Source organism: Rhinolophus sinicus, chromosome 9 (genome assembly GCF_057876585.1).
Source record: "Rhinolophus sinicus isolate RSI-liver-muscle chromosome 9, RSI-T2T, whole genome shotgun sequence".
Taxonomy (NCBI): domain Eukaryota; kingdom Metazoa; phylum Chordata; class Mammalia; order Chiroptera; family Rhinolophidae; genus Rhinolophus; species Rhinolophus sinicus.
The window spans coordinates 27,887,990-27,957,301 of NC_142509.1; the positions used below are offsets into that span (position 1 = coordinate 27,887,990).

Consider the following 69,312-nt stretch of genomic DNA (forward strand, 5'->3'; position numbering starts at 1 on the left):
GACGGAGTAAGGAGAAGGGAGCTGTCATTTTCACAAAGCCCATGGGACCAGGCACCTGCTGGATATTAGATTCCTCACAACGCCATGTGAAGGAGCAACAACTGAGGTCAAAGTCATGGACAAGTCTGTGGCAGGATAGGAGTTCGAACTCAGGGCTTTGAGGATGGAGAGACAGGGAAAGTATGGGACTTCCATATAATGGAGCCATTAGGAGGAATGTATTGATGGAATGGTCATTGATATATTGCCAAGAGAAAAAAGGCAATACACTGAGCATAATATAATCCCATATGTGTAAAAGAAAAAGAAAATATCTACACACAAACACACGCATACACATATTGCACATTTCTATATGTATACATATGGAAAATGTTTGAAGAGAAATATGCAATAAATTGTAGTATCTGTGTTTATTTCTTTGGGGAGCGGAAATGGGGAGTGGGAGGTCACTTAGTACCATTCTGTGCTGTCTGAAAAAAATACTTTCTTACCACAATTATGTATTTCTTTTATAATAATTAATTTTGGGGTTAACTTAAGCATTTTAAAGTGTACGATTCAGTTGCATTTGTACATTCACACTGTTGTGCAACCATCACTTCTATCTAATTCCAAAACATTTTCATCACCTCAAAGGCAAACCCCATATTCGTTAGGCAGTTACTTCCCGTTCCTTCCTCCCCTGGCCCCTGGCAAACACTAACCTGCTTTCTGTCGCTATAGATTTGCCCACTCTGGATATTTCATATAAATAGAATCACAAAACATGTTACCTTTGTGTCTGGCTTCTTTCACTTAGCATGCTTTTGAATTCACCCATGTTGTAGCGTGTATGAGTGTTTGATTCCTTTTTATGGTTGAATTATATTCCATTGTATGGATAGACCGCATTTTGCTTATCCATTCATCATTTGATGGACATTTGGGTTGTTTCCATCTTTTGGCAATCGTGAATGGTGCTGCTATGATCATTCATGCACAAGTTTTTGTTTGAATACCTGTATTCAATTCTTTCAGGTATATACCTAAGGACTGGGTTGTATGGTAATTCCACGTTTAACTTTTTTCCCCTTTTTTAACTTTTTGAGGAACCACCAAAGTGTTTCCTATAGCACCACACCATTTGACATACCCACCAACAGGTTGCCATTTCTCTACATTCTTGCCAACACTTGTAACTTTCCTTTAAAAATTTTTTTCTATTAAAACCATCCTAGTGGGTGTGAAGTGACATTTCATTGTGGCTTTGATTTGCGTTTCGCTTATGGCTAATGATTGTGAGCATCTTTTCATGTACTTATTGGCCATTTGTACATCTTCTTTGGAGAAATAATCTAGTCAAGTCTTTTGTCCATTTTTAATTGGGTTGTTTGTCTTTTTATTGTTGAGTTGCAAGAGTTCTTTATATGTTCTGGGTGTTACGTAGATTCTTATCAGATATATAATTTGCAAATTCTGTTCGTTGTTTTTTCACTTCCTTGAAAGTGTCTTTTGATATACAAAATTTTCAATTTCGATGAATTCTAATTAATCTCTTTTGTCTTTTGTTGCTTGTGCTCTGGTGACCTAACTAAGAATCCACTGCCAAACCCAAGGTCACGAAGATTTAGCCTATGTTTTTCTACTAAGAGTTTTATATTAGGTTGGCACAAAAATAATTGCGGTTTAAAAGGTTAAAAATAATTGCAAAAAACACAATTACTTTTGCACCAACCTAAGAGTTTTAGGTCTTCGATCCATTTGGAGTTGATTTTTGAATACGGTGAAGATAGGCAGGGGCCTAACTTCATTCTTTTATATATAGATATTCTATAATAATTGATTCTATCCTTGTCCCTACTGTCTTAACGAATGGTTTCCAAATTTTTGTGATCATACGTTCCTAAGAGGAAGCAATCTTTGAACCCATATCTCTAAAGTATAGAGATTTACTTATTGATAATATATGTATATAATTATAGTGTTATAATATCTTTGCTATAAAACATACACAAAAGACATTTTTAGAGAATGAAATAGAAATCAACACATCTAGAAGGCCTCATCTTTTCTTGGTGGGTCATCTTGAGTGCCCCCAGGGCTCTTGACCCTCTGGGGCCTGCTGGTCCTGATGGCAGAGCAAGGTCAGCCGTCCTTCTAAAGGGACAGCTGGGACTGCTGTGGGATGGCACGGGAGGGTACTCTCCAGGTTGGATCTGACTTCCCTCTTCTGAGTTACAAAGTCTGATGTCATAAGGACAGGTGTATGAACCCTGGCTTTTTCTAGTTCCTAAGCTGTGTCCCATCAGGCAAGTGGCTTTGCCTTTCTGAGCCTCAGATCATAGTCTTTGCTTCATAGGATGGTGGTGGTGAGGGTTCTGTGAGGTGATATGAGTGCAGTGCCTGCTCCCTGGTAACGTCTCCGGAAACAACAGCAATGATCACAATTACTATATTAGGAGCCAGGTCCCAGCAGACCTTCTGATCTCCTCTGCCAGCTAAAGAAGTCAAGGCAGGAACCCCTCATCGGAGGAGCTGGAGGAAGGGACAGGACAGGGAAGCAGGGAGAATGAGCTGGCTTTGCTCTCTGAGAGGCAGGATGTGGCGTGATGGATGAGATATACCCGGAGTGAAGAGGGAGGCCTGGGATGAAGTCCTGCTCGTCCTCTTACCAACCATACGACCTTGGGCAAGTGGTAACTCTTCTTTGACCTTCACAACGTTCATCTGTAAGATGGAGATAATAATAATTATACCTGCATTATAGAGTTATGTAATGAGAAAACGAAATAGCATGTGTAAGTGTTTGCCCTACAATAAGAGCTCAATAAACAACAGTGATTATTATTATTTCTTGAGGCCTAAGGGGGGTAATGCGTTTACCACATTATTTACCTATATTCATTCCACCAAAATTTATAAAGTGCTTACTATGTGCCAGTCATACAACAGGAAACAAGAAGAAAACAGTCATTACTGTCAAGAAGCTTATGACATAGAGATACACAGACGTTAATCAAGCAGGGCATTATACATCAATACACATAGTGACAAGTGCGACAGCGAAAAATGGGGAAAAGGCAAAGGAAAAAAGGATCAGAAAAGTGATCAGGGAAAGTGACATTTATGCTGAAATTTGGAAAGGAAGTAGCCAGGCACAGAAGGGAGAGAGGAGTGTTTCAGTCGGGGAAGCAGGATCCGGCTGGGGAAAGGTGTCAGGGCTAAAATGAAGGTGCTCCAGGCTAAGCAAAGGTTGCTGCAGGCTGGGGTCAGGGCAGGGTGCTCCACACAGACGAAAAACTTCTCCAGGCAGAGGCAACGTGCTCCAAGCTACACGATGGTCCCTCCACGCTGGAGGAAGCCTGTTCAAAGACCCCAGGTTGAGAAAGAGCATGGTGGTTTGCAGTTTCTGAAAGGCCAGCTGACCAGAGGGAAGAAGGGAGGTAGGGTGTGGGGAGATGAACCTGGAGAGGCAGGGGTCAGGTCTTGCAGGGCTCTGTAGGCCACTGTAAGGGTTTGGATTTTGTTCTACCAGTGCAGAGATATCACTCGAGGGTTTTCATCTGGGGCAGAGAGCAACAGCAGCTGCCAGAAGAGCAGGTATACTGCTACAGACATCTTGCTGAGGAGGTGGTGGTGCCTGGACTTGCATGGTGGGTGAGAAGATGGAAAGAAGTGACTGGATTCCAGCATGGTTTAGAACTTGCCTGTGTTTGAGTCCCACCTTCTGATTTCTTGGTTGTGTGACCTTAGGACGTTACACATCCTCTCTGTGTCTGGGATTCCCCTTCTGTCAAATAAAGATAATAGATGTACCTACTTCAGTTTTGGGGCGGGGGGAGAGACGAAATGAGTCAATTAACATAAGTTGCTTAGCAAAGCACTTGGCACATTGTAAGCATGTTATGAATGGTAATTATAACTCCTACTTCTACTGTTATTGTTGTTCTATTATGTCACACAGAGAGATGGACCTGGTAATATTTGACTCAAATCCCAGAAGGACTTAACGCTATGCATGGAACATAATAGACATTTAGTAAATATTTGTTGAATGAATGAATGAATGCACCTTTCTCTCTCCATGTCTGACAAATGAGTTTCATCCTGCATCAGTCAACCAACATTGGCGGAGCCTTAATGTAGATCCACCACCATGATGTACAGTACAGGACAATAATGGAAAATACATAATTCAGCTGATACCACTGTCCACACTGGCTCTCCTTTGGGAAGTGCCCACTCCTCTATTTCTGCTTTCCCATCCAGCTCAGATACCAGTCTTCTCTGCCTCTCCAACCTGCTGTACCCTCTCCCTCCCTTGAGTCTCCAAAACTCCCGTAAGGTCCTCATACTGTGATTGATAAAATTTGTCCCTTTGCTGGAGTGTAAACTTCTCCAGAACTGGCAACAAGTTGTAGTGAGGTTTAGACACCTCCAAAGTACCTGACATGGTGGAAAGGCATTATTGATTCATTCGATGGAAGTGAAGATGCAAAGATGGAGCCACCGAGTACTAGCTGTGTGACCTTAGGCAAGACACCTCTCTCTTTGGGTCTCTTAACTTTCTCCATCTATAAAGCAAGAAGGGGGCATCAGTGGCTCTCCATGGCAGCCGTTACCTTTTTGAAATTGGGATAGAAAGACATTCACATGTGACGCATGCTTCCCTGGGCATTCAGATAAGATAGCCTGAAGCTCTATATAACCCCAGCTCTCCTCCCCCAGTCAGGAGAGCATGTCTGAAGGCCAGGGAGCAAGAGTGATGTTATTTATAGACATAACCTTGAACCCACTCTTGTTCACTATTTATTTCTTTTCCTTCCTTCCTTCCTTCCTTCCTTCCTTCCTTCCTTCCTTCCTTCCTTCCTTCCTTCCTTCCTTCCTCTCTCCCTCTCTCCCTCCCTCCCTCCCTCTCTTCCTTCCTTTCTTTTCTTTTTTTTTTTTTTAAAGCAAGTAAAGTGTTTCAAGCTTCAGTAGAGGTAGTGGTTAAGAATACCACTCCAGAAGCCAAGGAGACTCTCATTGAAATCCCCTCTTTGTCACTTCTGAGTGGAGTGACGTGGAGCAAGTTATTGAGCCTCAGTTTTCAGGTCTGCAAAATGGGAAGATCATAAGAGAACCAACCTCAGAGGGCTGTGGAGAGGATAAATGAAATCATACAGGAAAGTTCTTAGCACTATCCTGAGCAAATGTCAAGGGTTCAGTAAAGTTGTCAATATCTACGTTTACAATTATTAGTGACATGTCATATGTAACACACTAGAAAATTAGGATACAATGCTGAAGACTGAAAACTAAAGTTGATAGTTGATTTTTCATGGTTTTCTGGCCCAGTCTTGGGGGTCCTGAGTACCAGCAGATTTCCAAGAAAGGATGGGAAATAGATTTATGGCTATAGCTTCTTTTCTTTGCCTTGTTACTCTATCCCCATTCTCTTATCCTATCGCCCTTTTAATTTTTTTAATTTTGTCTTTTTAGTAAATTATCATTCTTTTTTATTGAGCGATAATTTACATAAAGTAAAACGCACAAATATTAAGTGTACAGCTTGATGAATTTTTATATATAATGACGACTCAGGTTAAGTAAGATACACACCTGTGTTGTCTATTGCAGTGACCACTCACCACGTGAAACTACTGAACACTTAAAATGTGGCCCATCCAACCTAAGAAGTGCCATAAGCACAAAATATACATTGGATATTGAAGAATGTAACACATGAATGTAAACTATATCATTAATAATTTCATATTGATTATATGTTGAAATCTAACGTTTTGAACATATTACTAACAAATTTTACCTACTTTCTTTTCCTTTTTTATAGTATGGCTACTACAAAATTTTAAATTACATATGTGATTGCATTTTATTTCAGTTGGACAGCACTGATATGGAATATTTTTATCCTCCAGAAAATTCTCTCTTGCTTCCCAGTCTATATCTGTTTCCTTGTACCAAGAATAAACACTATTCTAACTTCTCTCCCCATAGATTAATTTTGCCTATTCCAGAACTTCATATAAATGGAATAAGTATGTATTTTTCAGTGTCTGACTTCTTTTGCTCAACATAATGTTTTTGAAACTCATTTGTGTATCAGTCATACGTTCCTTTTTATTTTTGCATAGTATTCCATTGTATGACTATATCATAGTTTATCCATTCTCCTATTGATGCACATTTGGATTGCTTCCAATTTCTATTATGAATAATGCTGCTATGACTGTTCTTGAAAAAGTCTTTAAATGGTCTCATTCAAATTATTTTTACTAATTTTTGTTGTTGTTGAGATGAATCCATACTCAGGAAAAAAATCCACATGCATACTAACATACAATGTGCACCCCACCCCCTCCTTGTTAATGGTTTGATGTAAATCCTTTCAGCCCTTTTCTCCACATACAGAGTCATGTATTATCATTATTAATAAAATTAACACTTTGGTGGTTCCTCCCTTGGCTTTCTGACCCCTGGGGATGGCTACACAGTCCTGGATTCTTGCCCTCTTTTTAAAAAATCCCTAAAAGACCAAAACTGGAAAAAATGTAGGGGTAGTCTAGGGAGGGCAAATGTATATCGCTCCTTTCAATATTCCCTGATTAACTGTACCCATGACAGACATCGCTAATCAATCACAGCTTTCTATCCTTGCCCAGCCCCAGCCACTACTAATCAATAGAAAAACTGAAACCAATTTCCCATCTCTGAAATAATCTGGCCACCTTCCATTTTGCTGATGAATAAACTAGGGCTCAGAGAGGGGAAGAGCCTGCTTCAAGGTCAGCGATGGAGCCCCAGGCTCCTGACTCCCTGTCTAACGTTTTTTGTTTTTTTTTTCCTACTACATTCACTGACTCCAAAAAACAATTTCCCTGGGATCCTTGAAAACCTGGTCTCCATGGAGAGGGTGTTTTGTTTCCCAGACAAGGCTCAAAGGTGGGACCCTCCTCTAGCTAGCCCCTCATCTTTATGCCCTGCCTGAGTGTAACTGGACGCCCCTGCCAACAGCCTGGCATCCCCTCCCCCACCGTCACCACTGACAGACCTGCGGTTTCTGTTCTCCAGGTCTGCAGTTTCAGTTTCCCAAAATAAACATTTAAAAAAATAAAACATAAAGGAAGCATGCTTTTAACATCTTTGTCTTCAGCCTCAGAATTGTGGAATTATTAATTGACCACACTAAATCAAATAGTTAATTACAGCAGAGAGGCGACTTCAGATGCTGAAACCATAAAACTCCAAAAGCATCCCCCTTTCACCAACACATCAAACCGACTCTGGCTGTCATTGGAAGCGACAGTGAGAAAGTGGGAGAGTCAGCAGGTCTGGACGGACTGTGGGTGTTCTCAGCTGGGCAAGCAGAATAGTTTATTTAATTCCCTCCCTGCCAGGGCAGGAGGGGAAAAGTCAGGGGCGGGGAAATGGAGACAGAATGTAGCATAATGTTTGAGTCAGGTGGAACTGGGTTCTTAGACTGGCTCCACACACTTGCTAGCTGCGTGACCTTGGACATGCCATTTCAGGTGTCTGAGTCTTAAGTTTCTTCATCTGTAAACAGGCATATTAATAAAGCCTACTGCGTTGGAGTATTGCAGTGATTAAAATGACTTGGTTAAAAAAGATGTGTATGAAACTCTTGTGAATATTTGTCTCTAGACTGTAAGCCCTTTGAGAGTACGGGTAGCTGTTTATTGCATTCACCATCGCATCCCTCAGTGACTGGTTCTAAGCAAGTACTTAATAAATAACTATTGAGCACCCAGTGTAAGGTATGGTCCTGAGGATGGGGATAGTGGTGGAGAAGATGGCAAAGAGGTTTATTAGCACAGGGGCCCCTCCCTTAAACAACTTTCATTACAGCATAACAGACAGGCCAGAACCATCTATAATAATAAGTGGATTGTTATGCATTAAATAGGTAGCTAATATAATGTAGTGGTTCATGGTGGAGATTCTGGCATCAGACTTGGGTTCAAATCTCAGCTCTCCCACTTGCTACCATTCTGATCTTTATTAGCAAGTTTTCTTTTTAATGCTTTTGTTTCCAGATATGTAAATTAGGGACCTCCCTGATGGAATTGTTGTAAGGACTGAATAAGTTTCCTGAAGCAGTGCTTAGTACAGTGCCTGGAACACAGTAATTGCTCAATGAATCTTAGCTATTACTTTTCCCAGTTACTATGTGACTTTAGACAAATTACTTATCTTCTCTAAGACTTGTTTTCCTGGCCAGTAAAACAAAAATATAATAGGTCCTATCTTGAAGAATTGCTGGGAGAGTAAAATGGGAAAATCCCTGAAAAGGGTGCTTAGCAAGGTGTCTGGTATATGGAAAGTACTTACCAATTTCTAGATGATGATGATGATGATGATGAGAAAGTTAAAAACAAGGTGCTATGGAAGACAAGAGAGTAAATTCATTTAGATGCATAGGCACTGGAATCAGAGAAAGGTTTATAATAGGTAAGTGATTTTTTTTTTGGTAACAACTTTATTGAGCTATAATTCACACATCATACAATTTACCCACTTAAAGTGTATAATTCAATAGTTCTTAGCATATTCACAGAATTGTATAACCATCGCCATAATCGATTTTAGAATATTTTCATGACTCCAAGTAGAAACTTGTACCTATTTCTCCCCAGATCTTCCCCTCCTCCGCAAGCCCTAGGCAACCACAAGTTTATTTCCTGTTTCTGTGGATTTGCCTACTGCGGACATCTTATGTAAATGGAATCATAAAATATATGACCTTTTGTTTCTGGCTTCTTTCACTTAGCATAATGTTTTCCAGGTTCATCTGTGTTGTTGCATGTATCAGTAACGCATTCCTTTTTATGGCCAAATAATATTCCATTGTATAGAGTTGATAGACATTGGGTTGTTTCCACGTTTTTGGCTGTTACGAACAATGCTGCTTAAACTTTCAGGTACAAGTTTTTGTGTGGATATATAGTTCCATTTTTCTGGGGTATATACCACGGAGTGGAATTGCTAGATTATGTGGTAACTCTGTGTTTAACCTTTTGAGGATCTGTTTTTCCAGACTGTTTTCCATAGTGCAGCACCATTTTATATTCCCACCAGCCATGCACAAAGGTTTCAATTTCTCCACATCCTTACCAACACTTGTTATTATCTATCTTTTTTATTATAGCCATCCTAGTGGGTGTCAAGTGATATCTCTCTTTTTTTTTTTTTAAGGAGGGCTCAGCTCACAGTGGCCCATGTGGGGATCGAACCAGCAACCTTGGTGTTATTAGCACCACACTCTAACCAACTGAGCTAACTGGTCACCCTCATTGTGGTTTTGATTTGTACTTCCTTATGGCTATTATTAGCATTGATCATTTTTTCATGTGCTCATTGGTCATTTATATATCTTCTTTGGAGAAATGTCTATTCAGATCCTTTGCCCATTTTTAATTGGATTATTTACCTTTCTAATTACTGAGTGGTAGGACTTCTTTATATACTTTACATACAAGTCCTTCATCAGATACATGCTTTGCAAAGTTTTCTCCTATTTCTGTGGGTTGTTTTTTTTTTTTTTACTTTCTTGATAGTGTCCTTTGAAGCATAAAAGTTTTTAATTTTGATGATGTTTGATTGATGTATTTCTCTTTTTATAGTTTTAGGTCTTACATATCGGTCTTTAACCCATTTTGAGTTGTTTTTTGTACATGGTGTGAGGTCGAGGTGCAACTTAATTCTTTTACATATGGATATCGAGTTGTCCCAGTACCATTTGTTGAAGAGACTGGCTTATTTCTGGACTCTCAATTCTAATCTATATACATATATATCTTTACGCCAGTACCAACTGTGTTGAAGGTAACTGAATTTGTACTGGACCAAATTAACTGGATCTGCTAATGCAAAGTCACAGAGCTTCTTTCCTTTTCCATAGTGCTTCAGAGATTTTAAGGTGCTTTCATCTACATGATCTCACTCAAGTCTCGCAGAAACTCTGAGACTAAATGGAAGCTCAGAAGGCTGAGTGGCTTACCTAGACTCACTCAACCAGGACCCACTTGGTCAAGTGCTCTCATTAACCCAGCCGTTTGCCTGCTGGTTGAGTCCAGAAATTTGGGAAAAGGAAAAAAGTATAGAAAAGAATCAGGATAAAAAAGGGAGGCGGGGTATGAAACAGACTGATTACAAATGTTTGGCTCCTAATCAGCCCATGATAAATTTTCCCTTCTCTTCCATGGACAAGAAATGAGAGGTTCTGGATAATCCAGGGTTTTGCTTGGGTATTGCATTTTCAAAGAATGAGAACACGGTGAAATACTCTAAACACTAAAACCACATGGACTGTAATTTAATCTTTAATTTTGTTGTTGTCATTCTAGAAGACTAGTATATTTTAGAGCAGTGTTTCTTTAAGAGTGGTCCAAGGAAAACCTCAGCTATCAGCATCATCTGAACGAGGTACTTGTTTAAAAAGGCAGTTTTCAGAGTCCCCACCCACCCAGGGTCTACTGAAAATCACTAGGTGATTTAAAAAAAAAAAAAAAAAAAAGCACATTATGATTTGGGAACCGTGTTTTAGAGCAGTGAAAGTCAAATTATGACTATCAATTATCATTGCACTCAAGAGATGCAGACATTCTGCTTAAGGGAGAGTTCTAGATAATACAGTAGATTAATATACCTCATTTCCTTTACGTCTTTGCGAAAATATCACCCCTCCCTATGAGAACTTTCCTGATTTAAAATTGTATATCACCCTCTCCCCCATGCCTCCCACCCTTCCTATCCGCCTTCCTTCTCCACAGCACTTACTAACAGCTGTCATATTATTTATTCATCTATTTATTGTATTATCTGACGCCTGTCTCTAGAAAGCAAGCTTCACAAAGGTAGGTGCTAGGAATATGGTGCCTAAGACAGTGTCTGCTGGGTAGCAGGTAAATATTTGTCGGAGGAAGAAATGTGCCAAGTTGCATCTTAGTGCAGAGGCATGTCATTTGTCCTCTGTTTTTCTCGAAAGGGTTTTAAAAAAAATACTATAAAGCAAATTATTCTTTAATTCTCTGAGTGATGCTTGGTGTGTGCAGCACTAGAGAGAAAGAGTTGGAACCACATCCTCTAATCTCCTAATTCTGGAGTCTGGGCCAGTTGCTCCGAAGATCATTTTTCCTTAATACCGCTGAGATCCTCAATTTATGATGAGGACCATGCATTTACAGCTGTATCGTCCTGTGAGGGCTTCCCCTAGGAGGACTCCTTGCCCCTAGTGCGAACAAAGTGGACTAAAGCAGCAAGGCTGAGATGGACCTGCAGTGGGAAGAGATTTCTGCAAGCCCCTCCACACGTTACTGTGCCTCAAACCAGGTAGTGACAAGTAGACAGTTTCTCCTCTGAGGTCGTGAATGAGGATGCTAATAAATGGGTCCTGTCCCAATCTATTACTCATGCAGGTTTGGCAGACTCTGAACGAATGACCCTTACCTATATCTTACCCTGTAAACTACCTGCCCAACAGCAACAGCACACAAATCAATGCTCATGGACACTTGGGGTTTCCCCTCCTTGCACCTCTCTATTGGTCCCATTTTACACACAAGGAACTTGAAATTTAGACCTAGGAATAGTCAGTTCCCTAACACTGAAGGAGCTACCTACTGACCTTCATGTGTGTCTCCTCCAGGACATATCTGATGTTTCAGTTTGTATTGAGATGGTGAGAAATACCCTGCAAGGGATGTCTCCCACCCCCAGTTCAGGGGAGTCTGAGAAATCTGTGGGGTAAGACAATAAAAACAGGAAAAAGCAAGTAGGTTTCTTGTGTTACGCACACAGGGTGGCAGGATATACCTGCTGAGTGTTCCCTAAATGTCCTGGAGAAAACCATTAACTTGAGTCTCTCACGTTCTTATATGTATGGTGGTTAGGGTGGGAGGAGAGGAGGTGTACTAAGAGGAGGGGATGGGCACCCGTCCAGATGTTAGGGTTATGATGCCTAGAGCTGCCTCACACATTAATAAATGGTGGCTGACTGGAAAATGGATGTCAAGGTGAGCAGCGAGGGGCTTGTCATCAAAGGTTTTCACTGGGTTACATGGGAGGTGAGTTGGGAGGAACGGGCTGGTGTGGCACTGAGACCCTCAGCAGGGATGGGAAATAGGGGGGGCGGCGGTAGTGGCTACTTAGCCTCCTGATTTGACCCTTGCTGGGCTGGGGAATTAAGGAGAGGATATGGATAAGGCTGGATGGGGTAGGGAGGACCGCCCCTGGTTCCAGGGGTGATCCTGCCAGGACTTTCTCAGGGTTCCCAGGCTGGTGGGAGGGAGTTTTCCTAGTCGGTGAGATGGCCCCCAGAGGCCTTGGGTGAATATTCTGGGGGAATCTTAGAGACCCAGAAGATAGGAGGGTGGGGAGGAGGAAGAATTGAAGGCGTTTGCCTTCGTGAGGAGTATTCTCAAATTGAGACGGACTGAGAGAAACAACTCCAAACGCAGTGGGTAAGCAGTTTAGCTTCTTCCCATCGATGGGGTGGGACTTAGAACTCTGCAAAAGAAAGAGGTCATTCGGAGGGGAAGGTGAAAAGCTGAGCCATCAGGCTCCTAAACTGGAAACGGTAGGCTCTAAGAGGCACTGACCCCCTACCCCAGCCTGGGTGGGGAGGAGGCGGTGAGCGGCTGAAACCAGTCAGACAGCAGTCTGAGGGGGGCTGATGAGAGCCAGGGAGGAAGAGAAAGAGTGGGTACTCCTTATACTGGGGGGTGGGGTGGCGGCAAACTAGGAACACGGGCTTGGGGCAGGGGGGCTTCTGTGAACCGAAGGGATTTGGGGGAGCTGAGGGAGATTCTCACTCGGGAGATCAAGGGCTGAGGAGGGATTGTCCCCAAACTGATACGGTTTCTACTGGGGTGCTGATGGAGGCTCCTCACTCGAGACGCGAGGCACTGAGAGGGTTCCCCAAATTGGATATGGGGGATATGGGACACTGGGAATGGACTGAGGGCCGCTAAGGGGGAACCTTAAATTAGGTTCGGAGGAAATTCGCGGCTCAGAGGGCGGCTTCTCGCTCGGACTGGGGGAATGGAGGGATTCTCACCAGCTAGAACCGCGAAGGGATTGGGGGCCACTGGGGCTATCTCCCTCCCGACCCAGGGAGATTGGGGATCTCTTAGATTCTGGATAGCGGGGGCCTGAGAGGGAGGACTGGGGGGGTCCCCGATCCGGAACCGAGCTACCTTGAAGGCACCGGGAAGCGCTTCGTCCCGGGAGGGCGTTCCCGCGGCCCGGCCCCCGCGCTGGGGTGGGTGGGGGGTGCGGCCGCGCCCAGGTCCCGGACCGCGTCGGGATTCGGGGTCTCTCTCGCCCTCGGGTACCCGTGAGCCCGGCGGGAGCGGGATCCGGGCGCCGCCGCCTCCGCGGGCGCCCGGACGCGCCGGCAAGCGCGGGGCTTTATGCGCGCGGGGCGGCGGGGGGAGGAGCCGGCAGGTCGGCCCCCGGCGGGCCCTCCCCTCGGCCGTCCCCGCCCGCCCGCCCGAGCGGGGTCGGGGGAGGGGGCAGCATGGCCTGTCCGTCCGGCCCCCTTCGCCGCGCTCCTCATCTGCCCCGCGCCGAGCGCTGCCGCCGCCGCCGCCGCCGCCGCTCCGCTGCCCGCGCCGCCCGCGGCTCCCGATGGAGACTGACGCGCCCCAGCCCGGCCTCGCCTCCCCGGACTCGCCGCACGACCCCTGGTACGGCCCGGCCCAGCCCGGCCCGGCCTGCCCGGCCCGCGCTTGCCCCGGCCCCGCCAACATGGCCGATCCGGGTCGGGCCGGGCCTCCCCGGGGCCCGGGCCCGCGCCCCCTGCGCCCCGCCGCCCGGCGCTCACGCGGGCCCTTTGTGTCTCTCCTCCTCCCGCAGCAAGATGTTCATCGGGGGACTCAGTTGGCAGACTACGCAGGGTGAGCGAGCCCGGGAGCGCCCGCCGGCTCGGCAGGGCACCCCGGACCCTTTGGCGCCCCGGAACCGGACACCCCAGCCGGGCCCTGCGCCCTGCTGACCCCGGGCGCCCCCGCGCTCTCTTTCGCGCCTCGCCCGGGGACCCCGAGAGCGCAGGGCGATCGGGAAGCCCGCACGGCCCAGCGGGTGGAGGGGAGGAGATGAGGGGTTCAGGGGGCATCGGGGGGTGGGCTGGGCCCCCGGGACCCGCTGGCGGCAGCGCCAACTCCGCTCGCACCTGCGGCTCAAACTTTTGTGAGGCGGCTCCCGGAGCGGCGGGAACCCGGCCGGAGCCGTCCCCCCTCCAGCCCAGCTCGGCCCTCGCCTTTCTGGGGCCCCCGTGGGCGCCAGGAGGCTCCTCGGGAGTCGGGTGAGGGCTGGAGGTGGGGGGGGCACACTGGAGAACGCTCAGGCTGCTTGGCGCGGGGGCGGACGGGCCGCGCCGGGGTCACCGGGGGCAAAGGACGGCGGAGAGGGGGAAGGGCGCGGGGCCCGGGCTGGTCCGAAGGCGGGTGTGTGGTTACAGAAGGGCTGCGCGAATACTTCGGCCAGTTCGGGGAGGTGAAGGAGTGTCTGGTGATGCGGGACCCCCTGACCAAGAGATCCAGGTGAGCCCCTCACCCCCTCCTCCTGCTCCCGGCTCGCCCCCCTCCACCGCCACTCACTGCCTTGTAACCATCTGCCTCTCCCTCACTACGGCGCGCAGGGGTTTCGGCTTCGTCACTTTCATGGACCAGGCGGGGGTGGATAAAGTGCTGGCGCAATCGCGGCACGAGCTCGACTCCAAAACAGTGAGTGGCCCTCGGGGCTTCGGGGGTCCTTTGGGAGAGGGAGGCCGCCGGAGGAGAGGGTCAGGACTCTCCCCAGGGGACAGTTGTATGGGGTCTTTAAGGAAAAGGGGAGTTTTCTGAGTGGAACGGCTGCCAGGCTCTGAAACTTTGTCACTAGAGTTGAGGGGAGAGGGAGGAGAAAAAACCCAGGCCTGCCATGAGATGCTACATCTCCCAACCCCTCCGGTATTGGCGAGGGAAGAAGCAGCTACCACCCCCTCCTACTAATCTTAAAGCCTCCGAGAGGAGCTTGGGGTGGGGCTAGGTCCCTCCACTAACCCAAATTGGGTGAGTCAGAGCTGCAGTGACCCACCCCGTGGCTTCTCTGAACTGTAACTAGTATTTGGCTCTGCGACACCCCCACCCCATTCCAAACCAATGGCAAAGCACCATTGAATCCCCCTCCCTCCATTCCTCCCTCCCCTGACTTTTGGTCAATGTGCTCCTTGCTTTGTGTGGAAGACCCAGACCTGCTTTGCCCATGAAGGGGTTTATGAGAAGGGAGCGAGCGTGCCTGAAAACAACCCTTCCGAGGACTAGATCTTAGGTGCTTGTTTGGCATTCAAACTCCTGGAACATTTTGCTGTTGTCCCACCACTCCCCAGTGTCTTGGGCCCTGTAGGGGGCGCTGGCTCAGGCTGGGGCTCAAGGAAAGAGGGAAAAGGAGAAAGTCAGGGGTTATTCTGTGATGGGGGTGACCCGTGATGGGGGTGACCATCTGCCAAAGGCCCAGGACAGTGTGATCTCTCTCCACACTCCCCCACTCTCCTCCAGCCTTGGGCCTCCCTGCTTGGGTCAGTCTCTGGCTCCTGTTTACCTGCAACAATAGCTGGTTGTGCCCAAGAATTTGTTAAATTACCGCCTGTCCCCAGCTCCTGTTATCTCTGCCCAGTGGCTCCCACTCCTGCTCCCAGTAATGAGCAAATGAGGCCAGGCCTCAACTTTGCCGGCTCTGAAAGGATCTTCTTGGCTCAGACTGAGTGACCCAAGCTGGGAATGGAGAGACAGTGGCCTATTGTTTTTTGGTGATTATCTGCCATCAAGCTGCCTGTTCTCCTACCATCCCCTGTCCTCAGAATGCACTGATGGCTTCTGCAGCGCTCAGGAAGCTGAGATTTAAGGGCTGGGGCTGGAGCTGGAGGGGGGAATGGAAGATTGATAAAGGGACAGGAGGGGAGAAAGGAGGGTGAGATGAGCATCCTTCCGAGCTTGGGGACTCAAGGGCAAGGGCTTTGTGTTTGGCATTCTCTGGCCTGGGAAAGGGAGGGTGGGAGGGAGGTTTATTGTGGGGAGTCTATTTTGGGTTCTTTCACCTTTTATTTATTTGTTGGGTTTTACTTATGTTGCCAGCTGTGAGTCAGAGTGGAGGTGGGGCGTGTCAGGGATGGGTGTGTGTGGGTCTGTGGGACCTGGCTTGGGTACCATCTCATCAGTGTCTGTGCGGGGGTACTATCTGAGTTGTGTTTTGGTAGCTGGGGAGGATGCTTTCAGGAGAAACAGAAGGACGAAAATGTCCATAGATGTACAAAATCACACCTTCAGACAAGGAAAATGGTCAGCTGTGATTTTCTCTATGGCCTGGTGGGACTTTGGGAGAGAGAAGACACTGCCCTAGCGTGGATTTTGGAGGTTCCTTCTCTGTGGCCAAATTCTACGGGGGGAGCTTATAGGAAGCTGGTCCCTGGTTCATGCCATTCACGCAGAGGAGCCAGAGCCGGTTGAGTAGAATGAACGAGGCTGAGTTTTTGAACGGAAGGAACTTTGGGAAAAGATAGATCTTGCCTGGGATTGGCTGGTCAATTTCTGACTGGTGTCCACCCATGTGGGTGGCAAGAAACTCTGGAATGACCGGCCCTCATAGGCCCTGCATTGATCACAGTGTGTCATGGCTTTTGTTATTTCTAAGTACAGGTAGAGTACTTGGGAGTATCCAGGTGCATGTTGCTTTTCCCCTCAGTTTTCACAGCCAAGGGCAAAGGTGGCCTGCTGGTAATAGCACCTTTGTTTGTGCAGTGAAGGGCAGTTCACAAAGGGCCGCTTTTACCCACATTATCTCTTGATTCCCCCCAGCTGCCCCTGGGAAAAATGGGTGTGATTGTCCCCACTTTGCGGATGAGGGAACTGAGGTGCAGAGGGACCAGGCGAGGTCCCAAGATCATAGGTTTGGCCAGGGGCCCAGAGTTTCTGAGTCCAAATCCCATGCCCCTGCATGTCACCAGAGCCTGGGCTCTGCTTCGCCTCAAACCTAGCTGCGTTCTCAGGAAGCTGTTTGCACCGTCAAGGAGGGCTGTTAGATGTCGATAATATCGGGGAAACAGAACTGAGTCCATTCCTGGTAGTTTATGCATTCTTATCTTGAAGCAAAGAGTTTCCATTCGCAAGACTTCAAAAGTCTGGATTGCATGCCTCACCTAGACAGGTTATCTGTGTGAAGTAGGTTAAGCTGGGAAGGCCCTCGATATACCTGGTGCTTAAAGGAATAAGACTTTGCTTACTTTTTTGGGTTCTTGCTGTGAGCTAGACACCATGCCAAGTGCTTTGTAAGCATTATCTCAAATAATCTGCAGACGACTCTTTGAGGTGGCTGTTACTATTTGCCCATTTTGCAGGTGAGCTTGACCCTGAGGCTCAGACAGCTTAACTTGCCTAAGGTCTCACAGCTGGGAAGCAGTATAAGTGGAATTCAAATCCAGCAGCCTGGTTCTATGGCCTAAACGGTTAACCACTATACTTTCCTGCCAGAGGCTGTGGGGGTTTCTGTCACTTGTGTGTCACCTCTGTGTCCTGGGATGAGAGATGTCCTCAGGGCTGAAAGCTGTGTGGTCAGCCATCTGAAGTGTGATAATCAAGGCCCCTTCTACGTCTCCCTTCTCTTTCAGATTGATCCCAAGGTGGCCTTTCCTCGGAGAGCACAGCCTAAGGTAGGTGTGTCTGTGTCTGAGAGTACCTGTTACTGAGGGCTGTGATATTCCCAGCATTCCTTTCTATGAAAGATGCTTCTGGAACCTCTGTGGACTGGGATGGGAGGAGGGAGAATTCTTGATATCCTCGCTCTATGGATTGAAGACACCATGCATCATCTTTCCATCTGCTCTGGGATGGACCGGGCAGGGGCTGCATGTGTTGGGAGAAGGGGAACCTCTCAGGGGACCCATTGTCCTGTATTTGAAGCCAGTATGGTTTGGACCCTGAGTCAAATTCTGACCTCAGAGCTCACAGCCTCTGTGCCCAGTGACTTTGGGGGTGAAACCCAGGACAGGCTTACCCCCTGAGGCTGAGCTAGAATCAGGCCAGGGGGCTGCCTCTGACCCCAGTCACTCTCCTACCTCTTGGATGTGATGTGTTTGAAGAGGGGGAAGGCACCATGGAGTCTGTCACCTGTTGTCTTTCAACTTGGGTGACTGGAGCTGCCCTCCCAAGTGTTCTCTCTCCCTGGGCAGTGGCAAGTTTTTCTGGGTATGCGGAAAACAGATTTCTGAGCAGTTGAGCTATAGAGCACTCAAAATTTTGGCCCAGGGGAGGGGCCCAGATTCTATTCCAGGCCTCATGGCAAATCTTAATTTTTAAGCAGTCGCATATAGGGGACAGACGGGAAAGCTGATTAGAGTCCAAGGAGCAGGACTCTTGTGTCTGCTGACTTATCATGTGTCCTAGGACTACGTCCCTCTCCAGGAGATCTTAGTTTCCTCTTTGCAAGGGGGTTGGTGGGAACTAGGATGCCTTCGGATTTTGAGCCATGGCGCCCAGCTCCTGCCACAGTGAAGGGAGAAGGGCAACTTTCAGGAGACAGGAAAGGGACATCTCTGGAAGGGTCCAGCAGAGGGCCTGAAAGCAATTATGGAGCAGGTATTCGAAGGAAGCCGCACTAGGGAGCACATGGTCGGAATTGGGTTAATTCCATTAAGCAGTTTGGTGACAGAAGGTGCTTTAGTGTTAGGATGGGGCTGGGAATTGCCTGTGGATTAGCCATGCGCTCCTGGGGTAATTAGGACCATGTGTTCTTCCTAAAACAGGGCTGGGGCCACGGGGCTACCAGTGGTTGAGTTGAGAGGAGGTTGATGAGGGAAATGTTGGTGTGGAGTTCAGTGGCACCCTGTGATGGGCCTTGGCCTCTCTGGGAGGGGGTGGTGGTGGGGTCTCTAAGTTAAGCTGTACTCTTGGGTTACTAGCTCACCCCTCTCTCTGTGGGTCTTTAGGGAAGGCATTTTCCCCACACAGACCCCAGGGAGGGAGGCAGGGGAGAGGCACACTCCAGCCAGCCAAGGTTTGGGGTGCACAGCTGCCCATGACAGGAGGCTGGTGTCCAAGGGGGAGCTCAGGGGGGGCCTTCTGAGTAGCTGGGGCCACAGAGAGCTTGTCAGCTGGCGCCCTGGCAGGAGGTCTCGAGCCCCTGCTGGTGGCAGTAGGCCACAGGACTCAGATGCCCACTTTCTTATTCCCTCCTCCTAACAGATGGTGACTCGAACGAAGAAGATCTTTGTGGGGGGGCTATCAGTGAACACCACGGTGGAGGACGTGAAGCAATATTTTGAGCAGTTCGGGAAGGTGGGTCAAATCTGGGGGTGCTTGCTGAAGGGGTGACAGGTCTGTAGAATTGGTCTGTAGCAAGAGGAGTCCGGGTCATTCCAATTCCTGCAAAAGGTGAAGAAAAGGGGGTTGGGTCCTTCTGTGGGTGAGGGCAGGCCAACTCACCGTTCAGGCTCCTGGGCTATCTGTGGGCCTCAGACTCTGGACACATCCCCAGGGACAGAAGCCACACAGTAGCTGTCTCTGTTGTTGCCCTTCCCCTGTGTTTTTCTCTTGCTTATCTTCATTCTCCCGAGGGAGGCTGCTCTCTCGTAGCCAGTTCAATCCAGTCACCCCTTGGCCTCTTGGGAGTTTGCACCTGTCCAGGCCATGGGCTGTTGCACCTTCCCCCACTCCTTCCTGGTGAGGATGATAAGGGGGCAATAAATATGACTCCCAATTGCACTCAGCACCCTGCTTGCACAGGTGGGAGCTTAGGGCAGGAGCTTGGGATTGTGGTGGTGGCCCGTGCTGATTCCTAGCTATTTTGGGGGGGCTGAAGATCAGACTCAGAAGATTGGCCCTTAGCTTTGAGGTGCATCCAGCTTTAATTTTGGGCCTGTTTACTCTACACAGTAGGAGATACGGTGTCATCAGAAAATAGGATGTCCCCAGAAAGGTGAGCAATTTCACCGTCAAGGTCCCAGGGAGAGATGGCAAAGAGAGGATCAAATTTTAATCTGGGGGTGAAATAGGGCTGTTGTGCTTAATGCTGGGGTCCCTGGTCTACTCCTTCATAAAACAGGCTACAGGCTGGGTCTCTACTTTCCCATCAAGGCATTTCCAGTTCCCTGTTAGGCAAAGGGCAAAAAAGGTGGCTTGGGAAATAGGATGTGAGCTGGGGACTGGGTGGGTTTTCAGCCCCCTGTCTAGGGGAGAGGGTGGGAGGTCCCCTAGCTAGCGGATGCTGGCGGCGTTGAGGCCAGAGGCCGAGGCTCAGGCGCCTCCGTGGGGACCTGGGTCCAGGACAGAGGGCAGGTCGGTGGCCTGGGCCCCAGAGGGAAGGGCGCTCCTGGGAAGCAGCAGGCCCCGCTCACTCCGGCGGGGTGTCTTTGTGTCTGAACGCCGAGCATTAGAGCTCGCACTAATCTGATCCAGCAGCTGTGATTGGAGGCCGCCTGCCCCCGGGGCCGGAGTTGCCATGGCAACCGGGCCCCAGGAGAAGCCGTCAGCGGCCGCGTCTTTTGTTCGGGCCTAAATCGGCGTTGGCATGTGAAACCGGCCCGGGGAGGCCAGGGGGAGCCGGAGAATAGGCTGCCAGGGAGCGAGGGGGACAGCCGGGAATGCCAAGGGCCCCGCGGCGGGGGGCCCCCCGCCCGGATCGAGGGGCCGCCGCCGAGGGGGGAACAATGGTCAGCCGCCATGGCTGCCACTCAGGCTTAGCGGCTGCCGAACTTGGCGGCTCCCACTGGTCAGCAGGCCTCGGCCGCCTCCCCTCCCCCCTCCGGAGCCCCCCTGCCCTCGGGTTCCCATGGAGACCAAAGCCTATTAAGGACACCGGGCTGGGAGCCTCCCTCTCCTCAGCTGGCCCCAGGAGGGGACACTGGTGGGGTCTCCTGGACCCCAGGCCACTTTCCTTGCTTCCTGCCCTGGCCTCAGTCCCCCTGCCTCACTAGGGTTCTGTCCAGCCAGGGCCCAGGTTGAAGGGTCTGGGGGGCCAGGGATGGTGGAATTGAAAGGCTGGGTAGAGGAAAGCAGAAGGGCTGTAGATTTGAGCTGAATCAGTTTGTGGGTCAAAGCTATAGGAGAGGGAGGAGGGTGTGGCTAATTCTTAGTTTATTCATTCGTTGGTTCAGAAAAATAATTATTGAGCCTAAGTCAGGGTGCTCAATAGGTTGGTCATGGTCATAGCTGACACAGGCACTGTCCAGGTGGATCCTTGAAAGCCAGTGTTGGGCTGCTCTCTCTCCAGCTTTGCCTCTCTCCCCCATGTGACTGTGGAAAAACCCCTCCATAATAAGGTAATAACAATAATAGTCATTATTTATTAAGCACTTACTGTATCCCAGGGACTGTGAGTTAAGAGTATTACGTGCACGATCTCATTTAACTCCTCCCTATAAGACACTCTCATCCATTTCACAGATGAGGAACCTGAGTCATGGAGACCCAGAGCCACTTGCCCAGGGCTACCCACCAGCAAATGTGGGACCTAGGATTCCAATTCAAAGTCTGCTTTTATCACAACCCTCCTTTCTGGGTATCACTTTTCCATTGGTTAAAGGTGTGGGGAAGATGTGCTGAGCCTGAGTGTACGTCTAGTTTGGACAGTCAAGCTGATTTGGGATTGGGACTCAGAATGGGTCCATAAGGATGGAAGCGAAGGTGACACTCCCCTGCAGGGCCCTGGGGCAGGAAGCTCCTTGGGTGGGAGCTGTCATTTCCTTCTCAGATTCTCCAGGGACCCAGCTGCCTCCTGGCTCAGTGGGGTGCTGGTTCTCTCCAGGGGAAGTCAGAGGCCCGGAGCAGCTTGGCACCTAAGGAGAGATAGAGGACCACCCTGTTCGGGGTTTGCCCTTTTCTTCAAAGAGGCAGATGATGGGCCTGGAAAGAGAGGGAAGGAGAGTAGGGGAGAGGCTGTGTCCCATGGCCTCGGGAAGTTTACCTTCATCCCTTGGGTGTCTGAACATTTGTGGGAGGGTTGGCATCTGGAGTGCGATGGAGGGGATGTAAGGATGAATCAGACCTTAGCTTAACCCCATGAGATAGCTGACATTGGCTGAAGAATTAAGAGGGCAAAGAGGACTCACAGATGTGGCAAAGAGAAGGAGCTGGAACTCGGGAGGGAAGCTAAGGCCGTCCATGTGTTCATGCAGATGCCTTGAAGGAGTAGCGAGAGGAGAAGTCGGGGGTCCAGGGGAAGGGGGATAATGTAGACCCTCATCCTTTCTCAGCCGCTGTCCCCTCCCCCAGTCAGTGGGAGGCAAGCAGCTCAGGCACTGAACTCTACTTGCTTTAATTACAGCCTCTAGCAAAAGGAAACTTCAATTAGAGGAAAAGATCTGTACCAGCAGAGGGAGTCAAGACTGGCTGGGGTGGCTGCTGTCCTCCTGGCCTTTTGCAAAAAGGGAAGAGGCTTTTGTTTCTCCATCTCATATCTTGCTCCTGTATTTCCTCCTCTAGTGTCTACTCAGTGCCTCCTCCTCCCAGACTTGATCTAGGATTTGCTGTGTGACCCTGGGCAGGTGACTTCACCTCTCTGAGCCCATTTCTTTTTCTACAAAATGAGGATTTTACTATGCAAGGAATGTGGAGAGGATGATGGGGCAAAGTGCCAAGCACATATTTGGCACTTAATATTTGCAGGCTGGTCCACTGAGAATCTGGTGGTTGAATGGGGGGTACTGTGGCATCTAGTTGGGGTTGCAGATGAAAAGTTGTCCCCAGCATGGGGAACAGGTTTAAGATAAAGCCTGGACTGGGCAATAGGGGAGTGGGTGTGGGGGCCCCTGCTCCTGGGTTGTGATGGGTCCCCTGGTATCTGGTGGGTCCTCCAACAACAAAATGGCTCTGTTTTATTTCAGGTGGATGATGCCATGCTGATGTTTGACAAAACCACCAACAGGCACCGAGGTGGGTGTGGCCTCCTCCCCCCTTTCAGGCTGGGCTGGGGGCCTGTGGTCAGCCAGGGGGCTGCAGGTCACAGCTGCCCTTTCATCTCTCCTCCTGACATCCTATCCCTGAGGATCTGCATCCTCTCCAGGGCCTGGCCTTACAGAAGGCTTTTGTCCCGCCGCGTTTCCTGTGCTAGAAACTTGCAGAATTGCAGACACCCGAGAGGAGCAGAGGAGCAGACTCACCCCCGCCCCCCCCAACTCAGCCCTCCACCCCTACCCAGCCCCCACCACCCCACCATGTCTGCCCAGCCAGTGTCTGCAGGGGCTTACCTTGTCCCTGGAAACCAGAGCTCAGGCCACGCTGCCCCAGGGTCAGGCTGACTTGTAGCCCCAGGCAGTCTGCTCCTACCACTGCCCTTCACCCCCACCCTTGGGCTGAGCGCTGAGCCCAGCCCCGTTGGCCCTGAACCTGTGAGCATGTGGGCCACAGTGTTCACACTCACTGCCTGGTTGTTTTTCTCCCAAGGGCCTTGCCTTCTGAGAATCCCATTCCAGTCCCTGGGGCACACCCGGGAAGAGGCGGGGTTTTTCTCCAGTTGTTTCAGGCCTTTGGGCCTTTCAGCCTGTTCTGGGATTGGAGTATGTGCTATTGTGTGTGTGGTATGTGTGTGTGTATCTGCATGTGAGGGTGTCAGTATCTGAATATTTGTGTATGTCTGGTGTGTCAGGGTGACTGTACATGTATGCAGGGCTCTTTCTGTTTTTGTGAGCACCAGTGAGTATCTGTGTGATACACAGGTACGTGTGTGTCTACCGATATGTGTATGAGTGTGTGTACAAACATATGTTTGGGTGTATACAACTTTGTGTAAGTTAAAATAAGTGTTTGTGTGTGTTCCTTCTTCCCTCTTTGGAGAGCATCTGAGGAAGAGAAAGGGCACGTTGAGTGTCATTTCCTCACAGCTCTGCCACTTTCTAAGTTGCTGTGTGATCTTGACCAAGTCGCTTCACTTCTCTGAGCCTTTCTTTTCACATCTGTAATTTGGAGCTAGAAACCCTGTCTCAGAGAATAGTTGAGAGGTTTCTTGGCTGTGGGCAAAGCCTTCCGTTAACTCTCAGACACTAGCCTGCAAGAGAGAAGTGGTGGTTGGTATGACTCAGCGCTGGGTTTTGACCATGAGCCCCGTTTTGACCCTGCCTTTGCCCACTAGGGTTCGGTTTTGTCACGTTTGAGAGCGAAGACATCGTGGAGAAAGTGTGTGAAATCCATTTCCATGAAATCAACAACAAAATGGTGAGCTGGGGTTGGATGGGGTGGAGGTACAGAGGGAGACAGAGGTTCCAGGTTGAGCCAGCCAGACACACGCTTGCGGGTTCTACAGGCAGGCAGTGGGGCCTCCCAGTTAGTGGGACAGAGCCAGTTCTCCTACCCCCTGAAAATCTGGACAGGAAGGCTTTTTAACCCATGGTGGTTAAAAAGCACAGGTTGAAACCTCACTCCGCCACTTGCTAGTGTAGTCATTGGGCAGATGACTTCCCCTCTCTGAGCCTCAGTTTCCTCATCTGTAAAAGGTGAGTAGCCATAGTACCTCCCTCACAGGAGCGGTGTCAGCATTCATGAACTATTGCATGCAAAGCAATAGTTTGCACCCACACAGTGCCTAGCGCATAGTGAGGGCTCCATAAATGGTAACTATGAAATTAAAACTAAAATGGCCTGCCAGGAAACAGGAGGGTCCGTGGGGGGGACAAACAGGAGGGATTGTAGGAGGGACTGACCGCCAGGTCTCATTGCAGGTGGAATGTAAGAAAGCTCAGCCAAAAGAGGTGATGTCGCCAACCGGTTCGGCCCGGGGGAGGTCTCGAGTCATGCCCTACGGGATGGACGCTTTCATGCTGGGCATCGGCATGCTGGGTATGTGCCAGGCCTGCACCTGCGGCTTCTTCCTGCCTGGAACTGCTCCAGAGGCTGCCAGGGGCTGCGTGGGTGTTGCATCTCTTCTATGGTCTGCCCTCCTGTCTGAGTCATTGGGTGGGAGTGCAGACCAAGGATCGCAGGTCTGGCAGGCCTACCGAAGGTGGGGCAGTTTTGTTGTGGGATACTGCCCTCTGGCGGTGGCCAGAAGAATGGTCCAGCTGCTCCTTATTAATTGGTCCTTCTGTTCATCCCTTTATTTGTTCATCCATTCATCCATCCAGTAAATAGTTATTGAGCAACTCTGATGCCAGGCACTATCCTGGGAAGTACGGCAGTGACTTTCCTTGGACCTTTGTAGTCTGGCAGGGGAAACAAATAAGTAAGAACATAAATAAATAGGTTTGGGATGGAAAAGTGTACCAAGGGAGCATGGGTCACAGGGAATTTGACCAAGACTTAGAGAAGCCAGAAAAGAAGTTACATTTAAGCTGAGTCTGTGGGTTGAGTAGGAGCTAGTTATGGGAAGGCAGGGGAGAAGGGAAGGGAAAAGTGTTCTAGGCAGAGGGAACAGCATTTACAAAGACCCAAAGATGTTTGGGAAGGCAAAAAAGAAGGCTGTTGCTTCTTGTTCATTCAACTAACATTGATTGAGCAGCTTCTGAGAGGCACCACCTGCCCTCGTGGAGTTCCCCGTCAAGTGGGAGGCAGGAACAAACGGTCTATGTCGCCACAGAGTGACTGGAGGCTTGAATCACCACAGAGTGGATTCAAAGAGGCACCTAACCCATCGGGGTGTCAGGGAGACCCCCTGGACGAGATGAAGGCTGCCGTGAGCCTTGGAACTTGAGGAGGGGTCAACAACACTTGGGGCCGCCCACGACTGGATGGAAAATCTGAGCTGGGCCCACAGGAAGTTTATCCCTGGAGAGACAAGATGTGTGAACACAGAAAGAGAACATACGACGGGGGTCTTTATTGCAAGGGATGGGGGAGGGTGCTCTGGGAATTCAGGGGAATTCAGAGGTGGGCTAGAGGGTGAGGATTTGGGATCACAGATAGGATGGGTGAGGATGGCACCCTCTAAATGGAGCACAGTCTTCTCTTGAAGTTTTTTTTTTTAATTTTTTATTTGGAAGTAATTTCAAACTTTCAGAAGGGTGAAAAAATAAAGTAGCACAAACGACATTCATGTCCCCTTTACCAGATTCACCTATTGTTAACATACCCCATTTGCTTTCGCATGTTCTCTCTCTCTGTGTATATATGTTTGTGTGTGTGTGTACATACGTATATGTGAACACACACACTAGTGATTTTTACCTGAATCATTTGAGGGTAAATTATATGCATTATGGCCCTTTACCCTTAAATATTTCATTGTATGTTTCCTAAAATTGGAGATATTCTTTCATGAAACCACATAATGATCAACTTTGTACATTTATACTGATAAACTATTTTAATCTAATCTATTTTCTGACTTTATCAGTTGATCCAGTAATATTCTTTATAGCATATTTTTGCCTCACAGAACAAAATCTAGGCTAGAATCAGGTCTTGCATTTAGTTGTCCTGTCTCTTTAGCCTCCTTTGATCTGGAACATTGAGAAAGTTTTCTTTTCAAGATGATTCATTTTTCACCCCATTTAAAGTGTAAAAAAAGAAAAAGAACGAAAGAAAGAAAGAAAAAGAGAAAGAAAGAAAGAAAGAAAGAAAGAAAGAAAGAAAGAAAGAAAGAAAGAAAAGGAAAGAAGGAAAGAAAGAAAAAGAAGTTTCCTAACAAATAGTTAGAATGGTGGTTAAGAGACTTGGAGCCAGTCAAATCTGAATTTGAACCCCATTTACAACATTATTACTCACTATATGAATTTTCTTTCATAGCTGCAAATATTTATTAGCTGCATACTAAGTAGCAGGTACCATGCTGGTGCTGGAGATGCAGAAATAAAAGATGGGGAAAACAGAAAATCAGCACTAAAAGAAATCCTGAAATAAATTCAGATATTGATCACCAGGGCTATGAAAGGGAAAAACCAGGGCGATATGATAAATATTGTAACTAAAAAGAGGAAAGACTTTTGTGGGGTGATCTCTCTGAGGAGGACATTTGATCTGAGACTTGCACAATGACAAGGACCCAGTCATGTGAAAACCTGGGGAGACGAGTGTTCCAGGCAGAGGGAACAACATATGCAAAGGCCCCGAGGTGGGACGGAGCTTGGTGAATTTAGGAAACGGCAGGGAAGTCAGTGTGGCTGGAGCAGAGTGACCAGGGGCAGAGTGTAGATGAGGTTGGGACGGAGGCAGAAACCAGAGCACAAAGGGCCTTGGTAAGGGTTTGGATTATTCTCAGCCAATAAGTGTTACCTCTCTGAGCCTCAGTTTCCTTATCTCTATAATGGGGCTCCGAATAGTAATTATTGCTTAGGGTTCTCATGAGGTTTAAGGAAAAAATAAATTGTGCGGTGGACTTAACACAGGGCTTGGCATGTGGAAGGCATTTGGTACATGTAACTGACTGTTACTTGTGATACTAGCTGGGGAGGGAAACGAGTGGCTCAGAGCCCTCCCCACTAATCAGGGTCCATGCTGTAGGTGAGGCATCTGACACTAGCCCTTTTGCCCCATCAGGTTACCCCGGTTTCCAAGCCACGACCTACGCCAGCCGGAGTTACACAGGCCTCGCCCCTGGCTACACCTACCAGTTCCCCGGTAAGTCCTGCTCAGTGTCTCTGCTGCCAGCATGTCCCCCGTTCCTGGGCAGTCTGACTCCTCAGGGCGGTGTCTGGGGGGTGCATGGCTGGGGGGAGTCTGCCTGCTGGAGGCTTGGAAGGAAGGGCATGACTGAGGAAGGAGCGCCTCTCCCCACCCATCCCCTCCTCACCCTTTTCCTAGAAGCTGGGGTTGGGGGCTCCAGCATGGCCCTGCATGGCACTGTTCTCTCCCAGGCCCAGGCCAATCCCTGCCTGCCTCCTGTCTTTCTCTCCTCCCCACCCCACTCTAGGGTTGCCACTTCCACCAAAGAGGGCACCAGGCTTGTGGTGGGGCAGTGGGGAGCTCCCCAAGGGCCAGCGTTGGTTGTGTCTTTCTGGACACATGTGCAATGACCACTAGCTACGCTGAGCCTTTTCAAGGCTCACAAGATCCTGAATGATGAAAAACAATTTAAAAGCATGATGGTCACCACCCTCATTTGTAATTCAAAATAAAAATAACACTAGGCCTTCAAATAAGTGGCAGGAAGCCCAACAAAGTTTTGAACTCTCCCATGATGATTATTCAATGTTGTTTTCTTTGAGATATTTGAGATATCAAATATCAAATTTTTGCAAGGCTTTTTTTTTCTTTTTGGGTCTGATTTGTTAGAGGATCCCTAAACACTTGCATCATTTGCCTCTGGGGCTGTACACCGCTTGGGATCCTGTGTATACATTATGTTGTCTAATCCTGACGACAGTCTCATGAGGGAGGCTGATGAGCCCCATTGCATAGGTGAGGAAACAGGCTCAGAGAGGAGGAGTGAGTTGCCGCGATGACCCAACTAGAAAATGCTGGAACTGGGAACCAAACCTGAGGCTGACCTGCTGTATTAGGGTCATCGCTTTTCAGCAATGTTGCCGCCCTAGCTTTTCCTCCCCTCCCCCACTCCCACCAAAATAGGAGAAGAGGAGAATTCTGGGGAATGTTGTGGTACAATCTCAAGCCTTTTAAGAAACTTGGGAACGGTAGCTCCAGCATTGCCCTGTGCCCAGGGTATAGGTGGCAACTCTGCCTGCTCTTTCTCTCCCTGTCTGTCTGTCTCTCCTCTCTGTGTCTGTGTCTCCTCCCCTCCCCTTGCCTGCTGGGGACTATGCTCTCCCCATCCCCAGCTCTTGGGTCCTGTGCATGGCCTGTCCCCCCACCCAGTGTCCCTGTGGGTGCATTTGTCCTCTCTGGGCCATGCCCGAGGGTCTCCCTGCATCTTCCTAAGCTGTTTTACGTTTCATTTTAGAATTCCGTGTAGAGCGGACCCCTCTCCCGAGCGCCCCAGTCCTCCCCGAGCTTACAGGTCAGTCGCTCGGATTTCGTATACCTCACAGGCCACATGGGGAGAAAGAGAAGGACTCAGGGACCTTCCCCAGGGAAAGCTAGTGGGACCCTTTCCTCCTGCCCATCAGCCCTCCTGCTGTGAGGATACAGCGATCCACCCGGGCACTGGCCAGTCTGTAGAGCTGCATGGCCCTTAAGTGTGGGACGTAGGGCCGAGCCCAGCAGCTGGAGGCAAAGTCACTCATTCATCCATCTGACAGATATTTGTATCGTGCCTCCTTGTGTGCCAGGTGCCATGTAGGCTCTGGGACCCAGCAGTGAAGAAGCCAGGGAGTCAAACTCAGAGCAGAATGGGCCAGGTGGGGACTTCGGCAAATTGGAGTGGGCAGGCCTGCAATCCCTGCCAGCCGACCCTTGCTGGGAGGGGATACAGATCCAGTATTTTAAGATCTCGTTTTCCAAGAGAAGCCAGAAACCTGGCTTTTGCTTTCAAATGAATTTTTCAACTATTTTCAAATGTTGGCAACAAATTCACAATTTTTAAACCACCACGAGCCAAGGGAGACCTATATGAGGGGTAAATCCAGCCCTCTGGCTGTCCATTTGGGAATTCTAGGCAAGTGGTATGAAGCTGCTTAGCCATTGGAGCCATTTCTCCAACTGGAGCTTTCACTTGGGCCAATCAATGCAGCTATGGAGCTGGGGGCAAGGCCAAGTCCAAGGGGAGGGGAAGGACATGCTCAGATGAGGTGGGCTGCAAGGGGTTTCTGTGTTCAACCTGCTTCTCCCCTACCCCACCCCCAGACTCTCCCCCCCAACCTGGCCGTGTGTGGAGGACGTGAGCATGGATGCTGCTTTAGATGAGACCTTCCTTCCAAGGGGTGCTCAGGAGTCCCCCAAAGTGGGGAAGGGGGAAGAGAAACATGGGGTGAAGAAAGGGGAGGGAGTAGAGAGTCCTGAAGATGAGGGCGATAGAGACTCTTCCGTGAGCGGGGTGGGGGTTTGACCAGCAATGGGGGAGACAGATGGAGGGCCTTTTCTACTCATTGAAGAACTCGGTGTTGAGGACCTACTGTGTGAGACACTCTGCTAGGCCCTGGGGGACAAGACAGAGCCAGGGCCTGCTGTCACAAAGCTTGCAGTCTAGAGAGGGAAACAAATACGTATACAAATGAGTAACCCTTTACAGTTGCAATAAGCATGTCCTCGGGTTGGCCATGCTGACTTTCCTTTGTGGAAATGCCTAAATGGACCAAAAAACAGACCTCAGAGCCCAGCCCCCACCCTCAAAGAACTAAGGGAAGAAGTGTCCCCTCTGCAGGTCTAGGGTCTGAACTTTTCTCTTGCCTTCAGGAGATGTGGGTGTCTCCTTTATGCATTCAATAGATATTTATCATGCCCGATACTATTCCAGTCAGTGGGGATACAGCAGTGAATGAGACAGACAAGGTCTCTGCCCTCCTGCAGCTGATATTCTCGTGGAGGGAGATAACAATAGACAAATAAACAAGTAAATAAGATACTTTCAGAGGGTGAGAAATTCCACAAGGAAAATAAAACCGAGATGAGGTGAGGTATTAGGGTTATGGGCAGGGGGCTGCCTTAGTGGGGGTGGTCAGGGAGGGCTTCTCAGAGGAGGTGACATCTGAGTGAGGAGGAGCCAACTGTGTGAAGCTCTTAGGCAAGGCTCCTCTAATGTGCGGGAACTGCACTGTCTTAACCTTGAATCATCAGGCCAGTCAATGGCCATGCCAAGCATTTTCAGGGGCATTTTTCTGGAGTCCCTAGCCCCAGGTCTAGTTCCAGTTCCAGTTCAGGGTCAGGGTGACCAATCAGCCCCAAGGGGGCGCATTTTAGGATGAGAGACTGGTGTTCCCCAGGGCAAATGCCAACTCTGCAGACCGTGGCTTTAGGTGGGATTGTAGTCTCTCGGGCTGTAGCGGCAGAGCTAAGCGTTAAAAGGTGCTCCAGGTATTTATTTTTTAATTGTGTTTTCCCAGGACCCATCCGCTCCAAGTCAAATAGTTGTTTCAATCTAGTTGTGGAAGGCAACTCACAGTGGCTCGTGGGGATCAAACTGGAAACCTTGTTGTTAATAGCACCACGCTCTAACCAACTGAGCCAACTGGCCACCACCACCCCGCACCCTCCAACCAGTTATTTAAGCAGAGGTCCCTTCTGCTCCTTCAGCTGACATTTATTAAACACCTACAGTGTACAAGGCAGGGTGCTAGGTGCTGTGAAGGGAGGGTGAAGGTAGACAGCAAACAAGGAAATAGCAAGATCCCTGTGTCTGAAGAGGGGATCAGAGAAAAGGGGCTGAAGGGATTTGGGGGTGGAGGTGGTCATTTCTGGCTGGCTGGTGGTTAGGGGGGCCCTGAGGCATGTACACGATTTATTAAGGACATGCTCTCAGGAGAAGGGGAGCGAGGGAAGCAGGCCAGGCAGCAGAAGGAGCAAAGCAGAAGTGTGGCCGCCCCCGGAGTCTACCTTCCGCTGGTCAGCACAGGCAGCTCTGTGGCTTGAACTGTACCTGAGTCAGTTCCACCTGAGGGAGCGGACCTGGCTTTTTGGACCCCACGTCAATTAGTCACTGGCTCCAGCTGACGGGTTTGGAAGAGGGACATAACCTCCCCAGTACCTCTGGGCTAGGTGGCCCCTTTTGGGCCAAGGGCACTCCTTGGAGAAGGGACAGCGGTGGGCAACACTCAGAACAGCTCAGGGTGGGGTGCCCTGCCCCCACCCTCGATGAGTTTTGGGTTGTCTGTGCTGCTTGAGTCCAGGGGTGAAGGATGGAAAGCCATCCGCCCACCTGTCTCCATCCTTTCTGCGGGGCAGAGCACAGAGGAAGCTCTTTCTGCCTTGACCCTGGGCTGCACTGTTCCCTCTGTGGTGGGGTAAGGCTGCAGAGGCTCTACCCAGAGGGGGCCTCCTTCATCTACCTGTCTCCTCACCCACCACACTGAAGTGTACATACCTTTCCTTTCAGCCATTCCTCTCACCGCTTATGGACCAATGGCAGCAGCAGCGGCGGCAGCAGCTGTGGTTCGAGGGACAGGTGAGGCCTTCTGGAGTTCAGGAAGCAAGGAGAGGAGTATAGCAGGTCAGAGAAGTCTAGGGGGAGGGAAGGTAGCCACTGCCACCCCTTCTCAGAGGGACTTACATAGTCATTCACTGGACAAGTGTTAACTGAGCACCTAGCGAGCCAGCCAGGAATGAGACTGACACGGTCTCTTGCCCTCCAGAGATTGCCCTCCAGAGATAACAGGCTGGTGGGGGCATCAGGTATTAAAAGGGCGATACTTCTGAAGGATGGTACTCTCCTTTGGGGAAGTCGGGAGTTCACAGGCCTCTCCGGAAGTCATCCAGGAGGAAGGGCCTCTTCACTTCCGATTTGAAGGCAAAGAGGAGGAAAAGAGTTCTTGGCAGAGGGAATAGTAGGTGCAAAGACTTGGCAGCCAGGGAGCATGGGTGGAGGGCAGAAATGGGAGTAGGGAAGAGGAGGAACCGGGTCCTGGGGAGTGGCTGGACGTTTTAAGCAGTGGAGTGATGTGAATTTTAGAAAATGCACACAGCTGCAGCATGGGGAATGGTTTGAAGGGGTTCAAGAGGGGAGCCCTGGAGATCAGTGAGAGAGGAGGCTGCTGAGTGGTCAGACAAGAGATGATGGGGGCCTGGGCTAGGGCTGGTGGGGATGGATAGACGTGGAGGTATCTCCAGGAGGTGGACCCACAGGCCCTGCTGGGATGTGGGGCTGAGGCAGAGGGGAGGGGCAAGGTCAGGGTGGGTAGGACAGGTTTGAAGGCACAGGGGCTATCACCATCTTCTTTCTGGGTTGCCAGGCTCTCACCCCTGGACGATGGCTCCCCCTCCAGGTTCGACTCCCAGCCGCACAGGGGGCTTCCTGGGGACCACCAGCCCCGGCCCCATGGCTGAGCTCTATGGAGCAGCCAACCAGGACTCGGGGGTCAGCAGTTACATCAGCGCTGCCAGCCCCGCCCCCAGCACCGGCTTCGGCCACAGTCTTGGGGTGAGTGGGCCGGTCCTGGAAGACCCTGAAGTTGGAGGAGGGAAAGGCCTTGTCCATCTGCTGGGCAGAAGGGAGGCGAGGGATGATGGATGGAGAGAGAGTGTTGTTGCCCAGGGGGAACACGGGAGTCCTCATTCATTCAGTGGGCATGTCAGCATGGCTCTCGGAGTACCAGGCATTGATTGGGTGGTCTCCGGGGATAGCATGCGAATGAGACTCACCATCTCTGCCTGCATGGAGGCTAGATTCCAGCTCAGGGGGCCCAAATTTAACCAGGGTACTGGTGATACGCAAATCCCCAGGCGCTGCTCTGAAGAATCTTTTAGTGGGTCTGCAGTGGGAACGGTCTGGGCAGGTCAGAGTAGGGCCTGAGTCACCTTGGATCTTCTGCGGGAGAAAAGGAGCCCCTGGGCTTTTCTGCTTCCCCCAGGAATCTAGGAGTCTAATTCTTCTCTTTCCAGGGCCCTTTGATTGCCACAGCTTTCACCAATGGGTACCACTGAAGCGAGAGACAGGTGGCAGGAGGTGAGGTGGGCAGGGACCTTGGGGTGGGAGAGGCATTGGGGAGGCTGGAACTGGTATCCCATTCTGGGACACTGACTGTGTTCCTGCCCACATGGAAACCACAGTCCAGTGGGGGGACAGACCTTCATACCAGCAATGGTCAATGAACATGAAAAGCTGCTCAACCTGCTACATAAAAAATGTGAATGAAAATAACAAGGCAGCACGTTCCACCTGTCAGGCAAAGATTTTTTTTTTAAAGATTCCTAATGCCCAGCATTGATGAGGGTGTAGGGGAAACTGTGCAAATACGCTCAGGGTTTCTAAAGGGCAGTCTGGCAGTGTTTATCCAGATTTTAAACATTCATCCCCTTGACCCAGTGATTCCACTTTTAGGCATTTATTTTAAGAAGTGCAAATAACTGAATTGCCCATCAAAAGGAAAGTAGTTAAATAAATGAGAGTACGAGTATATGCATACAATGGAATATTTTACAACTATTAAAACAATACTGTTGACATGTAAACATATACAGAGAGAGAGAGAGAACCCTGTACACGCCGTCAGCATTCAGTGTGTAGCAAGCTGGTGGGGGTACCATGTGAATCAGTGACCTTTTCTTTTTTTTTATTCATTCACTCAAACTATTTGTTCACCACTATTCCAGGAAAGAGGAGGTATAAGACAGACAAGGTTCCTCTCTCATTCTACAGATGAAAATCAAGTGAACAAGCGAGATCATTCCAAATTGTGTGTGAGGGGGCTACTCTAGGGGTTTAGAGAAGGCATCTCTGAAAAGGGGACATTTGAATAACTAACTCCAGCCATCTAAATCTAGGGTAAGAGCTTTTCAAACTGGGAACCAAAAGCACAAAGTGTATGAACAAAGATCATCCAGGAGAGGGTATCAGGGAAAGAGGTCTATGCGCAGGGATACGTTCTGGGGCCCCCAAAGAATGGGGGGCAGAGGGTTCTAGGGGCAGGACGCCTCCTTGCCCCAATAACCTCCGGCTGTGTTGCAGCGCCCCAGCCTGCAGCTGAGGACCACGAGTGAGCCAGCAAGGGGGCAGGGACACCTCAGCCGCAGCCGCCCCCTCCCCCGCAGCGACTCGGACCGCTACTGCCTGCCCCCTACTCTTGGGCCCACAGCCCGGGCCCCTGCCCTGCTGCCCCTAGACGTCGTCTGGCTCCCCTACTAACCTCCCCATCTTCTGCCCTTGTGCCCCTTTCCTGCCCTCTTTTATTTATTTTGGATTAGCCGGTTGCCCCCCACCACCCCCTGGTTTTTCCGTCTCGGGTCTGTGCCCCTCCCTCTCTGCCGTGCCCCCATAGGACCCCGCCCCCAAGAAGGCTTTTGTATTTGTGCATAGCTAGAGTGAGGGTGGAGGGGGCCTGCTACAGGCCGCAGCTCCAACCCGGGGTTTTTTATTCTGATTTTCCCTCCTTTTCTCTTTACTTTTTTTTTTTTTTTTAAAGAAACCATTTTTTAAACTATTTCTAGGTTTGTGAATGTGAAGCCCCAGGCCGCAGGGGGCAAGGGGCCAGGTGCCCCCCACCAGCTGAGAACAAAATGTTTATGTGGGTGTGGGCCCCTGGCCACCTCCCTCCAGCCCTGGAGAGGAGGACAGGGCTGTGTAGGCCAGGCCGAGCCCCTGGAACCATCCCGTCCTGTATTATATGTAAATACTGTGAGGTGAAGCCCCTACCCTCTCTAAGACCCCTTGGGGGTGAGGGCATCGCCTGGCCCCACCCTGCACAGGTCTCCTCCCTCCCGTGTTTCTGTCCCCTCCTCAGACACCGTTACTGTAAGCTTGCAGGCCTCAACTGTGGCCGAGGCAGGCCCCCTCTCTCAGGCCCTAGGGCTCAAGGCCTTGGGCCTGCTCACCCTGAAAACCCAGTGTGGAGGAAGGGTGAGGGAAGAGAAGCGCTTGCCCGGAGCCACTGCTGGAAAGGAATTAACTCTCCAAAGGTCTCCCCTGCCCCTACCTAGGTCAGGCCTTCATGGCTTCTGCTCTGAGCCCCCCATGAGTGGGCATCAGGGGGCACTTTGGGAAGGGGCGGACCCTAGGGGAAAGCAAAGGGCTTCTCAGGGAACCCCCACATTCTCTCACTGAAGTTTCCCACCAGGACGGTCCCATGGCCAGAGCCTCTTGGCAGCCCCTTACTCCTGAGTCCCCTTTAAAGGAAAAAGAGGCTCAGGGTCTGACTTCATGAACAGTGAGTGACCTGGCTGGCGTGGCAGGGCCAAGGCCCACCCGTCATCGTCCCCCCTCTCTCGATGTCCCTTTCCCCCCAGGTCTGAGGCTGGGGACCTAAGCTCCCTTCTGCATCACAGTCCCCACCCTGAAAACCCCCTTTGGAGAGTTAATTGTCTGTGTGAGGTGCTTAACCTATTTGCCCTGAGAACACAAAGCAATAATCTTTGTTACTGAGATGTGCGGCTGTTCGTGTTTTTTTTTTTTTTTTCCTGTTTTTTTTTTTTTAATGTTTCCTAATAAAAGAGAAGCTGCATTTTATTGGTTTTTATTTTTAATTTTCTACAGTTTGAGCTGAGTCATGAAAGACTTAGCTTCCCTCTCCTCCCCTTCCTGTGACACCCTTACCCCCACCCCACTGGGCCCACCCATGGGATCAGGGCCCTGGAATTCCGTTTTCTGATTTGTTTGGGGAATTTTTAAAAAAGATGTTACATGGTGTTTTGAAGCCAGCAAGTTACCACCCTCCGGTGTCTCTTCTCTCCACATCTGTAACTTCTTTTTCCAGGTTTTATTTTCAGTTTGAAATTCCTAATAAATTATTTGAAAACGGTGGTGAGCTTGTGAGTATGTCTTGTTTCTGTGTGCATTCAGGTCTAGGGACCCTATGTTCTATTTTCATCCTGGAACAATATTTGATTCTCACTGAGGTATATACGTAGCTTGTTGAGATATGATTTGGAAAAACTAACTGTAAAAAGACATTTTAAGACAAAGGCCCCTGAAAATAGTCTGAGTATTAGCTAATACTGAGAAGTCATTGGTATTTTTGTTGCATGTGATTGTGGCATTGTAGTTACGTTTTAAAAAAATTCCTACTGAAAGCTTTTTCTCTCAGATCAGGAGCAAGGGAAGGATGCCTACTCTGGACTTTTCAACATAGTGTTGGAAGTCCTACCCAGAGCATTTAGGCAGGAAAAATAAATAAAATCCTCCCAACTTGGAAAGGAAGAAGTAAAATTATCTCTGTTCATAGGTGACATGCTCTTACATGCCAAAAACCCTAAGGATTCCACATGCACATAAAGAAAAAACTGTTAGAACTAATAAAAGAATTCAACAAAGTTACAAGATACATAATCACAAAAATCAACTTTCTATACATTAACAATGAACAATCAGAAAAGGAAATCAAAACAATTCTATTTACAGTAGCATCAAAAATAATTACATGCTTAGGAACACTTAACTATCATTAACCAGGTGAAAGACTTGTACAGTGAAAACTACAAAACATTTCTAAAAGAAAGAAGACACAAACAAATGGAAAGACACCCTGCCTTCATGGATAGGAAGACGATATTGTTAAAATGTCCATTCTACCCAGAGTAATCTGCAGATTCAGTGGAATACCTATCAAAATCCCAATGGCATTTTTAGCAGAAATAGAAAAACTCCTAAAATTCATATGGAATCTCAAGGGACCCCCCAAAGGGTAGAAACAATTTTGAAAATGTTGGAAGTCACACTTTCTGATTTCAAAACATTACAAAAGCTATTGTAAACAAAAAGTGAGGCACTGACACAGAGACAGCACAATGGAATAGAATAGAGAGCCCAGAAATAAGCTATTACTTTATAGGCAAATCATTTTCAACAATAACGCCAAAGCCACTCATTCTGGAAAGGACAGTTTCTTCAACAAATGCTGTTGGGAAAACTGGATATCCATGTGCAAAAGAATAAAGTTGAACCCTTACACCATCTAATAAAGTTAGCTCAAAATGGATTAAACACCTGAAACTATAAAACTAGAAGAAAACATAGGGGAAGAGCTTCATGGCCTTGGAGACAGCAATGATTTAGAGGATGTGAGACCAAAAGCACAGGCAACAAAAACAAAAAGAAACAAATTGGACTACGTCAAGCTTTAAAACTTTTGTGTATCAAAGGACACAACCAAGTGAAAGGCAACCTATGGAACAGGAGAAAATATTTGCAAATCATCTAACAAGAGGTTACTATCCAGAATATATTAAGAACTCCTTCGCTGGGTAAAGGGAGGTGGAGAACAGATGCCGCTAGAGTAGTTAGGAGACTTTCATAAAAATTCAAATGCTGAGGACGGTGGCTTTGGGTGTGGAAAAAGGTTTAGATGCTTTGGTATGTATACTGCCTCAGTTTGCTCATCTCTAGGAGCACTTGATTGTAGGCTAACCTGTATAAAGCTCTTATTACTTTTCTGGCCCAGCACTCAAGGGATGTTAGTTGTTGCTATTATTATTATTATTATTATTATTATTATTATTATTATTATTGAAGAGAGCAGCCCTGGACTGAGAGGCAGTTACACAGATTCAAATCCTATCTCTGCCACTTTCTAGCTGTGTGACTTTATGCAAGTCACGTCAGCTCTCTGAGCCTGTCTTATCATCAGTAAAAAGGGGAAGACGATGAAACAATAACTATGCCAAAAGGTTGCTGTTAGGCTGAGAAATCATGTGTGTAAAGCCCTTAGCACAGTACCAAGCACCTAGAAGCACTCAGCGAATGGTAGCTGGTGGCTGCTTTTAAGCATTCCCTGGAAGCAGGAGCCATGTCCTCTAGGGGTTGGGCAGGTGTGACCTTGCTGGAGTGTGGGTATGCTGTCACCTGAAGGAGCCAAGAAGTTATCCTTAGCTGTTCTTTCCACTGGAGAGTGTGTTTTCCCAGACTGGGAGAAACTGTGTTCTACACACCTGTGCATGGATCCGCGGCAGCAGAAGGTCATGGTACAGAGAGTGTAGGGGCTTGGTAGGCAATCCAGTGACTGACAGGTCCATTCCTCTGCCATCTCTGTGTCCCCTGCCGAGGTCTGGACTATCACATTTAGTAGGTCTCTTTCCAGGAAAGGAAAGTTCTAGTAGCAGTCTGACCCCTCCTCCACCAGGTACTTTCCCTAAGCCTTAGCACAAATTGGATGTGGGAATTTGTGCAGCCTGCCCTTGTGGAAGGCCTCCAGCTGGCTGGAGGAGAGGGAGAGAAGGGAAATAGGTGAGACTACACTTCCTGGCCTCCAGGAACCGTCGGCACTCCCACCCACTTCTATAATTCTCTGTCATGAGGTGATATTCTGGTATCATAAGTACCAGATCCAACTCACATCTTGGTCCTGCTGTGTGACATTGGGGCAGTTCCCTAACCTCTCTGAGCCTCAATTGTCTTCTCTGGAAAATGGAGTTTGTAATTGGACTTATCTCAGAGGTTTGTGCCAAGTTCTTAGCATGGGACCTGGAATAGTGTTAGTGCTCAGTAAATGAGCAGTATTTGCCTTAGTGGATTTTGTAGCACCAGCGACTCCTCCTTCCTCAGAACCCCCCCCCCCCCCCCGCCAACAGGAGTAGTGCCTAGTCCTTCCTCTGTTTCATTCTGACACCAAAGAACCCACATAAAAGGAACTTAGCGTTTTTTTGTTCAAGCCTTCCCTTGCCTTAGGTAGTCTTCACTCATTTTGGGGGCTGAGGAGGCAGACAATTCATCAGGCTGATGTGGGGTCCTGAGCTAACCCTGCTCTCCTTCCAGTAGCTCTCACAGCCCTGGGATCTGTCATGTCCTGAACAGCACTGTCCAAGAGAATCTTCTGTGATGGTGAAAACATTCTATATCTGTGCTGTCCAATACAAGAGCCACTAACCACATGTAACTACTGGACACTTGAAATGCAGCTAGTGAAACCAAGAAACTGATTTTTTAAATATTTCATCGTAATGAATTTAAATAGCCACATGTGGCTAATGGCTCCCATACTGGACAGATGTAGAAACAGACGAATAGACAGGTGGCATGAGAAAAACCTGGGTCAAATGGGGGCAGAATCAGGCCCAAGCAAATAAATCACTTCGCATTTCTGGGCCTCAGTTTCCCCACCTGCTTACTAACTGCTACTTTGGTGTTATCTCATTAGCTGATGGATCTTTCCTGAGACTCCTGGACTTGGGATGAAACAGGGAAGCCCTTTCACACGGATTTCTTCTTTCTTGGCCTGGTTGCATGCTCAAGGAAAAAGTACGCTAGCAGAAAAAAACGGTTAGGATTAGGTCAATTGATTTGCGCTGACTCACACACCACATAACCTTGTCCAGGCTGGAAGGAAATACTTCAGTGGGAAGAGGCAGGTGTGAGTTAAGTGTGGACATGGTCGTTTCCAGCTCTACCCCAGGTTGAGCCCGGATGTCCTCAGCTGGGGAGTGGCCAAGGTGCATCCAGGATAAAAGAGATTCAATAGAACATGGTCATGTGATGAAAATAGCACTTTACCTCTATGATCTTCCTCCCCTAAATCCATAACCCACCTCTAGTCTAATCATGAGTCGAACATCAAACACATTCCAACACAGGGGCATCCTATGCTATACCAGACCAGTACTCCTCAAGCTGTCAAGGTCATCAACGACAGGGGAGCCTGAGAAACCGCCACAGCCGAGAGCGGCCCGAAGAGACCTGATGACTTAAGATATTAATAATATGCTATCTTGGACTGGATCCTGAAACAGAAAAAGGACATTTGGTAAAAACTAAGGAAATCTGAGTAACCTATGGGCTTGAGTTTATTAATACTATTTTTGATGATGATAATAATGCATCAATATTGATTCATTAATCATAACAAATGTATCATACTAATATATTAATAATAGGTGAAACTATTGGAGAGGATGGGGCGGGGCAGCTGGAGGGTATGTGGGCACTTTGCTCAAGAAAAATAAGTTGGGCCGGCCCGATGGCTCAGGAGGTTGGAGCTCCATGCTCCTAATTCCGAAGGCTGCCAGTTTGATTCCCACATGGGCCAGTGGGCTCTCAACCACAAGGTTGCCAGTTCAATTCCTCGAGTTCCACAAGGGATGGTGGGCAGCGCCCCCTGCAACTAAAATTGAACACGGCACCCTGAGCTGAGCTGCCACTGAGCTCCCGGATGGCTCAGTTGGTTGGTGCGCGTCTTCTCAACCATAGGTTGCCAGTTCGCCTCCCGCAAGGGATGGTGGGCTGTGCCCCCTGTAACTAGAAATGGCCACTGGACCTGGAGCTGAGCTGCACCCTCCACAACTAAGACTGAAAGGACAATAAATTGAAGCTGAACGGCACCCTCCACAACTAAGATTGAGAGGACAACAACTTGACTTGGGAAAAAGTCCTGGAAGTACACACTGTTCCCCAATAAAGTCCTGTTCCCCTTCCCCAATAAGAAAAAAATCTTAAAAAAAAAAAGTGTTGATGAACAATATATACCACTTCCATGACCTCTTACTGGCTGGTCTAACTAGTCCATCAGGATTATTCGCGTAACAGACTCAAGGACAACTTGAAGTCAGCAGGGAGAAAAGCAAATACTACAGCCTTATCTTGGGGCCTCCTGGTGACTATAAGGAGGGAGACCTTAGGTGTCCTCAGTCTTTTTTCATCACCAGCTTGACAACAGGATGAAACTCCTTGTGCTGGCTGCTCTGCTCACAGGTAGGCAAGTCTTTCCCGCACCACCCACTTCATGGGCTAAGGTCTTAGTCCTCTGGAAAGGGGGGCACAGGTCCCAGGGCTGGCCATACCTGAATTTTTTATCAAGGACCCTCTGTGGGCCTGAAGAACTCCCATCTTGGGGTTCCCTCAAATCCCCTTACAGCTGGCACCTTTCAACCAGCCAAGCACTTTCTTTAATTCACATATTGATTATTTCATTCATTTAACTCATCATATATTTATTGAGTGCCTACTGTGTGTCAGGCCCCTGGGGAATATCAGCCCTGGAGAATAAAAGCCTGTCTTTGACTTTATGGTCCTTTGAAAGAGAGGCATTCAATAAACAAGTGGATACAGATTGTGAGAGGTACTATGAAACAAAGAACATGACAAAAAGTGACAATGAAGAAAAGTGATAGCAGAAGAGCCACTTAGCTTGGGTGGTCAGGAAAAGCTTTTTTTAAAATTTTATTTGTAGGAAGGGCCTTTTTGAGGAGTTTCATTTAAACTAAGATCTTCCAGGCTTTTAAAAAGCAAGATGACAAGTGTGCCAGGCAGAGGGAACAGCAGGTACGTGGGCCTTGAGGCAGAAAAGAGGTTGAAGATGGGAGGCCACAGAGGCCTCCTCGCTATTCCTTACACTCCTGCCTGCACCACCTCAACCTCACCATCCCCCACTCAACCCCCCACTTTAGATTGTTCTTACCCTGCTCCAATTTTTCCACCCTCTAACACAATATCTGATTTTCTTATTTATTACATTTATTGCTTATTGGTTTTCTTCCCCACTAGGATCTAAGCTCAATAAGGTTATAGAACTTTTATTTGTTCAATGATGTATCTCCAGCTCCTAGGTCAGTGATTGGCCCATAGTAGATGCTCAAAAATATTTGCTAGATAGATAGTGGGGATAATTTAAAACCATCTCCATTGAAAAGGCATGTTCACACAAAAAACTAGTATACTGTCGCGTCCAGCGTAACACGGGCAGTGAGAGAACGAGAAGGGGCGGCAAAGGGTTAAGAAAGAAACAGAAATCAAGAAAGTTTTGAAACAGGGGCCAACGGTCTCACAGCCTCAAGGGACTGAGAGCCCCAAATCGGGCTGCCTTGTGGCTTTTACTGATGCACATACAAGAAAGTAGCATTGTTTTTTCTAGGGTCTGTGAGTCTCATACACGATACCAGAACACTGGTTCAAACCAACCACCCTTGCCTGTCGAAAGTCCCATGATGTATAAATAATTATTGTTTGCACCTCCCCAGGGGACAAAGCCTTTATGTTGAAAACTTACTGAGATGGAGAACTGATGTTATCACATCTAGAACCACTTCCCAAGTAGGATGTGGGAAGGAATACAGCCACAGAGGCAGACGCTCTCCTTAGACAGGGAAAGATGGGGGGCTGTGCCCACCTCTATCAACCCGTGAATTCTCCTGGTGGTCCCCACACGACTGTGCCTGTCTTAGGTCGTTCCTTTCTTGAGGAATCTTACCCATCATTGGCTACCCAGCCATCCTTTGGGGCCAAACAAGGAGATAGCAGAAAGGTGAAGCAATGTCCCTGAAAGGAATAGTCTCACAGACTCTTCTTTCTTTTTAGGGGTAGGCACGAGGGGACAGACGGGCATGCTGCTGTGTGACAACAGTACACAAATGTTCATAGCAGCACTATTCACAATAGTCAAAAAGTAGAAACAATCCAAATGTCCATCAAGTGATGAATGAACAAAACGCAGGCTATCCATAGAGTGGAAGATTATTGAGCTATGAAAAGGGAAGAAGTACTAATATATGTTATAACCTAAAGGAACCTCAAAAACATGATGCTAAGTGAAAGAAGCCCGTGTTACACAGGCCACATAATGGTATGATTCCACTTATTTGAGGTGTTCAGAATAGGCAAATCCACAGAGACAGAAAGCAGATAAGTGGTTGCCAGAGTGGAAAGGGTGGAAAGGGGAGCTTGTTAATGGGTACAGGGTGTTCTTTGGAGGGTGAGGAAAATGTTCTGGAATTGGTGGTGATGTTTGCACAACTCTGTGATCATATGAAAAACCACTAAAGTGTGCACTTTAAGTGGCTAAAATAGTGAATTTTATGTGAATTTGATCTCAGTGAAAAAAATTGTTAAGCTTTCATAAAAAAAATAATCTGTAATCACTTTACCAAGTTTCTGTCTCCAGCTCTCTTCTGAGGAGAGAACTGGCAGAGGTCAGGATGGGGGGTAGGGGGGTGGGAGGACTGGGGGTGGGATGGGTCAGCGTGGGGTCTGAGAAGGCGGTGGGGTCCTGGGGTGTTGGCAGAGCCAACCAGGACAGCTTTGAACTCCTGCTGTATCTTCTTACAGTGGGCGCCGTCGAGTGCGGCATCAGTCCGCGGGCAGTGTGGCAGTTCCGCAACATGATCAAATGCACGATGCCAGAGAGCGACCCCTTGAAAGATTACAACAACTACGGCTGCTACTGTGGCCTGGGTGGATCCGGCACCCCTGTGGATGAACTAGACGCGTGAGTGATTGAAGCGCAGGGAGAGTGGAGTGCTGGTGCTGTGGGAGGAGGGCACAAGCCAAGGAGCTCAGAAGGAGGCACAGAAAGAGGATTTGCAGATTTGCTAAGAATAACATATTTTCACCTCTTATAAACAACTATGGTCTAAGAGGACCATGGATCCAATGCTCCCTATTGGGGATGGAAAGAGGAACGTCACAGATGTGAGGTACTGGATGTTGCTGCCCTCTAGTGGCAGGACATTGCAACACAGATCACAACCGCTACTCAATTGTCATCTTCAGAATGTATGATCGTACTGTATTCCTGCAACCATTTTTAAAGTCTCCTTCAATAAACATGATAAAAGGACTTAAATTCTTTTCACGCCAAAAAGCCAATATCTTCCCGAGCATGTCAGCTAAAACACCACTTGTTCCTGAGAGAGTGGGTACAGGCTGCCCGGCTGCCCTGTGCTTCCTTCTCCTGCCTCAGCTCTGTCCCTCCCCTTCTCCAGGTGCTGTCAGATACATGACCGGTGCTACGACCAAGCCAAGAAGCTGGACAGCTGCAAATTCCTCCTGGACAACCCCTATACCAAACACTACTCATACTCCTGCTCTGGCTCAGAAATCACCTGCAGCAGTATGTTGACCCTTTTGTTGACTTGTAGGCCCTCAGTAGGCAAGGGGGAATATAATGGTAACGATAGACACAATTTATTGATCATTTTCTTGGTGCCAGGAAGTGTACCATGATCATCCCCATTTTACAGACGAGGAAACTGAGGTTCAAAAGGCTGAGCCATTTGCCCAAGGGCACACAGCTCGTAAATGGTGGCATTTGAGTTTTGAACACAGGTCTGTCTATGTGACTCCAAAGCCTCTCCTCTTAACTGCCATGCTATACTGCTTTGTTATTGCATAAAAAGAGCTCAGAACTAGCATGTATTAAAGTCTTAATATATGCCAGTTACTAGGTGAGGCGTGTATATGAGATAGGTTTTATTAACCCCATTTTACAGGTTAGGAAGCTGAGGCTCAAAAATAGTCACTTGCCCCAAATCACATAGCTTATGAGTGATAAGGTGGACATTTGAACTCAGTTACTTCTGATTTCAAAGTCTCTGGTCTTAACCACTAAGTTCTGCAGCTCTCATGGTGAAATGTGTCCCTCCATGAAGGCAGTTCTGAAGAACAGACAATTCAGAGAGATGAAGGTATTGTCACTACTGTACAAACAACACTGGAATAACCATAATTCAAATCCAAACATGCCAAGAAAAAAGTTACCTGGAATCTCACCATCCTAAGAAATAAATGGTTTCATGTCGCCATGTTCCTTTTTGCCCTTGTCTTTGGATTAAGGTTTATGCCATTTGAATTGTGGCTACACCTGCGTCCCTAACCCTAATCTCAAGTCCTTTGTTCCTTCCTCACAAAACACTTTCCATGGAATATCTGCTTGGGTCACAACCTTATTCCAGGTCTTTCTTCAAATGAGCTTTCTCAGTGAGGTCTTCCCTCACTGCATTTTTAAAAATCACATGCATACTCCCTTCATCTCTCCAGCATTCTGTCTTCTCTCTCCGCTTTATTTTCTCCACAGAATTTATCAACATCCGATATATTTAGTTCTTTATTTTCTATCTCTGTAACGGAAAGTGGGATTCATAGGAACAGGGATTGCTATCTGTTTTCTTAACTGCTATATCTCCAGAATCTAGAGCAGTGCTTGGCATGTAGTAGGTGCTCAGTAAATATTTGATGAAGGCAGAGGCTGGATACGACCTTGCATTCTGCTTTTTCTCACTTATCACTATATTATGACCATTTTCCTGTATTCCCCCATAGTCTCCATTGTTATTCCTTTAATTGCTGCATAATGTGGCTTAATTTGCTTACATAGTCCCCTGCTAACAGGTTCTGCTCCACATTGGAAAGTCAAATATATGGGAACTCATATCTTTACACTACAACTTGACTGGCAAAGTTTCCTTGCTATGGATTCCGGACTTCCTTACAAATCGGATGAAAGCTCTGGAGCCTCTCCCCAGGGGAAACATACTTACTCTCACACACATATATTTTTACAAATAATTTCTTTTTAATGTAGCTGCCCTCCCCCACCCACCAGGTCAAAAAGCCTGCATCACAGGGTGTTTGTTCATATTAATTAACAATAACTTGCTAAGTAATTATCTCATTGTTCACTTTGTAATCTAATTGCTAATTTATGCTTCAATGAATGTTCGCTGGGCAAAGAAAACATTTGTGATTTTTAAAAGAAAGGAGTAGAGACAAACAAAATTTTAATAAGATTATTGAAGGTAAGCAGAGATACACAATTAAATTATGGATAATAAAATTCAAATGCATTTTAAATGTTATCTGTACTATTTCTTTTGGTTACAAAAGTAAACAAGGCAAAAAAATAATGTAATTTCAAACTCTACAGAAATATACATCATGAAAAGTGGAAGGCACTTGTAATCCTACTACCCAAAGATAACCAGTTATATAGATAGATAGATAGATAGATAGATAGATAGATAGATAGATAGATATCTTCAAATTTTTAAGGATTTCCTAGTTATTTCTTCCTCTAATAAAATATCTTGGAAATGTTTCCACATACAGACATACTTGATTCTTTTAAATGTCTGTATAATATTCTATTGTAATGCTATTCTGTAATTTTAAAAATATGTGCTTTAAAGTAGAGCAATTGGGTTACTAAACTTCACTACGTTGAAATGTACAATGCTTTGCTGCCTTAAGTGTATGTTTTAGTGTTTTCCATGTGGTTTATAATTGTTTGCCTAGGCTATCAGAGATCTATAGCTATATGGGTTTTAAAAGCAGTGAGCTCATTTAAGGGTATGAAATAGACAAGACTTTTCCAAAAGGCAACCATCACACCTAGGATCTCCAGATAAATCACAGGTTGCCCAGTTAAATTTGACTTTAAGATAGACAATGAGCAATGTCGTAGCCTTTGTCCCAAGCATTGCATTCATTGTTTAGCTGAAATTCTGGTATTTTTATTTGCTTAATCTGTCAGCCCTGAATGTGCACCAATGGAATGGCCACTGAATTACTCCGGTTAATTCTTCCTGCCCCTGGATTGTACAAAGCAGGATCCACCTTGGCTCAGTCCTCTCCTCTTGCTCTTTTCTAGGCAAAAACAAAGAGTGCCAGGCCTTCATCTGCAATTGCGACCGCAATGCTGCCATCTGCTTTTCAAAGGCCCCATACAACAAGGAGCACAAGAACCTGGACACCAAGAAGTACTGTCAGGACTGAGTATTCCCTCTGGAAATCATCATCCCTATGGCTTTCACCTTACGCTGTACCCTCCAATAAAGCACCGTGTTGAAAGGGCTCACATTTGGAGATTGTTTTATTCTCTATATACTGAACATGACTAAGCCTCTTCCTAGTCCTTTATGAGCATCATTCCTTCCAGCCTTAGATGTTGAATTAGACAGATATTTCCAGGAAGTGAGCACCATGAGACCAGAATAATGATTAACAACTGTTGATTGTTTAACTCTGTGCCAGCACTGTGTGTCTTGTCTCTAAATTCTCTGGACTGCCCTGTAAGGTTTTGACACTATTAGCAAATCCTACTTTTCTAAGCTAAGCCTCTATAAGTCACTTGCCCAATGCAATGCATCTAGTAAGTAGCAAAGCAGGGATCTGAACTCAGCAACTCCAACAGACACACACTCTTAACCACTACCCTGCCCTGCCTGAAGTGGTGGGCTCTGGTTTCAATGGGAGCCAGATCTCTCCCTCTCTCATTTCTCTGCCTCCATTTCCAACTATGTAAAACACAATTTTTTCAACTATTTTCAAAGACTTCATCACACTCTACAAGCTGATTTTTACGTTGCAGTCATTAAATGTAATAAACAATAACAGCTTCTACTTCTTGAGCACTTGCTGCATTTCACTGTGCTAAGGGCTTTTCACATCTCATCTCATTAAATATTCAGACGAACTCTGTGAGATCGATATTATTGCCCTCATTTTATGGATGAGGAACTAAAAGCTCAGAGAAGTTAAGTCACCTGCCTAAGATCACACAAATGGCAGAGTCAGGATTTGTTTTGACCAGATCTGTCTGATGGCAACGCCTGAGCTCTTAACCACTAAGTTACTGGGCTAAGTTTCTCTATTAGGATTTATGACTATACTGGCACCAAAATTCACCAGAGAGAGTGGGGAGGGGAAGAGAAGGGAACTGAATTAGAAAAAGCAAAGATGAGAAAGGACAATGTGGACTATGAGAAGCCACCACTGAGTAGATTTAAACCACTGAAGGCTGACAGAATAGCAGCCACTGCTGGGTGTATGTGGTGGGCAGCAAAGGAGTGTGTGGATTCATCTTCCAAAGAAGGGGATGTGTGTGGATTTGTCTTTTCGCCCAATTACTCCCTCTTTTCATTCACCCATTCGATGAATAGTTATTGAACACTCACTCTGGACCAGACACTGTAGAAAATGCTGAGAATACAATGAATTTAGGGCTGGCCTCAAGACAATAATTTATTGTTGGTAGCTGCCTGTAGTTTAATGTTTTCTGAGACTTTAATTTTCTTCCCTTCAAACTGGTGTATGTTGTTTTATATGCTATGCTCTATGCTCTCAACAGTGCCAAGCACTGTGAACAATTACTCCCTAATCCTCCCCACAGTGCTATAGTTGTAGGTATATTACCTCCTCATTTTACAGATGAAGTAACCCGCTCAGCGGCAAGTGACTTGTCAAAGATCACCCACTCATAGGTGGCATAGCTGAGATTGGAACCCAAATCTGGATAAGTTAGAGGAAAAGTGCCATCACATTGCAAACTTGCTGGAGGCAGAGTGAGGTAGGTGTCTTAATGATTTTTGTATCCCTACCTTCCTAGTACTGCACTTGACACACAGGGGGCACTCAATAAATAGTTGCTAAACGCTGAATGATGTGTTGGTCGTTAGCGCTCAACTGTTTTCAAATTTAACACATTTAGATTGATGGCCATTCTGTTCACACTGTGTTACACTAGGATTGCAAGGGATAGAAAAATTACTTTAGACTTGGCCTCAGCCTTCCACGAACTGTAAAGGTCATAAATGTCTTTCTTCAATGGAAAAAAACTGCAAGCCCCTTTTGGATGGAAGAAAGGTCAGATTAAAAAAAAAAAATGTTGCTTATTCCCACTTCTCCCCCCCACCCCATGATAAAACAAACAACAGAGAACTCAGTCGAGTTCTCAAGCTGGGCTCTAAAAATATCCCGACGTAGAAACCTTCCTCCTTTTTCATTATCCCAAGGGTTTGGGGAGACAGAGAACAAATTCCTTTAACACTCTTTTAATGAGCATCTGCTGTTCCCATTATAGGAAACAATATGGGAAACACTAGAACAGTGGGTGGGATGATTCAAATGAATAAATAATGGAATAAACTGGACTGAGAGTAATTTGAAGTCTGGATTATATCCTAGCAGCCACAATATCTTCACAGCGCTTAGTACATCTCGCATGCTCATTCAATGATTGTTTAAAGAAGATACAGGGCGGCGCAATGGTTTGCGGCAGTCGAGGGAAAAACCACGTGGCCGTATTTACCTTTTGGATCACGTGATCTTCCGCGCCCAACCCTGTCAATCCGCCAGCCACACTCCAGGGCTGGAGGGAATTCGAAGTAAAAAAAATGTGATTGGATAGCTTGTGGGCACGTGGCTCCCGATTCCTCTTTTCTATTGGTGAACAGGAGTCCAGCTTCTAACCTACCTCCGCGCCACCCAGTCTCAGGCCCCGCCTCTCCCTGGTATAGGTCCCGAGCCAGCGCACAGCGCATGCGTAGTGGTTGGTAATGGTCACCTGAGGTGGCGTCTCAGGGAAGTGAGTACGTGGTACGCTCTTCTCCTGAGGCAGAATCCCGCGGGAAGGACAGAGTAGGCGGGTCGAGTGTGAAAAGAAGGTGAACACACGTGGGTGTGGTGATGGGTGCAACTTTCCTGCCATGTTCATCCCTCTCCGGGTCTCTCCCTGCGCACACCCTCCTGCTCCTCCAGCTCCCCCTGCCAGTTTCCGGATGGTCTAACTCCTTCTTAGCTTTTATTCCGGGGACCGGAGAGGGCCAGAGGGGGCCGGGAAATGGGGTGTTGGGAATCAAAGTGGGGGGAAAAGGAAGAATGGCCAAGGAGGGGTGAGGGAGTTTTGGGTGGAGCCAAGGGCCTCTGGGGCGTCCCAAGCCCACACTTGAATCCCCACCTCCACCTTCAAGAGCAAAAAAAAAACACGGTGAAGCGATTTGCAGGTCTAACCTCCATGCTTTTGCGTTTGTTTCCTCCGCTTGGGATGCTCCTCCTTTTCCGCGGGGTGAATGCCTGCCTGTTCATCTTACAGGACCTAGCTTGGGTCACTTCGGGAAGTTTCTTACCTCCCAAAGTACAGTTGCTCGGTTACCCCACCGGGTTTCTGCAGCATTAAAGAGAGGGAACTCAGAACTGGACCGACCAGGTTTGATTACTGGCCTGATCACCCTAGGTGACATTTGGGCAAGTTACATAAGCGTCAGGATTCTTATCTTTCAAAAGAAATAACTGTGCAGATCATAGGGTTGGTTGTGGGAGTTAGGTGAATCAGTGCGTTGTAAAACGCGTCTTGCAGTGCTTCTTGTATAGTAAGTGTTTAACAACTACTAGGAGGTCTGACAAGTTTGCGAACTACCCAATGTGCTTACGTTGGCAGCACTGTGCTAACAGCTCGGTAAGGTTTCATAACCTTGGTATATCAGTGTCTCAGAGTGTGTTCATGTCGACGTATGGCGGGGTCTTACTGAGTGGCGTTCATTATAGTCGTTGCGTGGTTTTGTGTGCTGTTGTGAGAATGAGCTTGAATTAGAGCAACAAACAAGCATTAAATTTCTTGTTAAACTTGGCAAGAGTGGAAGTGAAATCAGGGATAATTACGGGGATAGTGCCATGAAGAAAACGGCAGTGTACAAATCGATTAAACATTTTACTGAGGGGAAAGAATGCGTCACTGATGAAAAGCAGTCAGGGTGGCCAGTAACAAGCAGAACTGACGAAAACATTGCAAAAACTCCTCGAATTGTGCGTCAAAATTGTTGGGCTGACTGTGAGAAGCGTAGCAGACCAAGTAAACATCGATAGAGAAACAGTTCGGAAAATCTTAACTGAAAATCTTGGCATGAGAAAGCTGTGTGCAGAAATGGTTCCGAAGGAGCTACCAATGAACAAAAGCAAAGGGAGTTGTTAGCCAGTAAACAAGTCACTGTATTGGAACACCCTCCCTACTCACCTGGTCTGGCCCCCAGTGACTGCTTTCTTTACCCGAAGATAAAGGAAATGTTGAAATGAAAACATTACGATGACATTCGGGACATCAAGGGTAATATGATGACAACACTGATGGCCATTCTAGAAGAGTTCCAGGGGGTAGCTGGTTAGCTCAGTTGGTTAGAGCGCAGTGCTCTTAACAAGGTTGCCTGTTTGATCCCCACATGGGCCACTGGGAGCTGTGCCCTCCACAACTAAATTGAAACAACTACTTGACTTGGAGCTGATGGGTTCTAGAAAAACACACAAGTAAATAAAAGTTAAACACAAAAAGAAAAGAAAAAGTTCCAAAATTACTTTGAAGGGCGGACTAGGCACTGGTGTTGGTGCATAGCTTCCCAAAAAGAGTACTTTGAATGTGACCATAGTGATATTCAGCAATGAGGCATGCAGCACTTTTTCTAGGATAAAGTAGCGAACTTAATTGTCAGACCTTCTATTTTCCCAAGGGAATGGAGAAGGAAGGATATTCATTTATTTTCTTTAGAAAGGCTTAAAAAGACAAACACGAAGATACACAAAAAGAAATGTGGCTCTGGGGAAGATTCCTGTGAGTTTAGTTAAAGGAGTAAATAGGTCACAAAAGTTTGGCAGGTATGGCTTCCTCTCCCACCATCCCACCCTCCTCCTGTATCCTAGTTACAATGGCTGACATTTTCTTACTGTTTGCCAGGCACTGCTGTGAGCTTCACACACATCATTACCTTGTTTAAGCTTCATAACAGCCCAACGAGGTAGCTACTATCATCCTCATTTATAAAAAGACTGAAGATCAAACAACTTGTCCCAAGTTCACCTAACTAGTAAGTAGCAAGAAATGGATGGAAATCTAAGTCTGTCTGTACCTTAAGAGTTTAAATTCCATGCTGTATTCCTTTACTGATAAATTGAGAGGGAAATAAACCACTCTCTTTTCTTGGATGAGTTTAATTTTTTTTCCTCATGAAGTAGAATGTATTTGTTTTGTGAGAAAAATAAGTAAAAAATTTGCGTCTTAGAGTACCATCTTGAATCTCAGAAAGGACAATATATCCAGAATTAACTGTTATATCTGGTGGCAATCTCTGCTGTTCCTAGGAGCAGGGAGACCAATGCATCCTGATTTTAGCACTGAAAAGGCCTGGATCTCAGGAAACCCCTTAGTACTGGGTAATCTGGGACAGTTGGTCACCTGATGTAAGAGTGTTGAATTTCTTATCGCTCCTTCCTTTGATCCTCTGGGGAAAAGTTCAGCATTCACTGAAGACTGACCTTTATGCAAGCCCAAGCATCTCTTGGGGGGGTTAATTCTTATTGAACTAATGTGTTGTAAATGCTTCACCAGCTGCTGTGGGTATAGTGTGCTCACTAAATGCTATTATTTAAGGGAGAGGTGAGAGAAGGATATTCAATTTATGACGGCATAAGAAAGAAAATATGAGTCAGTGGGAAGGAGGATTCAAGTGTTATGTACCTGTTTGACTTTGTAACACCTACTTACTAAAACTGGGATCGCTAAGCAGAAATGTGGAAGCACCTGAAGGAGAGCGTGACCGAAAAGTCATGCCTAAAGCTGGGCTTATGCCGTTAGACCCATGTAAGCAGGGTAGTGACAAACTGGTAGCGCCAGCTAGTAGATGTTATTTAAACCCAGGGCACTTATAGTGGGTTAGGAACGGCCATGCTGGTAGAAAGCTAAAGATGTAAAGTAAGGAGACATGACAGACATCAGCTTTAGGAAATACCACGTTCCTCTTGAACTAAATTTTTTGGAAAAAAATTATCAGGAGGAAATATGAGCAAACGGAACATTCCTAAGGCCCTCAAAACTTGGTTTCATGAATCATGCCAGCATTAGGTGATGAAACAACCTGCCTTCCCTCCCTGAAAACCTAACCTCCTCTGTACTGCCCACCACAGTTTAACCGTTCCTGGTCTCCTTGGCCAGGTGTACTGCTAGCTTCTGCTTCTCCTCCAGGCTGACTTCTTTCTAATCATAATCTTCAGACAAATGAGAAGCATTGTTGTTTAAAAAGAAAAGAACTGGGAGGAAAATCCACTTGGATTCTAGTCCTGGCTCTGAAACTATGTACTGTGGCCTTAGGTAAGTCTGGGTCTTAGTTTTCTCAAAAATGAAGGGGCGAGGGAGTAAATTTCTCTCATCCTGTCATTCTATGCATGATTCTGTGACATTTTCTGGTAGACAGTAAGGGTGGGAGAAATAGCACGTCCTCTGAGAGCCACTTGAGGGAAAGAGGTTGTATCTTTGTAGCCTTAGTACCTTCATATAGTTTCTATCAGTAACCATTGGTGAGATTTGTGGATGAGAATGGCTTGAGATTCAAAAGACCCAGATTTGAATACAGTTATTGGTACGACTTTGGACAACTGAGCAAATCTGGTTCAGAGCACCTTAGGATCTCCGTCTGCAAAAACAGTTGGAATGAGATTTCCAACAACATTATGAGCAAGGTTTTTGGCGATGAGCAAACCTACAGTGGTAGAGGTGAAAAGAAGTCTGTGTTTTCAAGATCTTGGGTTATCCCAGTTAACTGAAATTTGCTTCCTAGGCAGCTGCAGGATGAACATTTATTGCTTGCCCTACTTGTAGACAAAAGACTACCTGGAATAGGCTGTGATTCTTTCATCCGCTTCACCTTTTGATGAGATTGTGCAGAAAGCTTTAGCCTGGTACAGTGATTCTTCCTGGCTAAAACAGTAATCAAACAAGTCTTGCTGCTTCCCTCGGCAGAAACAAATCAATTTAAGATCCCACTTGGGAATTCACTGTTTCCTCTCTACAGACCAGGTTCAAGGCAGGTGTCTCTTTCTGGCTGAAATCAAGCAGAAATCCTTAGAGAACCATGTCATAAAGCCCCATTTACTTTTAGCTGATTAAAAAATATAAACGTACAGCCCACATACCTGGTGTGCTATTTAAGAAAGGATTCCCTTATTTCTTGGTTAATAAATTCATTCATAGCATTGTTCATCTTTTCAAAAAATATATTAAACCGGTTCAGTTAAAGACATTTAACCGTTTGGAATTATAAATGAAGTCATTTCCTTCTCCCCTTACCTCCCACATTAGTGAGATCCCTAGGTTAGCACTCCAGAGACCATTCTGGCCTACATATTTCCTGGGCCATCTCTTCTGCCGGTGAGATAAAAAGGAAGTGAAAGCACTTTTCCTATCAGGAGAAGCTGCTGCTTTGAAAAAGTCTTTCTTCAGGGACAAATCTCATCAGCCTGAAGATCTTAACTCCTTGGCTTTGAAACCTGAGGTGTTCAGAGATGGGCAGGCAGAGAGATGTTGGTTTGCTGCCCCCTACAGGCGGCACTCGAGAGCTTCGATTAGTTGGAGGAAGAAGGGATGAATCCTTAGGGATCTGAAAAGAAATGAAAGGAGTTAGTGCCAAAATAAGCCGAGGGGGGTGGGAGGAACAATTGGGAACATCAGCCTACCGTTCAAACAAATACAGCATTTAGGACATGTAAATATGGCCACTATATGTTGTTAATTGAAATAGGATGTAATAAACTAGTATGATTCACTTCTTGTAAAAACAGATTTAGTTATAACAGAATGTTACACTTTGGTATCTCAGTGGTGCGATTATGGGTAATTTGTATTATATCCTTTTTACTTATCTGTATCATCTAAACTTTCTACAATATGTATTATTCAAGTAATAAGAAACTAGTTAAAAAAGTAGTTGTGCCAAAGGGACTTCTCACGTGCTGAATGTTCTGTTCCTTGATCTAGATGTCTTGATCATGGAGCTGCCCACTTATGATACATGCACTTCTCCGTTTGTGTAGTTCAATTAAAAAGTGGTTGTTACAAGAACTCATTCATTGCTAGTGGGAATGCAAATTGCAAAGCCACTTTGGAAGACAGTTTGGCAGTTTCTAACGAAATGAAACATTTATCACATGACCCAGCAGTCTTACTCCTTGGTATTTATCCAAATGAGTTGAAAACTTCAGTCCACACAAAAACCTGCACACGGATGTTTATAACAGCTTTATTTATAATTGCCAAAAACTCAAAAGCAACCAAGATGTCCTTCAATAGGTGATGGATAAATACTGTGTGCGTGTACAGAGGCAAGGAGCATATGGAGACTCTCCACTTTTCTGCTCAATTCTGTGAACCTAAAACTGCACTGAAAAATAAAGTCTATTTTAAAAAGTTGTTGTACCCTTCTAGGAATATACTAAAAACACTGTACACATTCAGTGAGGGAACTGTATAGTATGTGAGTTATAGCTCAGTAACGTCTACTTATATTTTTAAGTGGTTGTACTCACAGATGAAAATAGATACAAAGTACTGACACATGCTATAATATGGATGAACCTTGAAAATATCATGCCAAGTGGAAAAGCCAGGTACAAAAGGCTATATACTATATGAAATATCTAGCATAGGTAGAAACAGAAAGATTAGTTGTTGCCAGGAACTTGGGGGTGGGACGGGGGGTGGGGAATGACGGCTAATGGATATAGGTTTCTTCTTGAGATGATGAAAATATTCTGGAATTAGATAGCGGTGGTTAATGTACAACTCTGTGAATGTACTAAACACTAATTGTATACTTTTAAAGGGTGAACTTTATGGTATATGAATTATACCTTAATAAAGCTGTTATTTTTAAGAAACGGAAACAAGTTATGGCAGATTTTGGACCATTGTTTTAAATAGTTATGTGCCTAGAATTTGAAAACCATAGTCTTTCAAACACTATAGCTTAATGTAATTAGAAAACTAAGGATGGCCATACATTAAGAAGCCTAGAACCTTCTAGATTTTGTCAGTGCTCTCAGTTGAATAGGGACTGGAAGCTGATACCTGAGAAGGCATTTACCTTCAGCAGCAAGATGCAAGTGAAAGTCCCAGCTCCTGGCTCGGGAACAGGCTGTGGTCAGTGTGGGTCTATTAAAGGCAGCAACTCTCCACAACGAGAATCCAGTTTCAGACACGCCCAGGCATCCGACCGTGTGGGCCCAATATTCAGTATTGCAATTGGTAGCTTCTTCTCCCGTGCAGTGAGGATAAACCTGTAACCAGAGTACACCTGTACGAGGAGGAGACACAGGTAAGAGATTTCAAGATGCAGGAAGACATAAACCGGGGCAGTGACCAGCCTGAGCAAGTCAGGTACCTGCAAGGACGATCCCACCACCAAGAGAGAGTCCGCTTCTTTGACGCGCCTGTGCACAAAGTTGACCTTGTCAGGGTTCACGGTGTCCCCGAAGAAAACGACATCTGGTTTCAGAGGGCCCCCACATCGAGCGCAGGACGGGACCTGAAAGCTCTGTACCTGCTCCTCCGTGAGAAAGACATCACCATCAGGAGCCAGGCCCTGGGCCTCCGCACTCCAGGTGGGGTTCAGGGCTTCAAAGCGCCCCTGCAGCACCCCACGGGCAGTCTGCTCACCGCAATGCAAGCAGAGGACCCTGAAACCAAAAAGGGGGCCAACTGAACGATCCGTCCTGGGGAGGCATAAAGCGGCCAGAAATGTGTAATCCCCAACCATTTTTCAGCCCCTCCATCATCGTTTCCTTGTCCTAACACCCCCAGTTTTTTCCCCATTGTAGGAACACCTTCTCATGACCTCTTTAGCTACCACCGTTTCTCAGCTTCCTTCCACTGCCAACCTTCTAGAATGAGTAACATACACATATGTACGTTTCCTTACTACACACTCGCTGCTTAACCTTTGGTCAGCTCATTTTTATACTTCACACGACTGCAAATTCTTTACCAAATGATTTCCTTAGTGCCCAAACCAGTTTTCCCCTCCATTCTCTGCTGTGCTCATCAGCTGTAGTTGTCACTATCCATCACCATCCTCTCTTTAACTCTCTCTTCCCTTGATGTCTGTGACATGGTGCCTTCTGGTTCTCTTGTCACCTGTCTAATCAAGAGAACGTGAGCTCCATGACAGCAAGAACTTTGAGTCTTGCCCTGTCGCAAGACCACTGCTCTTGACCACCACTCTGCCCACCACCTACAACAGTGCCCACTCAATAGCTGTTGAAAGAACAAACGGTTGTTCAGTTGGTTCCCCCTCTGCTCCTCAATCCTCCAGCCTGTTTTCTTTCTATGTTCGTAACCTGGGGGACACTCCATTTTCACTGCTTCCGTGCCTCTGTGCTAGTGGTTTCCTCCTCTGCATAGGACTCCCCTCCTGCTCTCTCTTCGAAACTCAAGTCCAATTCCAAGTCTTGACTGTTCTATCAAGTTTACCTTCTGTCTTCAACCATTCCTCCCCAATTTCTCCATCACCATCATTTCTCGTTACTTGGGCTGAAACCTTTGGAAAAATTCATTACTCCTTTTTATCTGGCCAACCATCAAATTATGTTGATTTTTTTAAAGGCCCCCTCTGAAATGACAAGCAGTCTTGGATTCGTTTTAAAATAGTTAATAAGAGATAAGTAAAGAAGGGATAAAGGCAACATAAAATGTTTGAATCTGGGTGATAGTATAGGGGAATTCATTACAGTATTCTCTACTTTTGTAGGTGTTTGAAATTTTCATCATCATAAAAAAGACAAAAAAACCCCACAACTTTTAAAATAGACCCAAAGCCATCATTAATACTCTCATTCCCCTGTTGTCACCTTAGTCTGGCTGACCCTGAGCCACTCTTTCTAGTCCTGTTTAGCCTTCCTCAAATGCTACTTTTATCATGTTGCTCTCTTGCTCAGAAACCACTAATAGACCCCTTCGGTCTCACAAGAGACGCAAATTGCACTGCATGATTTTCAGATGCATCCATGAGTTGGGTCTAGCCTTTCCAGACATCCGATTTCATACTAGTCTGGAGGCCAGACCAGACTCCCCTGGGCTCTACAAATTCCTGTCATTCAGAAAGCCCTTTTTCCCTTCCTTTGCCTAGTCAAGCCTGAGTCAGTCTCAAGCCCCACCTTACCCATAAAAGCTGTCCTCATTTCTCCAGTCTTTACTAAATCTGTTTCTCTAACCTTGTAAAGCATGTCGATCAAGGACCACAATTTAACAATAGTGTGGAGTTGTCATTAAACATGTTATTTGTGGGTCTCCCCAAACAGATTACAAAGTTCTCACGTATAAAGTAGACCATGTGTTATACTTTGGTTTTGATCCCTCCACACCACCAAGTAGCACACCAGTACACACCACATGTTGCAGGCACCCAATAAACATTTTATGATCGGCAGGAGGATCTCTGGGGCTTAAAAGATAAGGAAATGGTCTCCAATTAGCTACAAGTTATTGCCAGGGCCACATGTATTCATTCCATCAATATCTACTGGCTTCTGACTATATGCCAGGCTATACTGTGTTCTACGTGTCTAGGCACCAGATGCAGCCATTTGTAGCATATGCTGTTAGTGCTCTGCTCGTCGTCCCCTCAGGACACCTAAAGGCCACTGCACACAGTTCTCTTTTAAGCAACTTCCTGTGGCCAAGGAAGCCGCCTCTGGAGGAGCAGAATCAGTATCGGAGTCAATGCCCCAAGAGTGACGTTCGACCAGTGAGGGATGGGAGATGGTGGATAAACACCCCAGCTTCCTTCACTTTCAGTGAGACAATTCTGAAGCATCCTCCCTAGACAGTGAGAGGGCCCCTCACTGGATGGAGCTCCAGCTGCCCATAGGAGTAACCGTTCTTGGCTTTCCTCCCTTCTCTGTTTCACTCCCTCACTGAGTTTGCTGGGGTCAACTCCGAAATAAACACCTTGCTCCCAAATCCTTTTCTCAAGGTCTAACAAAGACAACAGTGAGCAAGATGGCCAAGGTCCCTGCTCACAGAAGACACATTTCTGCGTTCAAATTGCTTAGCCCTTCCTGCACCTGTGCATGGATCCGTGGAGTTCTGTCAGGCGCTGACTACCCGCCTTGGTGTGCAAGGCATCCACATTTTGGGTCACCAACCAGTGCAGCTTTCCGAGTCTCTCCCAGTTGCTCAAAGCCCAGTGTGCAGGGTTAGGCTGGTGGGAGGAGAACCGAGGCCAGCCCACGAAGTTTCTCGCCCAGTACCGCTGGCGGATTGGAGCACTCCGTACAAAATCCCCATGCTGGATGGGCCTCCGGTCAGTGCGGGCATAAAGTCCCACCTTTTCTGACCTGTAGTCTGGGATGCCCGACTCGGTGGAGATTCCCGCCCCGGTCATCACTAGGAGTCTCTTGGAAAGGGTGATGAAGCGCTGTAATTCTTTGACCTTCTCAGGGTCCACAGGAGGACTTGGCGGCACAAATAACGCAGTGGATGCATGTGAGTACTGCCGGCTGTGCTGCACCATGCAAAGGCCTTTCACTGCCCTGAAAGTCCACCCAAAATTCATCCTCATTCTAGAGAGAAAGAAACTTCATGTGAGAAACTGATTGATTGATTGAGTGATTGATTTACTGAGGTATAATGGACATTAACATATTAGTTTCAGGTGTACAACATAATGATTCAATGTTTGTATATATTGTGAAATGATCACCACAATAACTAGTTACATTCGTCACCACACAGTTACAAAAAAATTTTGTTTCTTGTGATGAGGACTTTTAAGATTTACTCTCTCAGCAACTTTCCAATATGCAATACAGTATTATAAACTCTAGTCTCCAGGCGGTACATTAATTATATCCCCATGACTTATTTCTTCACTGGAATTTTATACCTTTGAGCATCTTCACCCATTTCCCCCACCACCCAACCCCCACCTCTGGCAACCACCAATCTGTTCTCTTTATCTGTGAGCTTGGGGTTTGTTTTGTTCTTTTAGAAACTGGTTTTTAAAAACAGAGGTAACCATCAACCGATGAATGGATAAACAAAATGTGGTCTATCCACACAATGGAATGTTATTCAGCTATAAAAATGAATGAAGTTCTGATATATGCTACAATATGGACAAACATTGAAAACATTACGCTAGGTGTAAGAAGCCAGTAACAAAAGGACAAATATAAGATTCCACTTATATGAAATGTCCAGAATTGGCAAATCTGTAGTGATAGAAAGTAGATTAGTAGTTGCCAGGAGCTGGAGAAAGGGAGAATGTATCAGAACTTCGTTCATTTTTATAGCTGAAAAACAAAGGTAGGATCTAGGCACTGCACACCAACAGCTGCTAACATTATAAAAATAAAGGACCAGAATTATGAGACTCTTGATGGACGAACACGTCACCACCCAAGATGTCTGGACAAAAAAACTGAACTTGATTCTAATCAAGTCTCTAGAGCTAATTAACAATTAGGAATACAGAGCCCAAAGCAATGTGGTAGATGATACCATTTGTCAATCAGCAAAGTCCAGACTATGGGAAACTCTACAAGGACAGACAAATCAGTTTCTCCAACCAATAAATTGTGTGTGAGAGAGAGAAAGAGATATGAAGCCGAATTTATAGATGAAAAGCGATTTAAAGACCAACCAATTGTAATATCTAGGCCTTCTTTGGATCCTGATCCAAACAAACTTTTAAAATATGACATTTATAAGACAATTGGAAAATTAAACATTAACTTAAAAAAGTCCTCATCCTATAGTTACATGTTGAAATATTTGGATGAAATGATATATCTTGGAGGATTTGCTTCAGAATAATACGGGGCTGGTGGAGTAGATAGGAATATATAAATGGAACAAGTTTAATCAAGAGTTGTTAATCATTGAAGTTGGGTAATGGGTCCATAGATGTGGGTTCGTTATATTATTCTACCTCCACGATAAAAAAAGTTTTAAAAGGTAATCCCTTAGACGAAATGTGTGGCTTGCAGATGTCCTAGTATGCTCTGGATAGTGGTAGTACAGGAATGCCAAAAGCCATGAGATGAAGGAAAATGATTATATCTTTCAAATATTTTAAAAGCTTAAGAGATATCAGAAGAGTGAGAAGAAGAAAAAAAGAAATAGAGAAGTTTGAAGAGAAGCTAAATGTGGAATGCTTTACCTTAAAGGAAGACTAAACTCCAATATCTGGACCATATCAGCAGTCAGACAGTGTTTGGAGAAAGCGTATGTGAAGTTAAATGTACAAAGTTAATAAGGGCAGGTAACTTCAAAGTACATCTTCCTCATTTTGCCCTAGACCTAGATAAAAATGAAAGTAAGGGCATATGATTATCAAAAATACAGAGATAAACAAGGGCTAAGCTTAGCCTTAAAAAATACAGGCAAACTCTAAATAACTCTAAACAAGAAACCACAAATAAAAGCTTGGGTAGCATCCTTATTTCCCCAAAATAGTCCACCTTACGTGGGATTCTGGAGCAGGCTCCTGATGCGATTTCAAGACCTCTCCAACTTGTATCTGGAGGCTGCCAACCCAAAAGGTATCTAATAATTAGCAAACTTGCACACTGAAATATGTTAGGAGAAGGGTGATGAGAGAGAGCAGGATAGTGAGAAAGGGCTGGAGGGTAGGAATTTGTTGGCATTGCATACAATACTGTCTTCTGGAAGATAATATCTAGGTATTAGAAAAATGTATTGGAAAGAGCACAGGTTTTCACATATCTAAGAAAGCTATCCATCCAGATCATACTACTTCCTGTAGCAGATTTCGTGCTTATCTGAACAACCTATAGATAATGAATTAATCAATGACTCCAGTAACCTCAAAGGATGGCCCCAAAATAAACAAGAATATCTTTCACTAGAAAGGTACAGCCCCCTTCCCTCCCAACATACGTAGAATGTATTTATAATCTTACTTTGAAATCCAAATCAATCTTTTGTAAAATTTGAAAGGGTGAGAGCTAGCTCAGAATCTGATGACTCGATGCATCTGAACACTGGGGCTCCAGGCTTATAGAGAAAACTGACCCTTGCCAGGAGTGTGCTGGTAAACTGGCTTCCCCGCCTACCCTCCCCCTCAAAAAAAGATAAAAGAAAACAATCCATTACATGGCCAATTTCAGGCTACCAATGGTTTAAATACTGGCTAGCAAATTCCTGAATATTTAACAACTGGCCCTCACAGTACAAACAGATACCAGCACACCTTTCTGCATCCTTTGAAGTTCAGTCTGAAACAACAAGCCTACCCTTTTATTATCTTCTTAATAATCTATTTTGGTCAAGAATTTCTAATACCTACTACAAAATAAAATCTTGTCTCCACCTTGGACTATTTCATAACAGCCCAAGCCAATCTTACCTGCCTGACCTCCTAAGAACCTATAACCAGGGTTCTGTGTTGTACTCATCACATGGAAATTAACTTAAAATGGCTGGTGAATCTGCCAAGGCTTTCTGCGTCCAAGGGAAACTATATTTTGGTTTGTTAAAAGAAAAAAGAAAAAAATGGGGCTCTAAAAAAATAATCTATTTAAAAGAGGGAAGGTGAAGTAAAAATTGGTAAAGCAGCATAATGTAAGGCCTATAGTGTGTTTCCCAGTAACACCTGGCTGGTCAGACTGAATTCCTTATAAATTTCAAAAGGTTAATGGCTTACCCCAATATCCTTTAAATTCCTTAATACCTTGTTATTCCATCTATGACTACATCTAAAGACGTCTCTATAAGAATATATTTATGTTTTTAGTTAATACCACCCCTTGGGGGACTGTGTGTTCCATAAACCTACTTCCCATTTAGAAATTAGAATTATCTTACTTCTTCATACACTAAGAGAAGCACATTTGAGTTCTAGTATGCCAGGTGTTGAAGTTGCTCAGACTTTTTAGGCTTTTTATTTTATTAATGTAATGAAGCACATGCACATCTTTTATTCTTTCATTCCCCCCATATTCTTTTAGTTTACCCTCAACTGCAAACTCTGCTACTACACAGCAAATAGTAGTGAGATCTGGCGAGACATTCTACTCTAGCGTTTCCGCTTTTCTAGCCGTAAAAACAAGGCTTTGACATTACTTGATATAATGCAGAAATTCTCTAGTGACATGCACCCCATATGTAAACATTATTTTATGCTTGGATTTCCAGATCTGGGTTCAGGACCCCGATTTCTCCTTGACATTCCACAGCGACACGTGAAGAGTCCCGATTCCTGAGACCAGAGGGCTTGGGAAAACCTGCTTTATCAGAACAGCTGCTTTCTCTCAGGTCCCATCAATGGGCAAAGAGAAGAAATGGGAAAAATCCCTCACAAGGAATCCACGCAGCCTGCCCAGAACACACTTACCTTTCTTTCACAGCTTAAGGGACATTTCACGTCCGACAGTGGAACTGACTAGCTACACTTGCATTTTGGGAAATGTAGTTCACGGAACTTAAATGATGCAAGAAAAACTACAAGTCCCACAATTCTCTAGGTTTCATAGTTGAGGGACCCAGTTTGTCCAGTAGCGCCCCCTGTCGGCTCTTCCTGGTCAGAGGTTTTGAAGCTTGGTTCGCGACGTGCTGCTCTCACCTAAGCCAATGCGTTGTCGTCTCTGAGAGAACTGTTTAGAGCTTGATGCTAGTATCCTGAGTGGGAAAACGTGCATCCAAACAGCGCTAACTTAGGAATTCATACTCTCTTAAGAGAGAAGCTTTAACAACGGATCTAGATTTGAGTCGCCCTCAACTTCAGTGTTTATGATCCTTTCCACAGGCCTTTCAAAGATGTTCCTTTTTGCATCTAGATGACGACTACACGAATATTCACTGAGCAATACTTTGTTTCATGTTTGAAATTTTTTATAATAAAATGTTGGGGAGAGTGTCACTTTTTTGGAGACTAGTATTTGCATCTTTTTTTTTTTTTTTTTTTAAAGATTTTATTGGGGAAGGGGAACAGGACTTTATTGGGAAACAGTGTGTACTTCCAGGACTTTTTTCCAAGTCAAGTTGTTGTCTTTTCAATCTTAGTTGTGGAGGATGCCGTTCAGCTTCAAGTTGTTGTCCTTTCAGTCTTAGTTGTGGAGGGTGCAGCTCAGCTCCAAGTCCAGTTGCCATTTCTAGTTGCAGGGGGCGCGCGCCAGCCTACCATCCCTTGCGGGATTCGAACCAGCAACCTTGTGGTTGAGAGGACACGCTCCAACCAACTGAGCCATTCGGGAGCTCAGTGGCAGCTCAGGTCAAGGTGCCGTGTTCAATCTTAGTTGCAGGGGGTGCTGCCCACCATCCCTTTTCGGACTCAAGGAATTGAACTGGCAACCTTGTGGTTGAGAGCCCACTGGCCCATGTGGGAATCGAACCGGCAGCCTTCAGAGTTAGGAGCATGGGGCTCTAACCGCCTGAGCCACCCGGTCGGCCCCAGTATTTGCATCTTAATGATTACCAAAACCAAAAGTATTTTGGAAAATATAATTAAGGGAGGAAACATATCCAGATATAGGTTTCTAACAACTCTCCACTTGTATAGAGAGAAAACAAGCAACGAGAGTGAAAGTTACGTCAAACTTCATGAACTATGAACATTTCTGTGGAAATAGCCTCTTTCTTTTAGCCTCTCTCCTCGGAATTAAGTTGTCCACAGAAAACTCTTTTATATTAAACATAATATTACCACATAATCCAGAAGTTCCACTTCTAGGTATATACACAAAAGAATTGAAAACAAAAAATCAAACCGATACTTGCATGCCAATGTTCATAGAAGCATTATTTACAATAGCCAAAAAGTGGAAGCAACTTGTGTCTACGGAAGAATGAATGGGTAACAAAATTCCACACAATCAAATATTTGTCAGTCAAAAAAAAAGAATGAAATTCTGATATATACCACAACATAGGTGGACCTTAAAAACATTATGCTATGAAACAAGCCGGACACAAAAGGTCAAATATTGGATGATTCTGCTTATAGGAGGTACTTAGAATAATCAAATTCATAGAGACAGAAAGTAGAATAGAGGTTGCCAGGGGCTGGGAGGTTGGGGGGAGGAATGGAGAGTTAGTGTTTAATAAGTACAGAGTTTCAGTTTGGGATGATGAAAAATTTCTGGAGATAGCAGTGAAGTTTGCCAACAATTAAATGTTAATGCTACTGAACTGTACACTTAAAAATGGTTAAAGCAGTAAATTTTATGTGATGTGTACTTGACCATAATTAACCCCTCCCCCAAAAAAACCCAAAAAACACAACCCTACTTTTGAGAGGATAGTTACACTGTGAATCCGGAGCCACGTGAATAGTACCTTGACACCAAGCCTATTTCTCATTCGCCCAATTCATTTCTTAGCATGTTCCCTCCCATAATGCTTTGCTTTATGCTCCATCAAAACCTAGTTAAGTAAAATCAAGCAAGAATCTTCAGAAACAGCCTATGCATTTCCACGAGATCGTCATATGGTCATATAATTTTTCAACCAAACAACAATTGAAGGTTTTTCCATGAGACTCAAGCTCGCCTTTCTGAAATAGGAACCTTGCTTATTGGCAGTGATGAGTAGGGGGCGTTGCTCATTAGCTTTGCGCAGTGGCAGTATCGTAGCCAATGAGGTTTATCCGAGGCGCGATTATTGCTAATTGAAAACTTTTCCCAATACCCCGCCATGACGACTTGAAATATAGTCGGCATTGGCAATTTTTGACAGTCTCTACGGAGACTGAGCATTTTGGTTTAAAGAAAAAAATAACTATTTCTTGGGTGCTTTTTTGAAAATGAGTGTTTAAAGTTTAAAACTATTACCGTTAAGTGTTTGTCGGTTTTTGTCTTTGAAAGTTTTTCTGTTGGATTAAGGTGGGGTTTACATTTGAGTTGCAGTAGTTTGTCTTTTATATCTATTCTGACTCTATTTTCCATTGTCCAATGCTGCGTTTTCGGTTGTTTGTCACGCTTTTGAGATTTTAGTTTCTCTGAAAATGCCCCTTCTGGCCCTTGTCTACTGTTTCTGCACCCTCACCCCAGCAACTCACCCGTCTTCGGCTCACTCGCTTTCCCCCACCTTCCCGCCGCAGTTTCCCAAAATTCAAGTCAATCGGGTCATCTCTGTGACGTCACAATGATTTGCATAAAATTCCCCAGCATCCCCTGCGAATGTGCACTCATTTCCAAAATCTGAAAGTTTCACATGAGATGACCCCACAACAAGAAGCTTCCCATGCAGATGGACCTTAAATAAAACTGCTCGAAGGGAAACGCATCAGATTCATGAACTCGCTGGCAGTCGCTCACCCTCCGTGTAAAGATCGTTGTCATCCGTCGGGGAGAGGGGTGCGTGCTCACGTTTTTCAGCTTTGCGCAGTGGCAGTATCGTAGCCAATGAGGTTTATCCGAGGCGCGATTATTGCTAATTGAAAACTTTTCCCAATACCCCGCCATGACGACTTGAAATATAGTCGGCATTGGCAATTTTTGACAGTCTCTACGGAGACTGAATTTTAATGGTTTAAAAAAAGGTGGTTTGAGACAATTAGCTGTTTTTACGCTGTTTTTCTTTTTTTTTTTTTTTAAGCTTTGAGTTTTTATCTTAGTTTTTCTTTTTTTTTCTCGCGTGTATTTGTGGAGTGTTTTCATTATAGAAGTTTAGGGTTCAGTTTTTCGGGTTTTGTTGGAGTCGTATGATATTGGGTCTTTAAAAAACGTGGACACTTTCTCATACGCCTCAGAGTGCAGCTCGAAGGCTTTCCAGTGCAGGGAATGTACATTTGGTTGTAGCTAGTTGTTCTTTACGTCAAAGCTCACAGTTATTAGTAAATGGCAGTCCCCATTTCCCCGTTGTAGTAGGCAACCTCATCCAGAGGGTCACAGATTCTCAGAAATGGACGCGAATCTGAAAGCATCTCATCCACATACTTCCTTTAAAGCGACCAGGAGAGAAATGGATGTAACAGACTTGCCCAGGTTTCACCGTGGAGTCCCGGACAGAGACTGGTTCCAGGACAGAGAGCCTGGAACCAAGTCCTCTTATCCCTAGTGGTGTACTGGTTTCCACTACACCCGCTTACCTCTAGTCTTGTCCTCTTAGGAAGGCCAAGAGTATCCCTGGATCGAAGGCTGCAGAAGTCCTACCCCTGGGCAAGGCAGTCCAGCTGCACCTGCTTAGGCTACCACCCATAAACGCTCCTCTGGCCTGTAAGCAAAAGGATGTGGTTACTTAAGGATGAAGGCGGTAGAACCAGCATTCATTGGTTTAAAGCGGCACTGGTGGAAACCCCCAGTCTTGACACACACCACAAATAAGTAAACAAACAGATAAACTAGATAATTACAGATTTCAGTGCTATAAAGAAAATAAACAGGGAGATGTGATGGAGCCATCCAGGAGACCAGCCAAACTCCAACAACTATTGAGCACTTACTTTATGCCAAACTCCACACAAAGTGCTTACTATGCTTCATGTCATTTAATTCTCACAAAAACTATTCTCCCCATTTAAAAACAAACTCTACTGGGATATAATCGATATTCAATAAACTGTACATGTTTAAAGCATACAATTTGATAAGTTTTGAAACATGTACACCCATGAAACCATTACTGAAATCCATCACTCCCAAAAGTTTCCTGGTGTTCCTCTGTAATCCATCCGTCACTCCAGTCTCTCCCCACTCCCCGTTCCCCCCTTCTGTCACTACCGATTAGTTTGCATTTTCTAGAATTTCATATAAATGAAATCGTGATTTTTTAGGAGATTGACTTTTTCACTAAATATAATGTCCTTGAGGTCCTTACACGGTGTTGACGTATCAATAGTTCATCCTTTTTCCTTACTGAGTAGTATTCTGTTAGGGATGGGGAAACTTTCCCTGTACTCCTTTAGTTCTTCTGGCTGGTTGAATAATTCAAAGGACATACAACAGATTAACAGGAGAAAATCAAGTTTTAATACATGCATATGGAGAATTCACATAAGCATGAAAAGTCCACAGGCAGAAAAGCAGAAGGAGGTATATATACCATTCTGGACCAAGGAAGGGGAGGCAAGGGTCTGGGGACTTCAAGAGAAATAAGGCAAATTTACAAGGGGATGAAAAGAGTTAATGTTTAGTTAACAAATGTTTGCCAGGTCATCTTGAAACAATGGGACACAGGGGCACTTTGATCAAATGGGCTTTGCTAGGTTCCTCCCTGTCTATCATGTCTAGTTCAGGTTAAAAAATAGTTGTCTATGATGGTTACTCCCTTCCTGGAGCAGTTCCTCTGTCTTAAACTCTTTTAAGCAGTCATGGGAAAACCAAAATTTCTTCCTGAGCCTTATGAACTTTTATTGTTTTCAGCTTGAAATAATCTGCATGCCAGAGTATCGGGTGACTCGTTCTGAACCCCCACAATTTCATTGTACCAGAGTTTGTTCAACCATTTACCCACTGAAGGGCATTGGGATTGTCCAGTATTTTGCTATCACAAATAAAGCTGCTAAGAACATTCTTGTACAAGTTTTTGTGTGAACATGTTTTTAATTCTCTGGGCTGCATGGTAAATCGCATGTTTGGTTTCATAAAAAACTGCCAGATTACTTTCCAGAGCGGCTGTACCATTTTTACATTCCATCTGCCTTCTTTTAAAAGCTAGATCAGTTCCCCTGCCTTTTTTCTTTCCTTCATGACATTGATTTTTTGAAGTCCAAGACAGTTATCTTGTAGAATGTTCTACCTTCTGGCTTCACCTGATAGCGTCCCCTGCAGTGTTGTTTAAAACTGTTGTACAGTTTTCCTCTGTCCCCTGTACTTCCTGTAAACTGGAAGTTAGACCTTGAAGCTTGATTAGATGAAATATAACTTCAGAGGTGGCGTTGCGAACTTTGTACTGCGTCTTCCACTATTAGTGATGCTGAGTTTAAGCACCTGGTTAAGGCAGTAACTGTGCTCTCTCTACTGTAAAAGTGCATTTTTCCTTATGTAATCAGTAATTTGTGAACAACCCTTCACATAAGAATCATTTGATGCTAAAAGCCTTTCGGTTTCCACGACCACTTCCCTGAACCACTCACTTCCTGATCAGGCATCAAGATATCATGGCTGAGGGAGGGGGTACAGGGGATGGGTGCAAAGGGGAAGCGGAACTTAGTCAATAATACTGTGATACATTTGCATGGTGACAGATGATTACTGAAATTAGTGGGATGACACATTGTAAAGTATAACAATGTTGCATCACCATATTGTTCGCCTGAAACTAATATAACCAAGATAAGATTATATACCAACAATACTTAAAAAAAAAAAAAAAAAAATGTCATGGCTGAGTAAGATAAATCAACGTCACTTCTTTTCTGGAACCCAGGATAGGTTTCCTGGAATCAAGGCCTGTGATCAGGACCTGTGGTCCCAGGAAGTCAAGAAGAGTCCCCTGATAAAGCCAGTGTGTCAGAAGTGTGGTGGAAAGAGGAGATCAGTGATAACTGTTCAAAGGGGCATCCTGGAGACCCCACACTGATGACAGGAACTGTGAAAGTTGCCAATGTGTACCCCCCAGAAGCTGAAATTTCCAGGAGCTACAAATATCCTTGATAGTGTGGTCTGAAAATGCACTCCAACCATTTCTTTCCATCTTAGCTGTTTGCCAAGATGGATAATCTGGGTGTCAGATCAGCGCTG

General features: G+C 46.1%; 3 protein-coding genes, 2 long non-coding RNA genes and 2 other non-coding genes across 15 annotated transcripts; 5 read left to right on the top strand and 2 right to left on the bottom strand.

The window, feature by feature from the left end:
* Positions 1-398: 398 nt before the first annotated feature.
* On the bottom strand, positions 399-13,338 carry LOC109445444 (uncharacterized). Of its 2 annotated transcripts, XR_012492585.2 has the most exons (6): positions 13,200-13,338; positions 11,630-11,741; positions 8,335-8,385; positions 4,429-4,556; positions 3,690-3,772; positions 399-2,709 (listed from the first exon to the last, which is right to left on the bottom strand). It is a non-coding gene; the product is annotated as an uncharacterized LOC109445444 (long non-coding RNA). The 2 variants fall into 2 exon arrangements; XR_002137044.3 differs by lacking the exon at positions 3,690-3,772.
* A 156-nt stretch (positions 13,339-13,494) lies between these two features.
* Positions 13,495-36,183, top strand: MSI1 (musashi RNA binding protein 1). 5 transcript variants are annotated; one of them, XM_074321289.2, is made up of 15 exons: positions 13,495-13,691; positions 13,861-13,901; positions 14,465-14,546; positions 14,645-14,729; positions 17,648-17,689; positions 19,221-19,313; positions 22,859-22,907; positions 24,103-24,185; positions 24,689-24,806; positions 27,441-27,521; positions 28,801-28,857; positions 31,828-31,896; positions 32,681-32,868; positions 33,330-33,393; positions 34,396-36,183. In XM_074321289.2, exons 1-14 carry the CDS (start codon positions 13,633-13,635, stop codon positions 33,369-33,371), a joined length of 1,089 nt encoding a protein of 362 aa, XP_074177390.1. In that variant the 5' UTR covers positions 13,495-13,632; the 3' UTR covers positions 33,372-33,393; positions 34,396-36,183. The 5 variants fall into 5 exon arrangements, with proteins under 5 accessions (XP_074177390.1, XP_074177391.1, XP_074177392.1 ...); XM_074321290.2 differs by having other exon boundaries at positions 32,714-32,868; XM_074321291.2 differs by lacking the exon at positions 28,801-28,857.
* A 4,716-nt stretch (positions 36,184-40,899) lies between these two features.
* Positions 40,900-46,933, top strand: PLA2G1B (phospholipase A2 group IB). The gene is made up of 4 exons (XM_019727877.3): positions 40,900-41,058; positions 43,408-43,567; positions 44,064-44,191; positions 46,727-46,933. The coding sequence occupies exons 1-4, from the start codon at positions 41,025-41,027 to the stop codon at positions 46,849-46,851; spliced, it is 447 nt and encodes a 148-aa protein (XP_019583436.2). The 5' UTR covers positions 40,900-41,024; the 3' UTR covers positions 46,852-46,933.
* A 2,476-nt stretch (positions 46,934-49,409) lies between these two features.
* On the top strand, positions 49,410-63,551 carry LOC141569175 (uncharacterized). Its single transcript, XR_012492622.2, has 3 exons — positions 49,410-49,520; positions 51,578-51,707; positions 62,828-63,551. It is a non-coding gene; the product is annotated as an uncharacterized LOC141569175 (long non-coding RNA).
* On the bottom strand, positions 51,701-63,088 carry SIRT4 (sirtuin 4). 4 transcript variants are annotated; one of them, XM_074321392.2, is made up of 6 exons: positions 63,027-63,088; positions 60,831-60,970; positions 58,732-59,229; positions 56,052-56,346; positions 55,755-55,947; positions 51,701-54,272 (listed from the first exon to the last, which is right to left on the bottom strand). In XM_074321392.2, the coding sequence occupies exons 2-6, from the start codon at positions 60,863-60,865 to the stop codon at positions 54,265-54,267; spliced, it is 1,029 nt and encodes a 342-aa protein (XP_074177493.2). In that variant the 5' UTR covers positions 60,866-60,970; positions 63,027-63,088; the 3' UTR covers positions 51,701-54,264. The 4 variants fall into 4 exon arrangements, with proteins under 4 accessions (XP_074177493.2, XP_088657098.1, XP_088657096.1 ...); XM_088800972.1 differs by having other exon boundaries at positions 55,755-55,964; XM_088800970.1 differs by having other exon boundaries at positions 55,755-56,346.
* Positions 63,552-65,236: 1,685 nt separating the features above from the next.
* Positions 65,237-65,377, top strand: LOC148757327 (U4 spliceosomal RNA). The gene has a single exon (XR_016022473.1). It is a non-coding gene; the product is annotated as a U4 spliceosomal RNA (small nuclear RNA).
* A 627-nt stretch (positions 65,378-66,004) lies between these two features.
* On the top strand, positions 66,005-66,145 carry LOC141569291 (U4 spliceosomal RNA). Its single transcript, XR_012492798.1, has one exon. It is a non-coding gene; the product is annotated as a U4 spliceosomal RNA (small nuclear RNA).
* The last annotated feature ends 3,167 nt before the right edge of the window (positions 66,146-69,312 follow it).

Excerpts from the sequence above, each read along its gene's own strand:
- MSI1 (XM_074321289.2), top strand. The coding sequence starts at position 13,633 with ATGGAGACTGACGCGCCCCAGCCCGGCCTCGCCTCCCCGGACTCGCCG. Across the intron at positions 13,902-14,464 it reads CAGTTGGCAGACTACGCAGG|AAGGGCTGCGCGAATACTTC; the intron begins GTGAGCGAGCCC and ends GTGTGGTTACAG. Across the intron at positions 14,730-17,647 it reads ACGAGCTCGACTCCAAAACA|ATTGATCCCAAGGTGGCCTT; the intron begins GTGAGTGGCCCT and ends CTTCTCTTTCAG.
- PLA2G1B (XM_019727877.3), top strand. The coding sequence starts at position 41,025 with ATGAAACTCCTTGTGCTGGCTGCTCTGCTCACAG. Across the intron at positions 43,568-44,063 it reads CCTGTGGATGAACTAGACGC|GTGCTGTCAGATACATGACC; the intron begins GTGAGTGATTGA and ends CCCCTTCTCCAG. Across the intron at positions 44,192-46,726 it reads CTCAGAAATCACCTGCAGCA|GCAAAAACAAAGAGTGCCAG; the intron begins GTATGTTGACCC and ends GCTCTTTTCTAG.
- SIRT4 (XM_088800970.1), bottom strand. The coding sequence starts at position 60,865 with ATGGTCCAGATATTGGAGTTTAGTCTTCCTTTAAG. Across the intron at positions 59,230-60,830 it reads GAGTTTAGTCTTCCTTTAAG|AATGAGGATGAATTTTGGGT; the intron begins GTAAAGCATTCC and ends CTTTCTCTCTAG. Across the intron at positions 56,347-58,731 it reads CTCCACGGATCCATGCACAG|GGTCCTCTGCTTGCATTGCG; the intron begins GTGCAGGAAGGG and ends TTTTGGTTTCAG.